The 72,089-nt window shown below is 40.4% G+C and overlaps 1 protein-coding gene across 6 annotated transcripts; it reads left to right on the top strand.

The window, feature by feature from the left end:
- The first annotated feature begins 16,156 nt into the window (after positions 1-16,156).
- On the top strand, positions 16,157-68,446 carry pcdh19 (protocadherin 19). Of its 6 annotated transcripts, none has more exons than XM_063494488.1 (5): positions 16,157-19,445; positions 21,972-22,086; positions 43,857-43,915; positions 45,711-45,883; positions 65,728-68,446. In XM_063494488.1, the coding sequence occupies exons 1-5, from the start codon at positions 17,299-17,301 to the stop codon at positions 66,285-66,287; spliced, it is 3,054 nt and encodes a 1,017-aa protein (XP_063350558.1). In that variant the 5' UTR covers positions 16,157-17,298; the 3' UTR covers positions 66,288-68,446. The 6 variants fall into 6 exon arrangements, with proteins under 6 accessions (XP_063350558.1, XP_063350556.1, XP_063350555.1 ...); XM_063494486.1 differs by having other exon boundaries at positions 21,972-22,302; XM_063494485.1 differs by having other exon boundaries at positions 21,972-22,302; positions 43,857-43,916; positions 45,700-45,883.
- Positions 68,447-72,089: the final 3,643 nt, after the last annotated feature.

Genomic DNA, 72,089 nt, shown 5'->3' with positions numbered 1-72,089 from the left:
AAGAAGAAAACGTTTTTGAGTCCCACTCTATCAAGCTCTGACGCTTTCTGGGCAACCCAGATTCAGTGCATCACAAACGTTAATCACCCTGCCAAGTGTAAAATTTGCACCAAAGGAGTATGTTGGCTGTAAGCTAGAATGACATACATTTAGCACGCATGAGATGCTTCAGTTGATGTACAACTGTACGTGGAGGGAGCCAAGTCTTGCAATGATGCTCAGCATTCTTCACTTGTCATGTTGCAGACATGATTATGAAAGAAGTGGGGATTTTTTGAGTTCATCATATCAAGCCATCTGTAATGCTGTAAAACTATCACTGTGCCATTCACAAGGACACTGGTTACTCTGGAAAGTGAAATTTATGCAAAAATCTGTTCTTATGCCTGTAAAGAACTTTATACTGTGGTGATTTGTGTGTCTGACAGGAAGAGAGGGACAGCAAGAGACGGTCATAAAAGCTCTTCTCACCCCATTTTTTCAGTTAGCCATGGAAGTCAAATCATATTTCTAATCTTTTCACATTTTTCTCTCACTGTGGACCATTCACAATCAACCTGTAATTGATTGTAAGAATGAAATTGCCTGTTACAATTGGGGATGGAATTGCCAGAGGGTTGGTGGTGGTGGCGGTGGTGCTGGTGGTGCTGGTGGTGCTGGGACTAAATAACAAGTGAGAGGACAGGATGAAAGACACTACTTTAATTCACCACAACTGATTTGATAATAAAACTCGAGCCTATTTCACAGTATAGCCAATTACGTTGTCAGTGAGCTCTGCCATCATGGGTGTTGGAGTTTTATGCCTCACAATCAACTCGTGGCATGCTCAAAACCAGTATGTTTGTGCTTCAATGACGTGATGTGAAAATACAGATAATTAAACTGAATATACTAATTAAAAGTATTACCTTTTCATATTAGAAGCTGTCGAAACATTGTAAAAAACCCTCTGCTATTTTCAAAGTTTTATTTTATAGTGAACTCTCTTTACTAATTTTGCAATTCAAAACACATGAGGGCTCCAAGGTGACATGAAGTATGAGTCAATTCCTCATGTGAAGGAAGTAATTAATTAGGATGTCAAATTCAGGGAGCATCTTTGCTTTCATTTTTCTTCTTAATAGGGGAATAATTTGGAATTTGGAGAGGTGGCAGATCACATTTAATGAAGATTGACACCTGTTATTTCTCCCAGTCTCCGCCACCCACCACTGACTATGATTTAATAATGGCTGTGCCCTTTTGTAACATACATGCAGTTCCTCAGAGCTCGCAGTCACCAGGATCATGTCCCAACAGATAGTGACGATGGGTGGGCTGCTGGGAGCCACCCTTAAGGCCAGACCTTTATGACTGAACAGGATCGCTTTTGGGCTCAACTCCTCATATCCTGTGTAACAGCTGTCTCTCTCAGAGTGAGGTCTTCAGTTTGACAGAGACGATCACCCTGAAAGGTTCCTCAGTGGCACTGCCCCCCCCTTAAACTAATACCAGCTTTAACATACTTGAAAAGGTCAACCTTGTGTGTTTTTACCTTTCATGCCCACACCAAATTTAAGCTGCTGCCTGTATGCGGAAGGAAGATTAATTGCCCTCCACAGTCAGGTTGTACTTAATCTCGTGTCCTCAAAGTGTGGCTATGTTAGATTAGGTTGCACTAAGCCACCAAGCATTTGGTATACAGAGAGGGACATATTTAGATACACACACATATGTTAAACACACACACACATGCGCATGAATACACACACAAGGACAGTGGCACACACAGGATCAACATGTACAAGTCCTACACACAGCCAAACACACGCACACACACATACACACACACAGCTGCAAAACCACTAAATGTCAATCATCAATCCAGAGTAATTCACCGGAGACAGTCCCGTGCGGCGTTGTCACAGGACAGAGAATCTTAATCAAACCTGAGCTCTGTCAGTCCACCGCTCACCTTTTTTTCCCCTTCTTTCATACAAAATCAAATTAAATGAGTGGGAGGGATTTGTGTGTGTCTGGAGAGCTGCTGGTCTGAAACAAGAGCAACGGTTCCATAAAAAGCAAGACTAAATAATCATTGTTTGCGTGAAGCAGATTGGGCAGCTTCAAAGGGTTAAGCATGAGTGGATTAAAACGGCGGCACACATCCGTTTCCATACACTAATCCTCTTAGTGCCCACTCCTAATACGTTTTTATATCTTTCCTATCTTTCACTGAGGTGAAATATCAGATTAGTTGCTTGGCTTTGACTATATCTTATTACAACCTTATCTATCACTGGAGTAGCGAGCTTTCAATGAGGCTGGGTAGTCAATGTGCTGATTGGCCTCACTGCTCCTTGTAAAGAAAATGCAAAATTAAAGTTTTATTGTTAATGTGGTGTGAATTAGTTGATTGGTCTATCATTGTCTGATTTGCTCTGCTATTCTGCTAAGCTTGTGGTCTCTTTTGTTTAAAGTGTAACATCAGAAGTCACGTCTTTTCACAAAGGCAGTGGCAGGAAGTGGCACATACTTTTGGTGAAGCAGGTGACGAAGGTCAAGCCATGTCTTGCTCTTAGCCTCTGCAGAGTACTGTGAGAAAAATGTCCTGTGAAGACATGATGTCTATTGATTATGACAATAACTTGCTGGTGCACACACACACACACACACACACACACACACACACGCACACACACAGTGTGATTTTCCAGGGTTCTTGAAGGACATTAAAGCTCTTCTTTTGATGTTGGCTACCTTTTGTTCTGCGCTATGTAAAGATGAAGAATGTTTTAGAAATACTTCAGTAATGTAAACCTTCTGGTGGCTTTCGTGAGGTCAGTCAATGACTTACAGGGTTTCAATGTATGCTTTTACTTCATTGGCAGTGTGTTCAAGATCATCGTCACTTTCTAGATGGTATTGCACGGTGGATCAAATTGACACTACTTCTCTGCTTTAATAATTTCATCAGTTTCAACAAGATCCTCAACACCACTGCCTGAAATGCAGTGTCAAATCATGACAGAGCCTCCACCATGTTATACAGATAGCATATGATAGACACTCACTGTTTTACCTCTCCCCTCACTTTCATATAATATGACCTCTATAACACGGCATATCCCAGCCTTTTCTACCTTTTTCTGTTCCTTAAGACTGACTTCCTCACAGCGATGCGTCTATAGAACCATTTCTGATGAGCCTTCAGCAAACAGTAGATGGATAATCTGAAGGGTCAGATGCATCTCTCAGGTCCTGTGTCAGGCCTTTGCTGGATTTCTTTCCCCATATTTCTTCAGCACATGACTTTCAGATGCTCTTCTTCTGAGGTAGTGTTTTTAAGCCTGTTAGTTCTTCTTTTGTCCACCACTTGTCCAGTTTTCTCAAGTATTTTGAAGGACACAGTGCACAGCATATTTTTGATGCAAAAATACTATTTAATGCCTTAGAAACGGTGTTATCCTTGGAATTTTATATAGATTCAACTAATGAAATGGGAGCAAATTATGCAACAGGCCGCTAATAACAATGTGCCTAAAATTTAATATTGGTTCTTTGCTAAGTTTTCTGTTATGTGTAAGATCTAAGATGTTTTTTTTCAATGCTTGAATGATTCATGGGTCATTTTTAAGACTCCTGAAAAACGCAAGCAAAGAAAAATAAACATTCATCAGGACCGAAATGAATGGAAAAGCAGCCGATGTCCAAACAAAAACTTTGAAAGACCTTCAGAAACACTTTAAAAATTATTAGAAATTTGAAAGTGAAATATCACCAGATGAGCTCAAGACATAGTTGTGTTTCCATATTAAACATAAACTCACTGTGTTTTTAATATCTATTAACCAGTTGTGATGTTTTCAAAACAGACTGCTTAATGCATGTTTTATGCATGTTGTTGCGCATGCATGTTAATGTCTTTCCAAACATTTTGTTTGTTTGTTTTTAATAGACTTTCTTGTGGATGAGCAGTTCCCCTAGATTACATACATTCATTAATATAAGGTCACATAAAAGGTGAGTCTCTTCCTCAGCTACATGTTCACATTTTTTCTATTCAGCACATTAAGGCCATTAACACCCAAATAGTTAAGATAATTGTTCTTAAGAACCTCTTGACTTCATTATTTCTTTTACTATGTAGTCGGATGGTGGTGCTTACTTTGGCAAGAGGCAGTCCTGCCCTGAGGCTATGGGGATTCCTTTCCCCCATGTGTCAGCTAATGTTTACTGAGGCCTGAGGACTGAGGTTGGATCACAGGATTTCATAATCCACTGCCCGTACAGTGGAGCAAGGGCAAAAAAATAATTCTCTTTGTGTCAACAGTTGTTTCATTCATGGGTAATTTCCCCATAGCCAGAGACAGGGATAGAAAGGAGAAAAGAAATGGAGGGAGAGAGGGAGGAGATAGCAAGAGAGATGTCCGCACTCAAGTGTCCTGCTTCCCCAGGAGCTGCTTCATGATTTGGTTATAAAGCCTCGCTATTTGTATTCCACCTGAGTTGTTTCGTCTTATTCATGTGTTTTAACCAACCATGTATTTGAATTTATGAGAGCTATATAAGTCACGAGATGCAGATGATGTCAGCAGTTCTTAAAGAAAGGAGGGACATCTCTGGAATTGCTACTCAACAGTTTTCTTCTTGCTCTTTGGACTCTGGCTATGTTCCAAGAGGATCAATGCACTGTGGGAGTGAACGCTGAATGGCAGCAGTGGAGGTAAAACTCGCTGAGACCTGAGCATTGACTGTGCAAGTGAAATGTTGGAAATACAATATTTTGTATGTTGCAGAGCAGTGGCGCACCCTCTTTGATGCTCGTTTATTTTCTAATTATAGTAGCAGTGCTATTCAGGTGTTTCGCTTAGAAGACTTACATTTTACAGTAATTTTAGAGCTTTTGTGATTTCAGAAGGAAAATATTGTGGAATTTTTAGCACTCAAAGGCATCTTTATCCAACAACATGCTGGTGTGGCTGACTTTTCACTGGCTTAGCCGACTGTGGTTGCTTAGATAAATGATTTGATTAGCAAATAAGAGGCAGTGCAAATTCAGAGAGAGAAAAAAACATCACTCAAAATTTGACCTCATGCTTAGGAGTGAACAGAGACAGCTCCTTGTAATCCCTCCTAACATTAATAGGCTGAAGCAACAAAAGGGGCAAAGCAACTAAATGACTTATATTTTACACTGATTACAGTGACATTTATTTTGCAGCTCAACATGTAACCAGTCACTCCCAAACACTGTCTGTAAATATTCAGTTTGTTTGTGCTTGACATCTAACAGAAATGTTATGCTTTTGCTGTTTTTCAAACTTTTGAAAATCGTGTATTGTTTACATCTTCGATCATTTGATTGCACCTTTCTGCTTCCTAGCCTCCGGTTCATTGCTAAGATCCTGTGCAATACCGCAGGGTACTTTTAAATTATGCACTCTGCAACTGTCACACACCAACCATTTTTCTTACTACTGCCCACCTTATTAAGTCTTGCCCGACAACAGAGCGGCTAAAACAACTTCTTCAAACATCTCCAGTAGTCAAACTGTTAAACTTCCCCCATCAGTATGTGTTTATACTGCTGTCACAACTACAACCTGGTGCCCATTTGCTATGTTCCTCAGTGAACACAAAGGTAACAAAACCCCATGCTTTTTGTGGGCGAGCCATCACGGCCCTTTGCAGACCTCGGGATGTACATCCAACGCATACCCGTGTACTTTTTCTCTCCTCAGCTTTTCCCTGTTATCGGGGCCACGCAGGACTGCAAAAGCAGGATCATCTTAAGGTGGATAAAGAAGAACTTTCACTATCATAACCCTCTGGATTAACTGGTCCCTTCTCTATGCTGATATGAAAGTGCACTGCGTTGCGGGCATAGCACATGAGTATTCCGGGCAGACTGTGCACTTTGAGTCAAAGGTGAATTGTTTAGCATTGTATCACTATGAATAGGTAACTGATAGTGTTTTGTTGGTTGACTGCTGCACTGGCAGAAGTCTGTATTCAATAGTTTCTTGTTCAACCAGCGCAAATATACATAATGAGAAAAGAACAAGTGACGGCAAGAAAATGAAAACAGTGGAATTACCACCCCTGTTCCATAAATAGCAACTATGGTGAAATAATAAAGGGGGAAATGAAATATTAAAGCAATAACAAGAAAGCAGAAAACAATAAGAAAACATTACAAACATGCAGCACCATTTGTGAACATCACTCACCTGTGCTAGTTTTATTCTTATAGTACTGCATGCGTTTATTATACTAACAATAAAAGCGAGCATTTGATAGGGAGAAAAATACCGGCATCAGCCTCCCAGTGGTTACTGCAAGAATGAGAATTTTTCTGACAGCTGCAATATCTCCTGTTTGCCAGAAAGTAAGTACACAACAAACAAATACCAACACTTTTGTAAACCCACTCTGTAAATGGTCCAGTTAGAATTAAGTATTAAAGTTTTAGCTAATTTCAGCAATTGAAAAAGCAGCAGTGGATTTAGTCTATAAAAAGTTCGACTTGTCAAATAAAATAAAATCATTTAAGTAAAAATGCTAATATGTGAGTTTTTTTTTTTATTTCTTTCAATTATTGGATTGATAAAGCGATTTACTGTTTTTGAGTAGTGCGGGAATGTTTTGAAAAGTGCACCTCATAACCTTTAGTGTTGCTGACAAGTAGAAATACTTCACTGCACAGAGCTTAGCTGCTGGCCACTGAACCTAAACCTAACTCACTAATTAACTTAGTCTATGGTTAATTATGCCAGTAAGTTTAGCATACTGGCATACTGTAACGCTGCTGTGAAATGTGAATCGCTGAAAGACACCTCCATGAAAACACATTCATTGATTTAACTCCTGTGTTCTCATATGTTTCATTAACTTTTGCAAGAAAGTGATTGATTTCAACTGTGTGAGATCTGGTTCAGCTGGGGGCAGTGTTAAAATTGAATTCGGGTCTCAGGCTGATAAACTATTTGTTTACAGTATTTACTGTAAGGTGTGCATTATTACATGGGCTTGTCTGAGTGTGTATGTATGCGCATCCAAATGTGACGCTGGATGCTGTTAAAAAACAACATGCGGGATCAACCTTTTATTGCTCAAATGAACTGACTGTCTACATAAGAGTAAAAATTTGTATCCACTTCTGTTCAGTTTGTGTAAATAAGCATATGACCCCAAACATTATCTCCATTATAAGCTACTAAGAGGTTATGAAAACAAGTCAACAACCAAGCATTACTCCATAAAACTATAAAATGTTGCTGAAGCACAGCATACAATTATCGTATATCTGAACCATAACATCCCATGCTTCAAATGATGGGCCACTATTACACTTTTAACACATTACCTCACTGTAGTAAAATGCTCAGTACAGACTATATCACATCTCAAAACCACACTGATCTCCAGCATTAACTGGCACCAACCCTGTTTTAGTAATATGCATAAAACTCTAAACCACAATGACTTCATTAATTGATTGCCGAAAAACTGTTTTGCCATTTTTCTTTATTTTTCTAAATAAAGTTTTAATGTTCCGTTGAAACTATTGGGTTCAGTTTATTTTTTTATTTATTTATTGCAATTTCTCTCCTTTTTGCACGCCCCAGAAGGTTGTCAGGCTTAATGGCTTAATGTTTTACTTTTTCATCGACAATGTCCATTTATTCCCGTGTTTGTTCTGTAACTGTCAACCTCATATTTAACACACCAAATTAAAATGTCAAACATGCTGTCAGATTTTTTTTTCAAACTTATAAATTGCTGTGTTGAATTTATGGTTTAAATCCATTGGATTTAAAAAAAAAAAAAAATTAAATAAATCTTCTGATGCTCTGGAGACCCCACAGTTTACTGCAGTGCATTTTGAATTTGTGCTAGTTTATCACCAATGATAACACCAAGAAAAAAGTGAGCAAAGGATGCGAATGCAAACCAGGCTCATCTCTCAGGCCCGGGCTTGGTTCCACTAGGTAAACATTACAAACATTCAGGACCTCCAACCCTCTATGGATCAAAACTCGGTGTGTGATGCTAAAATACAATCTGCTACCCCAGACCACTCTGTACTGAATGCACAATTAAAGTATACTAAACAGCATGAACTGCCTTTCATGTGCCATCTCGGTAATCGCACTATGCACAGGGGGATATGAGTCTCCCAAGGAAGCCAATCCTTCTGTATCCCTACATTTTCTGTTACCCAGATATCTGCAAAGGGAACTGCCACCTTCCTGTAGCACCTTACACCACCTTTAACGCCAAAGGCTTTGAAGACAGCTAATTTCCATACTAATTTCTTTCTTCCCCCCCCCCCTCACCATAATTCCAGACCAGGCACGAGGCAAGAAGACATGTGTTGCTTGATCTAATGGTGGGGACTAATTGCATTCTGGGATACATGCCTGGAATTTAAAATGTTCAACAAAAAAAGCATGTTGTGCAAGCAGACCACATACAACATCGAGACAATTAATAACCCTCCTTCAGGGAAGAAATTTTGGACTGTCCAGCCTCCCAGAGGACTGCACTGCTGCCTTTATTGATATCTGTGGTCAGATAGAGACAGGCCCGCCATCCTCAGGCAGCATGACTCCACTGGGGCTCCACTGTGACTGGACTGTTATGAAGCCAACTTAGCCAGCCTGCTCCAATCATAGGAGCACAAACAAGCTCCTAACCACACTGAATGCTAAGCCAGATCAGTCTCGGGGGTGGTTTGTCAGGTTTTGCAGGATAACATAGCATGAGATTATTTTTTTCTCTCTCTCGCTCACTCTCGCTGTCTCTCTTCCTCTATTTCTATCTCTGTGTCTGTTATTTTGAATTCACATGTCTCTGAGGAGGAGAATGCCTTTTCGACACATGCTGACACGCACACACACTCACATCCATACATAGTGGCATAGACACAAATGCGCCTGTGCGGTTACACCCACACACACTCTCACCTCCTATCTCCCCTCAACACAAGCAGCCAAAGCGTTCAAGGTCTCCATTTATATGGTTCAGATATGGTTCAGCTGTGAAATTAAGATGAGGTGTTGACAAGCTAATGTTGAAATAACAAACCTACTAATTTGCGGCTAGCCTTCTGTACCCCGTGCCATCAAATGTTCCTCAAACCCAGTATTAGGGTGATGAAGTGTAACATGTTAAACTGGCACAATGATAGGGCAAAGTCCTCTGGTGGCACATTACGAGAAGCAATAAACATGACCCTCCTGCATGCTACTGCATCTATCACACAGACAACATATGGGTGCCTGCAGGGGTGACTGTGCTTACACACTGGGGTTTGCTAACAGCACTGTCATGGTCACTAAAAAAGGAAATGTAATTTGATGAAAAAAATAAATAAATACTTTTTTGTCAAACGGAAGTCAACAATTGTTTAAGTGGGAAGTTTCTGTCTTAAGTGAAAACCACTGCAGCTGTTTTGCTAGTTGGCTTTTGAAGATAGAACAAGGCAATGGTAGGCAGAGAGGATTATTTGTTAGTGTGGCCATGCTGTGGAGGGAAGTGTTCATCTGTGAATATAACCTTATTGTCGCATTTTAGAGCATGCAGTCCAGTAAGGCTAGTCGGGATTTAACGCATTACCACGGCTAAGTCAGGCACAGCAGCTCAAAACATTTTTGGATATTAGATTAGATGGACAGATTAGAGAGGAATTTAAAGCCCAACAATATGTTTTTCCCTTCTTGGCTCCCCAGGCAGTGAATACAAAGATCAATCAACACATTTACTTAACACTGGCATATGTCACCACCTATTAAACGCAGCTAATCACGGCCACACATGCACCAATTCAGAATCACAGCCAGACCCTAGTGACCATGACGTCTCCGTTCACTGCTTCACTCTGAGGGGGTGAAAAAAGGTACGCAGCCAAACTAATTTGTCTTGACGAGAAAACAGCTGTAAACACCCCCAAGGGGGGGGCGACGAGATAAGTGCCATGTTGTTGAGATGGTATCAGATGGCGACAACGTCCCACCCAGGCACCACACACTATTTTCAGGTGTTCTATCCACCATGTTGTGCCTATTAATCAGAGCTGACACTGAATAAACACAGTAGCACAAAGCTAATTGACCATACACCACGTGAACACGTGTTCACAGATCCTGTCTATTGTCCATTCAAAGCCTTAGGTTTGTGTGTCTTTGTTGTTTTTTATTTTTATATATATATCTATATATATATATATATAGATATATATGTATTTTGCTCCTTGAAAAGGCCTAGACCTCCTAACAAAGACAACTGATTTTGCACGCTGTGGTAATCAGATCAAAAGGAAATCTTTTGGTATTGTGCCCATGATTGCACCTATTGTGCTTCATGCTATGGAAACAGGAAAGAGATGCTAAATATCATGATTCAAATGATCAAGGATTCAAAAACATGAAGCTCTAGAATTTTTAATCAATAAGATAGATTTGGTACAAAGCACACTGACTCAAAGAATATTTCTTTACCGGCTCAGGTTGCCTAAAGCATTCATAGCTCTAAAATACTTGATTTCCCAATACAGAAATGTTTTAAAGAATAGGTAGAGGTCAATGCTTGTCAAGGGAAAAAGAAAAATGTTAAAAAGAAGCATTTTGTTGATTTTGGAGAAATGCTACTATAATGGCAAATATCATGACTGATGTAAGGCTAAAAATGGTCGGTAAAGTATATCCTGCTTTTTTCTAAATGGATTTCCAACAGGCAGAGATGAGAAAATCAATAGATAGAAAAAAATTAACTATATGCCCTGTACTTTATATTTTTCAGATTTTATCCTTCATCTCATTAATTGTTCTAACATTTACACAAGCACATTCCTTTATTATCCAACCTGTTGGGCTACATTCAAAATTTTAAAAGAGGAAAAAATTATCAAGTAAACTAGAATGACAACAAATTGTTTATATTTCACTTCATCAGACTATACAGTAATTTTACAATAAGAACAGACTCAAACATAATTTAATACAACGAATTGCTGATGTTCTAAAACTGTAATTCCACTTGAACAAAAAAGCATTTAAACTGTTATTTATCATACAGACGTTCAAATAGAAACCACGAGAGCACATTTGGCTCCAAACATGAGAGGATTCTACACAAAGTCTGTTAATTGCCATCTAACAGCATAAATAGCTAAACCAATTATGCATAAATAGAATAAGCTTCTCTTAAATATGTTTCATTCAGAAGCAAATGGGTCATTGGGTTACAAATTATTAATTGTTTAAACATCAACAAACTGCATATTAAATTGATGCCGCTTTTGATGATCCGGAGCCCCACCAACCAACCCTACAACTTCAAACAGCCACATTCAACAATTCTTTCATTCATTTGCATCTGTATATAACAAGGACCGTATCCATTCTAATGCAAGGCCATCTGAATCCATTTTCTGCTTGTATTGAGCAAAGCAAGGAAACAGCTGTATTTCCATTAAACCTGATGGAGGCTATTCAAGGAAGCCTTGGACATTCACAGGAAGGCATAAGATCAGATCTGTGAACATTAACACCAGCTCTTAAAGAATGAGGAAATGCTTGTGCCCAAAATGTTTGTCAGCGAAAGTCACAAATCCAAGTTTTTTTTTTCAGCTATATGCCAACACTCCAGCAAATAAGAGAGGAAAGTATGATGCCATAGAAATACTTGCATTTTATATCCACTCACTGATTTGCAGAGAAGTGACTGGGAGGGAGGGAAATGGTATTGAGTGGTAACAGAATGAATGACATAAAACAAAGCTGCAGTCACTGTAATCTGCCACTTTTGGGTCCCATACCAATGCTTTGGTAAACTCCGGATTCAAAATGGGATTCAATTAAAAGTCTCACATCAGCCACCAGCATTTCAGACAAAAAAAAGTTGCTGAAAAGCAGAAAACACGTCCATTTTGCTGTTGCATTGTGCACACAGCCATGTTGGTGTGCCCAAGGGACTGTGTGAACACTCAGATGGATGGTGAGAGTTGATACTAATTGATGTATCATGGACAGGCACAGTGTGGAATGGAGTGGAGGGCGTATCGTCATTGACGAGAGGTCCATAGATTAAGCTTGTCAGTTCCCCTTCCTTTTTATGCCTCTGGCAAGGGGTGCTCAGGAGGAATCAATTTTTTTGAGAAGCCGTATGGGTGAGGACCATAATAATAACATCATCCTCAGCTCCAGCCAAAATAAGCATGGCCATCTTGCCCAGTCTGAATCGATGTACCACTGTCTCTGCTGTCCTATGGTCGCTCCTGTAAGTCCATTGCTGTGCGTGGGCCAAGATTCAATGCTGGGCAGGACATCGAGGTGATAATGCCAGCATCTGTCAGAGAAGCTTAGATATTCCTTTCCCAGCAAGCAGCAGGGACAGACTATAGATCTGTGCCATTCCTTGGCAGCAGAGGAGAAAAAAAGGTTATGAAATAAAATCAGTCATTCTCTGTGTACTTTCAAATGGACTGGTTCAAGCTTCCCACCACAAATGCTTCAAATAAACTCAAAACTGATGTGAGGTTGTGAAATTCCCTTGGATTTAAGACTGCTCTGCCTTCAGACTTCAGGTTAAAGAATTAATCTCCACCCAGCTTTAATTCACACACAACACAGCGCTACATACATGTGAGGAAAGAAATGTATATTACATTTTAAAAAAAGAAAATGATATTTTGGTTAAAAAGACTGAATTTTCTTCCGAATCACAAACCTATTAATAGCCAGTTTAAAATGAAACACTCAGTGCAGTTCGTGGTGAATAGTTTCTATCAAGAATAAATGCTGCGTGAGTTTAAACTGTGACACAGATGTGTCACGACTCAAATAAGGGCATAGTTTTCTATCTTTTCTGTTAGGTGTTGAAATGTACTGATTATCACTTTCCTATTTTGATGTATAATATATATTTTTATGGTAAATATATCATATGTTATTTCAGAGTTAAATAGACTGTAACGGTGGTGTAAAAGAGAACTGAGGCTGGAACATTATGTGTGGTCCTGAGCCTGACTGACTGACAGTTTAATGAATCGGTGGACAAGTAAACACATTACTTTACTTTCTCGCAATAAGTTCTCCTCTTTTTCTTTTTTTTACAGAACAAGTAATTGTTGTGGTTAAAGAAAAACCAAACACTAATGTTAAAACAGACAATGCATCATCACTCACCCACAACAGAAAATTTAAGGATTTTAATGTAGCTGTAAAATCAATAAAAGACACAAAGGTACGTCAACAGCAGGAAGTATATTGAGGTAGATTGTAGCTCATAAATGAAACATGCCATCGCTTTCTGAGAGAAAGAAATACATTGTGGCTAAATTACTGCTGTAGTTTATGATCTACCCTGCTGCTCGAGGCAGTGCTGTTGCGTTTATTCACACAGCACTCAACTGAAGGGTGAGAAACATTTCCAACATTTTTAACCTCTTAGCCCTCGCCACATACTGCGGCTCTTCAAATCAGAAAATTTTCATACTTAAGGTTTTTTTTTTTAACCTTACTGTACTGGATTAATGGCAGAACTCAATCCATTTTGCAATTAGTAACTCAATGTCTTAACACCTAAAAAACCACACAAAAAACACACAAGATTCAATAACAGAAGTCCATCTTCATTTATTGCAAACTGTTGCTCACCCACTTTCCAGCACATATGTGAACAATCAAAGCAGCAGTTTTAAGTTGCTCATGACTTTAATTGACAGTTTTTGTGAAGAACTTTTCTCTCTTTTTTACTTACAATCAAGCAAACAATACAAGCCTCTGCATCACAATCTCAGACTGACAGAAATACAAAGCGTCCTCTCCACTGTTTTGCACATACAGTGATCAGAAAGCCCCGAGGAGAAAAGAAGTCCCTTGCCATTGCCTAAGGTTGTTTAACTCAACATTAACAATGTATGAGCTTAAAGATTCTACTGGCACCGTCTTTGTACAATTGCAACACATCTTAAAGGTGTTGCAGCAAAGCAAACAAGTTGGTCACACTTGATTTTTTTGTCAAAATGTGATTTCTTTATGCAAGATAAGTTTAAACGTCCATTAAGACATTAGGGCATCTGAATTGCTTAAACATCAAGAGGTTCTTTAAGGAGATAGTGTAACTTATTTTTTTTCTTAATCTCAACATTTAAAAAATATGGAGCTGATAGTAATTCTAAACTTCTAAGGACAAAAATTTGTTCTGTTCTGGTGTGTGAGATACAGTAATGTACACTTTCATATTCATGTATTCTGAATGGTTTTTGGTCAAGATAGTACACAAAATCAGGCTCAGTGAAGCTGCTGTAGCTTGAGTTTTTATTAAACGGACACAGCTGAAGCTTTTGATGTGAATAGAAACATAAATGAATTTGGTAAATTACATCTTTACATTGCAAAAGAATGACCGTATTCTCCTTTCCATATACAGTTCAACAACCCTATATTGATTAACAATGATTGGATATGGCTCAGAACTAATTCTCCTCCTGGTCAGAATATTAATTGTGGTCAAACTCTAGACTTCTGTTCCAATAAAGACAGGGAATTGATTTGCCGATGTGCTTCATTGTTATTCTTGTGGCACGCTGTTTGTTTTTCGTGGGGGTGAAACAGTCTGGGGGTAAAATGGACAAGCTGGAATAACAGAATCGAGCGGAGGCTGCGGACGCTAGGTGTCACCCTTGTGACTTTGAAATCTGCCAGCCCTAGACAGGATGTGATGGCGGCTGAGCGCCGGTTAGAGTCAGGCAAGCAGCCGGGCTGCATGGGAGGAGGTGTGCGTGCGTGTCTGTGTGCAAAGGGCCGGCTGTAAGCGAGTGTCGCTTCCATCTGAATGAAAAGAGTGAGATTTCAAGGAGGGCGATGACAGTCTGCAATATGTGCAGAACGACTAAAACAACTTCATATTCAATCCTTTTTTTCTTGCCATAGTTTTCCTGCTTGTGTTGGCTGAGATTTAATGGTCACATTAGATGGAGCCATAATGTCAATTACCCATTGTGGAGATAGCACAACGGGCGCCTTGAATGTGTTGTTACATTATGACCATTAGCTGTAGGTAGGATGAAGGTCACGGTGAACCCAACTCATCATTGACCTTATTAACAAAAGGTTTAATATTTACAGCCATTAAATGGCGTAATAAAAATCATTATCGCTATAATTAAAAACACTCTGTTGTAGGCTTTCTATGGTTCTCGTGCTCATTACAAAGTATTTAACAAAATAATGAACTAATAGCGATAATAAAAAATACAACAACGCTAGCATCAAGCAGGTATGAAACAGACAACTGGCTGTGACCGTTCGTGGGGTAAAAGCTTTCGAATTTTTTCGAATTTCTTTTTATTATATATAAATCTGAGTTACTATTGATTTGGCCCGTGGCAAGATTTCCCCCCAGCTTGTTGTTACATGGAAGCCATCATCTAGGCCTATAATATTTGTTCATTATTGGAAATTGCCTCACCGTGGTGCCCGGTGTTGCTGAAGTTCAGAACATTAAATGCATGACAGCCACGTCTAGGGTCTAAATGATGCAACACGATGCGTGCACTTGCAACGGTTGTGGGCTATAGATCAGCGGGCCGTGGCTGACTCTAAAATATGCAGTATAAGCCAACAGTAAACACTGTCGAGTAGTTTCGATGTCTGCTCTGGCACAGAGGTGGCCACACCTTGACGTATCACCTCTTGTCTCTAACAAAAGTCAAAAACAAGAGCGAGTATTCTCCTGTTGAAGATCTGTATAGTAAAATATGACTTGTTACATTTAATGGAGCACAACAGTAGAAAGGAACGCAAGGACAAATCTGTGAAAACTTATCCGTGGGTTCTCTTCTCCGCTTCTGCTGGAAGAAATTAGTCTGTTACTTTTGTCTGTGGCATTCATGGGAGTCTTTTCAAAGACCCCCATGGGTCCCCAGACCCTACATTTGGAACCGCATTCTAACGATCATCTAATACTCAGCTTCGTGTTTCGGCGTGTACGATGTAATTGCCCGTCGAGTCGTCCATCTGCAGGAGAACAGGTAGTTGGCCGCGTTTCATTGCTGTACTTTGCCCCACCCACCAGCAGCTCCAGCCCTCCTGTGTAACCCCTGATTGGCTGAGGGGATTGCGGGTCCTCAGACCGAGCGCTCGCCTCGGAGCTGAGAGTTCGCCAGTGTGCACCAGTGAAGCGAGAGGAGCGCTTGTTGGAGTCAACTAGACAGCCTTCTGGCAACGAGTAGTGATTTCTTTTTTTCTGCCTCAGCCAGGCTGGATATAGGCGACTGTGCTTCAGTTTGCTGCAGCTAAACATGAAATGCGTTTTGAACATACAGTAGTGCTCTGACAAGGTTTCCTCCCACAGGCTTTTGGCTACATTTTCATCGGATTTTTTTTTTCTTTTTTTCTGTGTGTTGCATGGACTAATAATCGGGATATGTGAAGCCTTTTCCAACTGACACAGAAGGAAATTAATTAGTAAGTAAAAGCTTGAAGACTTACGGAGGGGACGATAGACTAAATCTGCTGGAAATAAAAAGGTAATCGGGACTTGAGTGATGTGATGAGACATTCCTGCAATTGCACCCTCTTTTTTAAGCAAAGCTATCCGGACTTAGGCTGTTGAATAATTTTGCGACTGCTGATTCTTTATTTTATTTTATTTTTTTCATCAATTGTGCAGTTTAAAAGCCTATAGCTGTCTATCGATAAGGAAATTTGATCATTGCCTGTATTAAATTGCACAAAACAAGATGTTTATTCAAAATGCGACTTAAATATTGACTGGGATAAAGGCTGAAAATCTAACACGGACTTTTAAGCTCCTTTACTTTATCAACAAAGAAGATTTTTTTTTAAAATTGTGGACTTACTCAAAGGAATTTTGTGTCTATGCAGTCCGAACATTTATTTCTAGTTCCAGCCCACTTGAAAATGGACGGTTCATCGCACGAGTCCTGTGTAAGACCACTTTGCCGCTTGATAAGAGCAGCACGGATTTATTCGACTAAATCAGTACTGTGAGAAGATTCAGCATGTTTTCACAGATCTGTCGTCCCCAGTGTTTCGTCCGCTGCAGTAGACCAGAGGATGTTCCCTGCCTGTGGAGAGTGAAATAGGCTAAGGCACTTGTTAGAATTTTAGCTTTCACACCTAGATATAATTTGCATACATAAGAGATTTTCATCACTCAGACACTTTTTGGACATTTTAATGAGATGGTTAATTTGCATAATTTTTCCAGTTGTCTCTGACGTGTACCTCTGTGCGTAATTATCAAGGTCTTTGTTAGGCACAGGAAAAGTCAACAGGTACAATGCAAACGAAGGAGATGGAATTAATACAATTAACTGCTGTGTTCCTCCTTTTTTGGGTCGGGACTGAAGCTGTTATCAATTTAAAGTATGGAATAAACGAGGAAATGAGGGCCGGGTCAGTGATAGGAAACGTGACAAACGACGCACTAAAGCAAGGATTTCAGATTGCACCGCAGCCCCCGTACTTGAGGGTCATATCCAATTCACATCCTGGATATGTTGAACTGAGTCCAGCAGGAATTCTTACAGCCCAACAGAAAATAGATCGGGACGTATTTTGTCGACAAAACCCAAAGTGCATTATATCCCTAGAAGTGATGTCAAACTCTATGGAGATCTGTGTCATCAAAGTTGAAATTGAGGATTTGAACGATAACGCACCCAGATTCCCTACGAGCCACATTGACATAGAAATTTCTGAGAATGCTTCCCCTGGTACCAGGTTTCCCCTAGAGGGGGCAAGCGATCCGGACTCGGGGATCTTTGGAGTGCAATCATATTCTATCACTCCAAATGAGCTTTTCGGACTAGAAATAAAAACCAGAGGGGATGGGTCGAAAATTGCTGAGCTTGTTGTGCAAAAATCGTTAGACAGGGAAACTCAGTCCCACTATACATATGAAATCAGCGCAGAAGATGGAGGAGACCCACCAAAGATAGGTGCGGTCCAGTTAAATATTAAAGTAATTGATTCTAATGATAACAACCCCGTTTTTGACGAGCCAGTGTATACAGTTAATGTGATGGAGAATTCCCCCCGTAATTCATTAGTCATAGACTTGAATGCAACGGATCCCGACGAAGGCACTAATGGAGAGGTCTTGTACTCGTTCAACAGTTACGTCACCGAGAAAACGAGGGATGCTTTCAAAATTGACCCCAGAACCGGGGTTATCACTGTCATTGGTGATTTGGATTATGAAACGACGCAAATATATGAAATCGACGTCCAAGCCAAAGATCTAGGTCCAAACTCTATCCCAGCTCACTGCAAAGTCACCGTGAATGTGATGGATACTAACGATAACCCACCTGTCATCAGTTTACTCTCACTGAACACAGAGATGGTGGAAGTTAGTGAAAACGCGCAGCGTGGATATGTCATTGCGCTGGTAAGGGTGTCAGATAAGGATTCTGGGGCAAACGGCAAAGTGCAGTGCAGGCTGCAGGGTAATGTTCCGTTCAGACTACAAGAATATGAGAGCTTTTCCACTATACTTGTTGATGGCAGGCTGGACAGAGAGCAAAAGGACACATACAACCTGACCATCCAAGCAGAGGACAGTGGCATCCCCCCTTTACGCGCCACAAAGTCGTTGGTAGTAAAAGTCACAGATGAAAACGACAACCCTCCCCACTTTCTTAAGCCACACTATCAAGAGATGGTGATGGAAAACAACCTCCCTGGCTCATGCCTGCTAACAGTATCAGCTGAAGACCCTGATCTGGGGATGAATGGCACAGTTTCATACTCAATAGTCCCTGGTGAGATTAAGCACATGGATGTAAACACATATGTCAGCATAAACCCATCAGGCCGCATTTATTCAATGAGGTCGTTTGATCATGAATACACTAGGACTTTTGATTTCAAAGTGCTGGCCAGAGACAACGGCAATCCGTCTTTATCAAGTAACGCAACAGTGCGCATCGTCGTGTTGGATGTCAACGACAACACACCTGTTATGACAAACCCTCCGCTGGTTAATGGCACAGCGGAAGTTTCTATCCCAAGAAACGCTGCGAAGGGTTACATGGTGACCCAAATTAAAGCTGACGACTATGATGAGGGGGAGAACGGGCGGCTGACCTACACTATCTCAGAGGGAGACAGGACTTTCTTTGAAATCGACCAGGTGAACGGAGAGATACGCTCCACCAAAATGTTTGGAGAAAACGCCAAATCCACCTACGAAATCACAGTTGTGGCGAGGGATCACGGCAAGCCCTCCCTGTCCTCTTCGGCCTATATAGTGGTGTACCTCTCTCCAGACCTCAGTGCGCAGGAATCTATAGGACCTGTCAACTTGTCTCTCATCTTCATCATCGCCTTGGGCTCTATCGCAGCTATCCTGTTTATCACCATGATTTTTGTGGCGGTCAAGTGCAAGAGGGATAACAAGGAGATCCGGACGTACAACTGCAGGTACTGACTAAAGCCCGTGCGTGCTTGTGTGTATGGATGTATAGATTTGTGTATGCAAGAGGGAGAGAGACAGACAGACATTTTGTGTGTTCGCAGTCACGCTTGAACCTGTCAGTTGTCAGTGCATTGCTTTTGTTATGCAGCATGTAAAGGCTTCTAATCTGAGGACAGCAGATTTCTTTCCACAGCTGAAATTGAGTTATATCTAAATAATCTCTACTGCATTAAATCAGAAACATTCGCTAAGGCCCACTGTTCCGTGTTAGCGAAACATGATTGATGGATTTAATTCTTTCATTGTAACCAATTGACTCATAAATATGACGGTTCAACTGTCATGTTCAATTTGCGGATGTGTTGCCGGACAATTAACGCCCCACTGGCTCAATAGCAGACCCAGACATTTATTATTTAACCTCCACCGTGGCTGATTGGCTGTTATCAGCTTTAATCTAGTGTGATTATGGATACTCCTCAAGGATCATTCAGGCTCCCCTCTGCCTTTCTCTACAAAAAGTATAATAATGTAAATATAAATATAATATAAAAACAAAAAGAGTTTAGATTCTATGAGAGTATGTAAGTCATATCCCACTCATTAACTATGAAGACTGCTTCATGGAAAGGAGCAGATTATTGTGTTCCTGAACTTGCATAGCGGATATTCTGTTGTGTTCATCAGTCTGAACATCAGTTATGGCTTTGATTTCCCCGTGCCACATTACCACTAAATTTACATATAGATTGGATTTGAGAATTTAACCTGAAGCTATAATCATATTTTGCTCCAAACATTATTTTGTTCATTTAAAGTTACTTCATTTTTTTAAGCAGTAGTGGTCATGAAAACGTGAGAACTCACTTAAGAATAATTGTTGTTGTTTTTTTCACCGTTAATTACAAATTATGTACATATATGTATAAAAAATGTTCCCTTGAAATTATCACAGGCGTGTTTCAACACTCTTAATTGCAAAGATTGGACTTGGACTAGAGAGTTCTAAGAGGAAAATATAATCACAAACTATGTCTCCATCACAGTCGACCCCTTTTTTTTAATTGTTAACAAGAGACACTTATATCTCCTGGCAAAATTTTATAAACGTGTTTTTATTTGAGCCTGTTTGGAAATACAGGGTAATCTATTTATTGACATCTTGACAGAAACATTTCTCACATTTTTTTAATGTCAGTTGTACATTTTCTTCAGAGAAAAAAACCCCAATGATAGACAACAACAAATTCAAAATTCAGAACTGCTCCCAGTACTTTGCTCTCCGAGTGTGCGACACTATCCCTGCTGGGTGCTTTAATCAGCACTGATGTGCTCTGCTTCTCAGTCGCCACCTCGAATATGAGGAGCAGTTGTCTCCAATTTATTGCTTGTCCTCTGTCAGTCTTTCTGACTCTGAAGATTTTCCCTCCCAGATTTCATTGTGGGCACAAAGTAGAAAGAAAACATGTTAAAATGATAAATGAAACAGCGATGAAGCATTTTCTACCCTTGCAGCTGCCCATTTTCTTTCCTCTGAATCAAGGAGGAGCAGAATGGGGGTTGTTTCAAGATGCAATCTGAAAGAAAAAAATGAAAAAATGAAAAAGACAAACTACAGTGGTGCACCTTCTTAGTCAGTGTGATTTTAGGAATGATAGAGGATAAGCGCTGCCTTTTAGAGAAGAACAGAGGTCAGTGAGGCCTAGTAAAGCAGAGACATGTTTGATATCAGAAAGGATCGGATACATTCAGGTAATGAAATTTCATTGGCAGCTATAGTTTTGTTATCAAATTATTGTGGGAAACAAACCATATCCCCCATGCCATAAAGTTAAAAATGACCTTTTCCAGTCTTTGAGGTAATGCAGGTGGTAAAAAGGATCACATATTTTCTTGAATATGTCTAGTGAGGGTTGCACTGATCACTGCAGAGTATTTAGCATCTGTTCTCCTGTGGAAAACTGCAAGGCTGTGTGAAGAATGGATATTTCCCCCAGTCTGAGAATCCTTTGATAAAACATGGCTGTGTTGCTCATTTGCTCTCGTTAAAGTCAAAATACTCAGTTCAAGTTTGCAGCAGCCACTGAGAGCAGCTAAATGAATTTGAATCTGCAGTTCTCCTGCACTCCGTGTTGCTAGTGGGCTCCCTTGATAATGAAAGAAAAAATGGAATTAGTGTGGGATGTGTGCTTTGAATGTGATTGCATATACTGCCGATGCTGCTCAGTATCAGTGTGCTCTTTTTGCTGTGCTTCTGTGGTTTTGGCATGTTTGCATATTGTCTGCCTGTTTGTGACATGTCAATTGTTGAGCATGCAAATGCAAACAAACAAGGGATAACAGCTCCACTGCAAGCTTCGAGTGGAAGGTCACTTACGTGCGCTGCTCCACCTTTGGAAAGGGGCAATTATCCCATGGTTGAACAGTGTCCTAGCTGGCATGGTGGGGAAACTTTTTGACCATATGGGCAGGGGAGGGGGAAGGCAGAACACTGCTTTATTGAGTCTGTTCAGTTTCTTCTACTTGCGCAGGGTCGCGGAGTACTCATACGGCAACCAGAAGAAGTCCAGCAAAAAGAAGAAGCTGAGCAAGAACGACATCCGCCTGGTGCCCCGAGACGTTGAAGAGACAGACAAGATGAATGTGGTGAGTTGCTCATCTCTCACCTCCTCGCTCAACTACTTCGACTACCACCAGCAGACCCTGCCGCTGGGCTGCAGGCGCTCTGAGAGCACCTTCCTCAACGTGGAGAACCAGAACTCACGCAATGCAGCTCCCAACCATGGCTATCAGCACCCGTTCACAGGGCAGGGTCACCAGCAGCAGCCAGACCTCATCATCAACGGCATGCCACTGCCAGAGGTGAGATAAAATCCACTGTGCTCTGTCCTTGATCCTTGGCTGGGCTGCTTTGGCTATTACTTTAGAATACATTTTAAATTTCAAACTGATTCCTGTGATTAAATGCAATGGTTTAGGAGAAACAAAGAAATTGTTACTTTTGTAATTTTAGTATTTAGTTTGCTTGATAATAAATAACAGGTATATGTGGGCAAAAATATCTAAAAAAAAAAAAAGGTCCAGGGATATGTAGCATTCCACTGTACCAAAGAATACAGTGCCAGTGAAATGTTGGTCTATTATTGATGGAAAAGCTGAGCCACTGAAATGGCAATATGTCAGTCGATCTGAGAGGAATCCTTCAAGGCATTCTAAGGTGCTGAGGCACTGAAGCTGTCCTTTGATGAGAGTGCTTTGCCAAGCAGAAGTTGGAGGCCTAACAAAGTGGATTATTTGGCATCTCTTACTCCACTTGTTTTCTTTTTTTTTATTTCTATGTGCTGAGCAATTGCAAAAAAACCAGGAGTTTGTCCACCTGCCAGATGTATTGACCTGGCTAATCACCTCTACCTCACAGCATTTCAGGTGCTAACAGAAAGAATAATCATTGCTTAAATCAGTATGTCGTCCATTTGGCTACAGCATTACCGCATGGCTGCTCTGCACAGCCAGCCATTGAATTACCCTGACACACCATGCATGGCTCCAGCAGAGCAGTGAAGGTCTGACTTGAAAGGCTATTCAAGCTGACAGGTGTATGCCGACCAGCTGATCCTTAGTTTATAGATTTTTTTGTATGTATGAACTCGTCTATTGGATTCTTTCATCAACCTTTCTTTTTCTCTTCATGACCCACTTCTCCTCAATCCCATGGGAGAGGGGGACATTTAGATTTGTATGTGTGTGTACTTGTATCAGAGTATTTACCACACCCACTCATATTAGTGGCAAGCTCCACATATATACACACAGACACACCCTTGTAAATGATGGTTACAGTCTCCATTTGACATTCCAGTGAGGAGAAGGTGGGGGTAGGGGGTCTTAAAACAAGGAACACAAGATGGATATTGATATATTGACTGGATGATCCTGAAAGATCCAGGCACCAATGGATTGTGAGAGGTCAATGAGACCTACTTACAGGCATGCTGATTTACTGAGCCTGTCTGAGCTGGTTCCAAGTGACTGTGTGTGAATAACACAGGTGGAAAGAATGAAAAATGTAGTTGTGTCAGTGGAGGCAGAGGTGTGGGATTCAGCAGGTACATGAAGTGACCAGTTTGCTGTGATTGTGGCAGCTGGTAGGCAGTGCTATGCAGGTCAACACAACCCTTTCTCTCTCTCTCTCAAAAAAAATCTACAACAAGATATCCACTAACCTGGTAAAAAAACAAAAACTTGAACAGCATCCTGTCTCTTTGGCTGAAGCATCCAATAAAAGCACATTTGCCGCAGGATCAGGACACCCTTTATTTGTTTCACCTAATGAAAAAGGGGAGAGGGAGCAAGTAAGGAGAAATATTGATTTTGATGATTCCATATGCAAAGCTTAGAGTTGTCTTGATAGAGCTGTGTGAGGCCAGATAAAGAGATAAGGAGTGAGCCAGGGTGAATATTGAGTCTTAGTGCCAGGTGTCTGAGCCTCGACCACGTTTTCTCATTTTCTTGGAGGCAGTTGGTTGGCCTAATAGAGGCTGGGGCTGTTTAGCATGCAGCTTCCCTCTCTCTCCTTCTTCCACTAGATGTTGACAAACATCTCTTTGACCCGACATTTGCACATTTTCTGGACCGAGAAAAGAGAGTGTGTGTGTGAGATTCAGTAAGTAAAGAAAACAGTATCAAGAGCATTCCTTGTCCCCCAACAGATAACCCAGCACAATGACAGTTGTCACTGTTTTCTTGGCTCCCCATTGTGACAGCTTCAAGAGACAGAGGCTATACAGGATGTACAAATGTTACTCTTAAATTTAAAAAAATGTTTTGGTATAATTACAATGCCATTTATAGCACAAACAAACAGCAGTGGAATGACTGTTAATTGCTTTGTTACAATGAGAAAGCTTGGGCTTGAAACCACTTGACTCCACAAGTCCTCAACTCATATCCCATTGACTGGCTAGGACACACGAGTGGCTGCACTGTTGTGATTACTAAGGCTGCTTTGTCCCCAAAAATTGTTTTCATCCTGAGGGCAACCTCGTAATTATCCATGATTCATTTATCCTTGGCAGAAAAGCCTTTTGTTTTTACACCACGGCACAGTGATGTCGCTGCATTTGTTTATTTTCCAAACGTGTAGTTTAAAATTATCAGCCATCAGAACCTTGTCAGATTTGGTTTGTTAATGGAGGGAAACAGGATATGGGCTTGTATCTATTTGTAATTTATGCTTTTGATCAATAGAAAGTTCTCCTCTATTGTTAGTTTATGTGGGGCAGCGAGCATCCTGCTTATGTCAGAGCAGCTGGAGTCGAGCTTTTCCTGCGTTAGACAAAGCATGCTGGCACACACACACACACACACACACACATACACCTACAGCAGGCTTTGCCAAGATAACAGTGACAGGTCTCCCCAAAGGCCTCATACCTGTAGTTGCATTGTGTATATTGTATTCTCCCTCGTGAGAATGTGGACCAGTATATCATCCATATACATCCCTAAACATTACTGTCCATTGTTTTGAAAAGCATCAGCTGTGAGATGTTTGTTAGACCTGCCTGTAGTAGCACTAATATGAACGCTCACAGGAGAATAGAGCTGTCTTCCATGGCTTAATTATAGTGAATCACTTGGTGGGGGAGACAATTATACAGTAAAGAAATAGCCTTTGGCTAGAATGTGTTTTTGAATTTGTAATGTGTACTAAGGCTTCTCACACCTGTGATTCCAGATAATGAGTATAGCAGGAAAATGAGTTATCTTACTTCATCGATTAGCCTTATTCAGGTAAGAGATTTTTTTTTGTAGGGAGGGTTTATCAGAACAAGGTGATGTGTAAAATTGAAAAAAAAAAGTGATTTGGTCAAAAGTATGTTTTACAGGATAAATTGATTGATAACTGAAGCAGTCATCCAGCAACCCAGCAATCCATATGCCCACCACACCCCTTCAAATACACTGTCCAAGTTTTAGTTATATAACAAGAAAAAAAAGTACCTTTTGTGTTTGCACTCGCAGTCAATCAAAGTATGCTAAATAAGAAAAAAAAAAGAAAGAGAACTGGAAAGAGATCTGCGTGTCTGTCTTGCTGTTTTTCCCGTTAGTAAGGAAGACATTTTGATATTGATGTAGGAAAGACAACAGGGAGTGGTTCCAGCGAGGATGCACATCCCTTGCTATCACTTCACATCAGGACAATATGCATGGGAGCATTCAGACGTGTCATATTGAGCATGCAAAATAGATGTCATGCTGTCAGTGCATACTACACATCTGTTGAAACTGCCAATCTCCCCCCACACATGTACTCATGAATACACAGGCACACACAATATTTCTTATGGAGTGTCACATTTATTTGAAATATGGGCTGTGACATTATCATTTACATCATTATGACTGACTCAGAAATCTCAGAGAAGGAGGAGTGAGAAGCATATTTCAACATTTTCAATAATCAAACAATGCTGTGAATTTTGCATTTAAAGTACACTTTTAGTGTCGTGTAGTGCCGGCGCGTGGCTTAAGGTGGAAATGTTGCTAAAATGTTTTTATTTTTGTGTCATGTTTAGTGTTTGATCTCACAGGACAGTTCTAGTGTCACAAATTTACTGATGTCTAGTTCTGGTCACAGATATACCTCTGCAACTCTGAATAGTTTGTCAAAGACTAATCATGTTAGGAAAGAGAAAATGACAGTTATACAGATGTCGTGCAATAAGGGGGAGGGATACATAACCCCTTGATCTTGCATTTTATTTCGTTTATTTATTTATTTTTTGATGCGTTGGAAGACTTGGGTGGGGTATGTTACATTCTTTAACGTCTCCTATTTTCAGACTGTTTGAAAAAGAATCGTTTCATCTACAAAAGCCTCAGAAGCTCACTGATTGAGTGGCAGTTGAACCTGTTAATTATTTAGAGAGGTTATTTGTAAGGTAGAGACTTCAGAAATCTTGTGCTTTTCAAGTGTCAGTGTTTATAAAGTGAAATAAAGCAGCATCTGTCAAAGAAAATTAAAAGTGTGATGTGATGTGCTTAGTGGCCTCTTATATCTGATTGTAATTAATTCACCAAACTGGTCAAACTGTAGCTGACAGAGCAGCATTACTCAGCAAGATGGTTTTCAGTTCATGTACAACTAGTGCTAGTTTTACGCTTGGTTAGGTTTTTATAGCCTTGACCCTAACCCGCAACACCCCATCACTGCGTGTCATTCTCGATGTCGCGAATCTACAATGAAATGACATAACAACCCCAGGCAGCCAGTCAGAAGCATCCAGCCCCGCCGGGTTGCCGCCCTATCGTCAGGTTCAGAGCATCCAGCCAAAAGAGTTTAAGAGTCAAAACACACAAGTGACAGCATCTGATGTACACATGTCACTGCATGTATCCTTAACCACATGTGACTTGTAAAGATTGTACAGAGGGAGTTATACTGTAGAAAAATGGCAAGGCCTGAAAAATCAAGTCGAGACAGAGTGGGAGGGAAAAGGGGGGTGATATCTATTTATAGAATGTCAATGATTTTCTTCAACCTGTACTACTGCAGCCTGAAACATGTTATTTTTCTGTCTAAAATACTGCATTAGGATGAGAAAGAGATTTTATTGCCCAAATCGTATTAACCGCGATACAGATAGCACTCATGTCACTTCTTTATTGCATGTACAAGATGCTCTTCCCCCTTGAAAACACAAATATTATGATTAGTTTTGTGGACTTGTGAATGTGCTCCGTGGCACCGACGAACGATGGTGTTTTGAGTTTTGCACCACTCGATATCTTTCCTTTAAATTTCGACGGTCTTTTAAAATCAGTCCTTTAAGGTGCGTCAAGTTCGTTCAGTAGTTAAAAATCTCGAGTCAAATAACTGCGTACTGTAAGAGGCACAAGTACGTGTCAGAAGATTGTACGCACACAGTTACTCTGAGCTAGAAAAGTAAAATCATATCTACGTAATTATTCCTCAATCTTTTGAGATAATTTTACTTAATTTGAGGAAGATACACTTTAATTTTGCTTTTTTCCCTAAATCCTTTAACCAAAGGGGTTTTTGTGAAACAAAAATAGTTAGGTAATGGTTTTAGTCATATGCCAATTTCAGTCAGCTCAAAGAGGTATGACAGCACTGGGTTCGTACATTGATGGGTCCACCCCTAAATGAGAAATGGCAAAGTAAAGTGAAGAAAATGGACATGGCGATGATGTTTATCGCTGGGGAAGGGGACCCTCATTACGCACCTTGTTAAGTCCTGCAAGCAATGCTTCGTGGACGTAATTACCCATTTAAATGAGTTTCCTCTGGTGTTGTTGGTTTTTTTTGTATTTTTCAAATTAAGCTCTCTGACACAAATATGCCACATTTTGTTTTCTCAAGTGGAAATCCTGCAACACGAGGAGGACAATAGAGGTGTGCAAATGTACCATCACCAGTGATTTACTGAGACGTTTAAAGTGGTCATTCCAGCAGGTCACACTTTTTAAAAAATTTTTTTAGCAAAGTTTATGTGCCAAGTCTGGCTGTTCTCGAGTGTGAAACAAAGCGGGGGTGAGGTTTTTCAGAAATAAACATGGAAATCAAGTAATACAAGTCTGAGGTAACTTTTCACACAGCTTCGGGAGGACAAGAATAATAAAAAAATATTATTAAAAAAAACCTATCTCTCGTTAATTCAGATTTTGCTGCCTTTGGTGGAAATGTCTGTATTTACATTAATATAGGATAGGAAAGGTCAGCTTACATATTTAAAAAAAATACAAACCTTAAGACTTGTTATGGCCAGAAGTGAAATCTATTTGCTCACAATATTATTTTCTTTGTTGCATTCAGTGTGTGTCAAGAGGAATGTGCCCATTGCCATCCCTGTGGCTTAAGAATATTAAAACAGAAGTATATTTACAATGTCTACTGGCATGCACTGGAAGAAAACATAGACTCTGCTTCAATATATTTGTTCCCTCTTGCAGATAAGAATAGCAAAGGACTTGCCATCCATATTTGGAAAAATAATTGTTTTCTTTCCAGATGTGTTATTGAACAACAAAACCACAATGTTTTTGGGAAAGTAAACGAAGTGAGAAAAAAGTAATTACAATTCTCCTGTAATGAAAGTTACGTGTGCCAAAAACTAATTTTATCCAAATGCACAGAGAAAAGGTATTAATTAAAATTCATAGATATCGGGCTTCTAATTTTCCCCTTGTCCTGTTTTAGTTGAACTGTGGGTTGTCAGACTTGTTACCACATTGTTAAAGGAGTTCCCAGGGCTTTCTCTTGAGTGCTGATGTTGTGCCTTTTGAATGACAGGGAAATGGGGGAGGGATTCTGTGAAACATAACAATAGTCACTGTGAACAGAAACTTTTCCAAGCAGCCAGCTCTGACACCAGGGAAGAATGACCTTTCCAAGTGTCCTGTTTTTTGCCTAAAACAAAGAGGGAGCAGGAGGATGTTAGTTAGCATTTCCCCCATCAGATTAAATGTCAACTTCTGCATGCATAATTGTAGAGTGGAAAGGAGCAAGACTTGAAGTGAACCAATTTGCTGGTGGATAGATGAATTCTGGGCTTACTTATTCACTGCATTGCAGATATTGTCACAGCAGTTTCAGGGACTAGTTTTCTTACACATGGATCTATATTTTCAGACTGCACCTGGATTTGCGATAATTCTTACACTTAGTGAAACTTAATTCAGCAGAAAAGAAAAGAATTATCCATTTGTCGCATGTCTGGCATTTAATACAATTTAAGGAAGGTGGATTAGACATTAGTCATTATATTACTCACACAAATGCTGCATTGTGCCATTGTTTTGTGCACACCGATGGTGAGTAGACCTTCCTGCTTCTCCCCTTTTTATTTTAGCACATTCAAACAGCACTTTTGTTTCTACACATAAACCTGAATTTGCATTAGGGAGTCCATGTATGGGATGTTTGATGAGCACGGGGGCTGTTGGCAAGCGAGCCACTATAGCAGCAATATCAGCCGCCTCAGAGGCATGCAGCAGTATGGCTTGAGAAGCAGCAGGGTAGCGTAATTGTGCATTGTTCATCCACACAACAGAGGCAGAGCATGTAATGAGCTGTAGCATTTTCACCCAACCGGGCTAATGGGCTATGACCGAGTGTAGGCCTCTCAAAGCCCCCCATTCCCTCATGCCCTGTGTGGCCAGTGTCTTGGGCCTCCTCTTTTCTTTTCTCCCACTCTGCCCTTCTTCTCTGCCTGATCAACGTCAGCAATTCATTCACCCCTGTTATCCCCTTCCTTTATCTCGCCTCCCTTACCCATTGTACCTCTGTCTAAGGCGATGGTAGGACCCCTAATGCGTTCAGTGTGTGGGTCCTTTTCTCATTCATGATGTCTGCAGACCTCTAAGCAGTTAGTCTGATTCAGCCTGACGCAAATCAGAATAGCTCATTGATGGAGCCCCGAATGCACTGTGATTACATTAAAAACCCAAACACTGAATACAAATAAAAGTTCAGGAGGCGAAATTGCTGATGTTGTTTGTAGGGGATTTGATGTTAGAACTTGGCTAATTTTTCTATCAAAGGCTGTTTTGCATTTTGATTATCTAGTTTTCCTGAACGCAAATCAGGTGGGCCTGCTTCAATCAGGTTTGTTTTCTTGGGATTAAGGCTTTTCAGAAAGTGTCCAGGCATATTATTTACACCCATATCCATTTTCTAGAGAAGGTGGGAATCCATTTCTTTGCTTGAGTGAGATTAGGTCAAGTTATAAAGGCAAAAGTGCTAGGGAATAAATTAGATATCTACTCTGGGCTGAGTGTGGAAGATGAAAACAATACCACTGATATTTATTATTGTCTTCCATGGGAATTGGTAACAACTTTACCCCCATCTTGGGTCTCTCTTTTGGCATTATAAAACAATGTTCAGGGTTCAGTCGTCTGGCCGTGGAGCACAATAGGACAACAGTTTTGACTTTCCCCTCACGTCCATGATTTGACATACCACAGCACAGGCAGCCAAGTAGATGAATGAAAAGCACTTGGCCTCTGTCAGACTGCTCCGAGAGCAGTACGTTCCCCAGTAACCTCCTTAGTTCAAGATTAGCTGTTCCTAGTTCAGTTTAATGGGAAGCTAGTGAATGGAGAAGCCAGCATGTCTGCACTTGTTAAATTAAAGATTGTTTATAATTTCTGTGCTTTAATGACAGACTGACTCCTCCTTGGGGGAATAAAGCAGGAAGGTCACCGTGGAGGTAAATTCAGGTGCTCTTATCAAGTCTGGGGACTATTACATCAAAGCAGACTCTGATGTATCAACACAGTGCATGTACGTGCATGCACAGAGATGAACACAACATGTTCCCTCTGTAAACAGAGAGAAACATTTGTCCTCCCAGTTTGGTGAAATAGTCTCCTTAAAAGAATCAGTTTGCAAAATCTTTTGACAAAATTGACTGTTGGATCTTTGAATATAAAGAAAAACTACTCTAATATATATTTGCTCCATGTTAAGATTTAGCCAAAGGCAGATTACGACTGTGATTTTACCACTGCTTGCATTTTTTTCTTCAGTAAATGGACCTAACAAGATATAACATATTGCTTTCTGAGGTTTGTCATTGGTGGCATACACATTTTATTACATTTGCATAGAACTAGGCTCCCTGTTTCCAGGTAGCATATCAGTTGCTTGCCTTAACTTCATCTGGGAAGCACTAATATGAGAATGGTATCAATGATCTTGAGTCCCAGTAAAAAAACATATGAGCATATTTCCCAACATGTTAAAATATTCATATAAATTACTGCAGCATAAATTTGTATATCTGAGAAAAAAACAATCCAAAAGAATGTCAGAGGGAGGCAGACATGGGAGTAGTGTTCTGACTTTTCATTTGTTTGCAACCCAGTAATGATTATTTTAGCCTCTAAGCCCCAGATTTGGCCTTGTTTTGCTGTGGGAAGCGGCATCAATGGGGACGTAACAGCCCTGCCCTGGTTGAGAAGCTTGTCTGTAGTTAAGCTGGCTGGCAACCAGAGTCAGGTACATAGAATGGAAGACATTCCGAGTCAAATCACAGGAGGTCAGAGACAGAAAGGTAGAACAGTCACTTTAGTGGGGAATGGGTCAGGCTTTGTTGCTGTGCTACTTTTGTTAGTTTATCTGGTGGCTAAGTGAGAAAATGTTCTAATTATAGACCTTCATCATTTGCCATGTTTGTAGAGCTGGTAACAAGCCAGTTGCCAGCTTGCATGAGCAACTGCAGAAAGCTGACTTTTGGTTTAATTTGGAGGACTAGCTATAATCCAGACTAAGTCCCTTAAAGCTGAAGCCTCCCCCCCCTCCTCCCACCGCTGATGGATTACGGGAGTGTCTTTAAAAGGATAAGGCCCCGCTTATCGCTGCTTTCCTCAACACTTTTTTTTTTGGACTTCAGATGTGGGGGTGGACAGTTCATCGTCACAGTGGGGCCAGTGTGGATGTGAGTCATAGAGATTAGGCATCCGACGAATGAGATCAATGATAATCACAATTTACAGTTTTTAAATCCCTGCTGTCACAAAGACATATGGATCCTGGTGTATGCCTCTTCTTCCACTGCATGAATTCCATTAGTGTGTTGACTCTAATTAAAAAAAAAAAATTAAAAACTAAAAATAATAATAATAATTAATTAGACATCCAACAACAGTTGAGTGCAGTTTGTATTGCAGTGAAGTACTTTTACACACACATTTATTAACTATATGACACAATGGCTTCAGTCGCTGTTGCTGAAAAATGTGGATTCAAGACTGCCGGAGTCTCAGAAATCATCCGAGCGTATATCAGGATAAAATGATCGAGGTGACAAATAAAAGGATTGTGTGAGTTTTCCTGTAGTTTCACTATTAATTTAAAATGGTACTTGATTGCACAAAGCTTTAATTCTCCCACTTGGTGTATAGTGTTTAATATTTGCTCCTGTAATAATATTTATTGATGGATTTGTTTTTTTTTCTACATTTATTATTAATTTAATTATTTGTTTTGATATCACTATATATCTGATTGTCATACATAGAGGCAAGCTAGGAAGTAAGGCAATGTGTGAAGGAAAAATATGAGCTCACAACTTCCTGTAGAAGCAAACACTAAGATGTTGATTTGTATGTTTTCGAAGTGTGTCTGGGTTCCCTTTGGACAGAGCCCATTGTTTGCAGTCTTAATGGCAAGCTTAGCTACCTGTCTTCTACTTGAGCTTCATACTTATCGAACGAGTGTAGTTTTCAAATCATCTAATTTATCTAGAAAGCAAATTAGGGTAATTTTCAAAATTCTGAACTATTAGCTAAGTGCTGTGTGCAAATTAATGCAAATCACGAGCTCTTAAAAAGCTAGGTAAAGCATGCCAAAATTTAAAAACATCCCAGTTTTGTCGACAGTAATGTGAGGCACTTTGCTGTAATAAATCAACTTCAACATGCAAAACAGTGATAGTTCAGGTGATAGACAGTAGCTGCAGCAAAAGTCTTATACTACCACTTTAGGGCTGTTTGCATCCCTCTTTGCTAAAGAAGTGTTGTTGAGACTTGTGGGAGTACGAGGAGGTGTGTGTTTTGCAGCAGGGGATGGAGACCAATCTAGCACACATAAGCATATGTGTTGTTTGAGATGCTATTTTTGAGTGCGAGGCTGTTACTTATCTCATCGGGGTGTGATGGTGGCGAGGTGAGGGAGCAGAGTGAATTCCTGATGGATCAAGACTGAGAACCCTGAGCTCTCAGCTTAGGAGCAATCTGGGAATTGCAGAGAGAGCCAAGCCACATGGGGGGAGCATAGAAATAGAAGAACCTCGGTGTGAGTACTTGTTTACCTCTGTGTCAACATTTTTGACTCAGCTCATTAACCTGTGCACTTGGGTAGATCAGAACATCTCTCGCCGTCTCCCTCTCTTCCACAATTAATAGTGATAACTAAGGGTAAGCATAAACACATTAAACTCAAGCTAATGAACAGATGCAACAACAGTGCGATGGGGCGGCTATCACACCTCTAAGGCAGCGAATCGATTTCCGCTGATACCAGTTAACAGATACACCCTGTAGCACTTTCCTCGAATCTAATCATGGATCCATTTAAACTGTGTTAGCTGGAAGTCTACTTGCCATTAAAATGGGGTTTCAATTTTTATTATTTTGAGAGCATTGGTTAAAAACGGAGCCAATGCAGAGGTAAAGTAACAGCTATACGTTTTCGATCTCTGAAAGACAGAATAGGAGGAGTCGCCATGTTCATCTGAGCTCTGCCTTCCTCCTCCCATTACACATGCAGCCAGCATCCTCTCTAAATTGTTTTGCATGACCTTTGCTACAGTAGCTCTAATTATTACCATCACACAGGCCCTGTAAGGCACACAGCTAATTATACTGGATTTATCTGAAGGGACATTGGTGCCATTCTTCATAGGCATGTCTTGGCTAGCATCAGCGCGGGTGATCTAAACCCAGAATAAGGTTAATTTGGGTAATACAGTAATAGTAATTAGAGTCACGATAATTACAAGCATAGTTGTAATAACAATGAAGACCAGCCTATCAGTTATAGGGATACATATGGAATAACTTATGTAATTGAGAAGAACAGCACTGCCAAAAAAAAAAAAAAAAAAAACGGAAAAGGGTAATGGTGAGAAGTGCTGTGCAATATGCATAATGACATTATTACAGAGCCAGATTGTTGCTGTTTCCCTCCCATTGCTCAGAATTGATGTTTGACAGTAGAAGTTGAAAGATATATTTTCAAAGGCATTGTGGGATTATTCGTTAATGTAGGTACCAGGACCTCTAGTCATTGCATCTCATAAAGAGTTGTTACTAGAGGAAGCAATATTTTTCAAAGCTCTAACATGAATGAAGAGGGGCAGTTGGAGCCGTCTTTTGGCTGGCGGGCAACTCTTGTAATGAGCCTAAGAGGGTTCCAATTATTCCACTTGCGATCAAAAAGGAGAAGGAGATTACTTCTCTTGCTTCTTTTTTCTTTGACATTTTACACAGTAACATCTTTTGATAGGGGCTGGGGGAGAGAGGAAAAACGAGTGCCTGATAGTCTTGAACAGGCTTCAGCAGTACAGTCCTTTCTGTCTCACACAGACAAGGCAATACTTTCTTTCTTTCTTTCTTTTTTTTTGACTGTGTTTGTAATAAAACTTCTTCTCCCAGTGCATGGTACATTAGCTTTTTCTCTGACTACATCACCTGCGCAAGACTGAGAGGAAGCTTTTGTATGACCGCAGGCTTTGGCTACAGCAGACTTGATAGCTGATCGGTGCCATATTTTTCCACAGAGCTAGTGTAAATTGTAAGGAGGAATGTTGGGTACTCACTCACTTACTGGATTTGTTTTCCTCTTCTACTTAGCATTGTAAGTCATGTTGCACTGAATACAAAAGGGAGTTAAATTATTTGATTGTGTACAGATTTTTCCCCTCAGCCTTTCCCAGATTACAAGTAAAAGCACATTAGATGCCCGGGGGTAACTAAAAGGATTTCTCCACTATAGGACATCAAACTATATCAGCCTAGGAGAAATAAACGATGAAAAAACAAAAGACAAATAATATTATGTACCACTGCACTGAGACAAAGAGAACTCCTCCAATCTGCATCAGCACAGATAAACATCCACCCCTAAGATATGTTCTTGGTAGATAACAGCTTAGTGTTTGCAACACACACAAACACAGGCACAGAATTGCACAGAGCGGAGCTTTGATAAGCAACGAAAATTACTACATGTTGTTCATGGTGGCAGAACAAAAGGATTAAAGGCCTTCATTTCAAGAAATCGAGCTATGGAAAGGTTGATGCAAGGTTTAAGATGCATGTCAATTTGAGAGATTTGACTTGATAATATAGTCATAATTTGAGGGAAACAAGTCATTTGCTCAGGTGTATTTATTTGTGCATGCGTGTGTAATCGTGTGTATGTGGGTGTGTATGTGTCTGTACGTCTGAGAATACAGTGCCTCCCGTTCCCCTGTTGATGCACTGCGGGGGTAGGAGGCAGAGATCCACCGTCTGTTGCTGTTTTCCATGACCCCGTATGTCCCCTCGCAGTTAAAAACGATGTTTGCCCCCAAAGACGGCCCTAATACAAATTAAATTAAATGAAGTCACTGTGGCTAATCCCTGTGTGTTTCAGCAGCTGAAATACCCCCCATCCTAACTCTAGCCCTCCCTTACAAATGAGTGGGTCAAGGCTGCTACATCTGGACCCCTATCCACTGGCCCTGCTCTCAAGCTGCTGCGCTCCCAGTCCCCGGTGGAGCAGACATCAGGCCCCGCTCAGACTTTCTGCCCCACTGCGACTCTGTGTGCGTGTGTGTGTGTTTCTGCATGAAAAACAAAGTGTTTTAATGTAAATCCGTGTCGTGCAATTCTCTTTCTGACTCACATAGTATTTATTCCCCTTTGCCTGCTTTCCCTGTGTGCCTGTGTGTTTCTTCAAAAAAAGGTTTATTTTCGTGACTGGCTTATGCGTTTCACACACGATCCTTGTTTACTCCTTTTTAAACTTTTTTCATAAATTTATATTCAAATATAAAATACAAAGAATTCACATTTAGACATTGTACTGAACATTAGTGGTGAAATGGAAAACAAGCACTGGTGTCGTCACAAAGCATTAGTTGTTGTTTTTGTTCCGTCTCCGTCCTGATGGCAGTCTGTCACAGTCCTGTTAACAAGCTGGATTTACAGATGCAGCGGAGATGTGCAAGCGGCTAATACTCTGCTGTCAATCCCAGCACCGATAGCTGTCTAGAAGGATTCATCCCAAATATTATCACCAGATGTGAGTCACACTGGAGCACCAGCAAATAGGATCAAAATGCTAACTAGGCCTCCATGGCCAAATCACTGATAGGAGTGGCCCATCTCTGACAAAAGCTAAAAGATCCGTTAAATAAAAGCCCCTTTTTGCTCTACATACTTTGGCATCAAGCCCAATCAGTAACCCCTGATCTGAGCACCAGCTCTGATGTGCGAGACAAAGTGCATCAAGTGAGTTTTAGCAGCTGGTCTACACAGATATTGTGTTTAGGGGCTTGTGGGTTATGAGGGCGGGAACGTTTTTCATGAGCTTGAGGCTAGAGTACCTGTTTGTACGTGTGTTTGTGTTTGTGCATATGTGTACGTGTAGCAACAGTATGCGCATTTGTGTGTGCAGTTCTCAGCACCTGCACACATGCCCTTTGAAAAGCTCCATCACCCCTCCATCCAGCCAGCATGCAGTGTAAACATGGTTTGTTTGAGCGAGTGGCCTGGGGTTGTTGGATTAATGAGCGCTGATGAAGTTCCACTTGTATCCTAGGTGCTGCCTCCCTATTTGCTGGAGTGGCTGTGATGTGGTAGTGTGTCTGGAGGCGGTGACTCATTCCCTTTACCCAGTGTCAGATTAAGGCATGTCAATAAACAGACCCACTCAATCCATCTCCGAGTGACTGCATCCGCTCACAGAGCCTCCCAGTCTGTAATGAGCTGCTGCAAATCTCCATCCAACTAAAATGTCTGGAAAGATGCCTTGTCACAGGGAGCAAGACAAAAAAAAGAGAGAGAGAGAACACGAACAAGAGAGACTACAGCAGCACCGATGTGACTGGCAGCCACCTTTATGCCGCTAAGTGAGATTGTACTTAAGCAATGCACAAGAGTTCAAGTTGATCCGCTCGCCACGCGCATTGATAGAATTCTGTCGTCATGTGCATCAAGTTATTCAAAAATTAATTCCAAGTTTACTGATTTTGAAAGTGACTGAAAGTTATGCTGTTTATTCAGTCACTGCTCTCACGTAAGCATTTAAGCAGAATGTGTTTACATAATCTGCAGTGTTTCTGAATGTTTATTTTTAAGGCCCAGCCCAGGGGAGGTGGGGAGAACCTTTGGGGATATCTTGTGCTCTAATTCAGCCCCCCCCTCCCCCCAAACTAACTCAACACTGGCTAATGTAGGCCACAACTGAGCAGCGAAATTGCTATCTAGTAATTCTCTCAGAGAAACTAAATGACTGCTTAAAACATGTGTTTGTAATGCTTATTCCTAGAGGGCCGGAAACCATAAAGTCTACCTGGATTAGATGTTCTCATTGATGTTCGCGGAGTCTATTCAAAAAATCACCACCTACCTTTCTCATGCGGCGCCATACACACATTAACGGATTTTGGGATGAGAGGAGTGAGAAAACTTTTCAGTCTGACATCCAAATTAAAGAAAATCCCTCAAGACTTGCCTAAAGGGGAAGTTCCTGCCATTTGAGTTTGATTGGGCTCCACAGGCTTTAAGAAAAGTAAGCCGATTTCTTTGAGGAAACAGCATTGATAGTCGAGGCTTTTTCTTCCCTCCCCCCTATTTACTATGTAAAACCATGGATCCTAATGTCATGGAGAAGCACAGGTTTTCTTTGTGACCTGCACGTAGCTTGAACAGCCCTGAACGCTGAACAGGTGTTGAATGAAACCTTATCCACTTTTATGTGGCTGGTGTGGCAGCAGACACCTATTCGCTCTAATTGGAAGCTATAATTCCATCGGAAAGCCTTAAAAGCAGCAGACAAAAGCAAAACAAAAACACCCCCCCAGGAAACCAAACAGCCACCAACAGTTTGAAACATGTTGGGCCCAAGCAGTGATTCCCTGTAAGACAACAGCTCTGACTTAAGCCTCTTTAGCGTCAGCCGACTCCGCTGGAATGCAGACATCTGCAAATGGGGGCTATTATTTAAAATCTTTTCATCATGCTGAAAGGGAGGGAAATATCTTTGACGTTGAGCAGCTCATGAATAATGAATGCTGTTTCTATCAATGTATGTATAATTAATCACATCTCTACTAACTGGACTTCTGTGGAGCCTGTAGTCCTGAGTGACATGGAGACTGGTCTGGGCTTTTGTCTCTGTTTCAGAACAGAAAACAGCCACGCGGTCTGCAGTTTTCTTTAGATGTTATATACACAGGTGGAGGAAGCAATAGAACTGGACTTTGGCCGTTTTCCCCGTCCTTTATGCGAACGGGGTGACGGGGATTGTGTTGTTTTGAATGGGCAAATATTTGCTCAATTTCACACGGGAAGACGAGGAAACACAGGCAGGAAGGGCTGTTGTAGTTACGTATCTGTGTCATTGTTTTTCAGAAAAGCTGTTATTTAGTTTGCTGTGACAATAATGAACACTTAACAAATGTGTTGATGGACACAAGTGACCTCGTAACAGCATTTATTTCACCCTTTTTTTTCCAGTTACAGAGAGTGTAGACATGCACAAACTACAGCTGGGCGAGGAAGTCTTAAAAACCTTTCTCCACAGAATCACTCAGTTTCATGACATGATTGATTTTCAAATGGGCTTCTGGGTTTGGGGTGAATTGATGGCTGATGAAGTGAAATGATGCAGACAATGTGGCAGGTTATTTGTCACACGTGCTCCCCTCTATCACAATTGATTGTGTATAATTTGAGTTTACAGGAGAGTCAGTTAATATTAAATAGTAACAACTCTCTGTATTATAGCAGACCCCTTTAAGCAGGCAGAAATAGAAAATGTAATCTCATCCAGGACCACGGCTGTGCCTCAGGCACTCTTTCACCCTTTTTACCGCTGATCCTCCCTCAGGGGCCGGGGCCTCTCTAAAGGAAGAGGGAAATCTATAATCTAGCAGATGGCAGAGGGTCTATGGGAAATTTTATAATCAGGAAGAAAGTGGTGATGGTGGTCACTGGGTTAGAGGGCAAAGGTTTGGAAGCTAGTGAGGGTTATTGCATCTCAGGAGCCAAAAAACTTTCCTTTTTTTCTTACACGGTAAACAATATAAGAAGCAGACTGAGTCTGAGCTGCTTAGAGACGTTCCTGGGTGCAGACCTAAAGACGAGGACAGCGGGCGCCAGCACAGACCTGCAAGTCAGGGATTGCTGGAGCAGTGCTTTTGTAGGGAAGTGCAGATAGAGGGTGTGTATGTGCAAGAGGATCAAAGCTCATATTCGCAGTGTACATTTAGAAAAGAGTATTAAGAAATAAAAAAGGAATATGAAACTGTCAGTGTCAATATTAAATATATTGGGTTTTATAAATAAACTTAAAAAACTAAATTTATATATGTGTTAACAGTCACTTTCATAAACTTTTATTCTTTTCTTTAATTCCCTCGCTTTCTTACTTTTTTCAACTCTTTTAGTTGAACCACAACCAAACCTAGAGGGATAATGAACCCATTCTTTATTCCCTAATTGCAGCTGGTTTTTCCTTTAACCTGCCCGGATTGCTTCCCTCTCATCCCTTGCTTTAGCAATGGGATATCAATAACAAGGAACATTATGTTTAACATTTCCTTGTGAGGCCAAAGGGAGTCCTTGATAAACAAAGACTGAGGCACAACCACAGACTGCTCAAACACAAAGTGGAGGTCTGCTCAAATGCAAAATTTAATCTGACAGTTGTAATAGATTCTCTCTGGTCTGTTTTTCTTTATCTTTAAACTATGCATTTCAGTGTGGCAGTAAGAGCATTTTGTGTCCACATGGAGTACGGCTGGATGTTTTTTGTCAGCTAAATTGATGACATTTTAGAGTTGCATCCATGACAGATGTGAATCACTCATATCTGTAACCATTTTGTCTTACTTTTAGCCTTTTTAAAGCCCCCGTCACCCAAATGTCTTCAAGGACATGTGTCATTCTTGCTATATTTCAGAAAAAGGTTGATTGCTCTGGTATTAAAGTGAAACTTAATCTTTTGCATTTTTAATTTTTAACACACACACATATATATATATGATATGTATATATATGATATATATATCATGTTTCATTCCACTTGTTTTCTTTAGATTGTAATGGAAAACCAATTTAGTTCTTAAGTATAAAGCAAATAGCTGTTAGCAGCATCTTTTTTAAATAGCATGTCATTAGTGCATGATGTTTTTTCCTTGTTTAAATGTTACTCTGTGCCATATCAGCCTCAATAATACATACAGTAGGGCAGCTGTGTGACATTTTTTTTCTCTCTTTTTCTCTCCTATCTGTGTGACATCTGCTGAACTTGTCGGGTGTTTACTGGTGTAACAACTGGTGTCTTCACTCCCCCACCCCTCCTCTTCTCTCTGGTGCTTCCCATGCCCCCACACAATGAATACACTTGCATCCAGACTGCAGAACCAATTGTCACGCTGGGAGGAAGGCAAATCAAATCTTACGGCAGCAACTAGGCGAGGAGATTGCTTTTCCTCTCAGCTGCAGAGAAGCAAGTCCACCGTCCCTGTGCTTCGGGTTTTGCTGGAGAGAAAGAAGCAAGGGGTGAAAAGGGGAAAGCTATTGGGCTGCAGCAACTGGACAGCAAGTCTCCCAGAGGTCAAGTCTCACCCATTTCCTCCCATCTTCACCGTCTCGCGCTCCTCTCCACTCTCTTTTCACTCCGCTCCCCACTCATGCTGACACTACCTATCAGTCACCCGGCGACACCAGGGACTACATTCCTGCCTCCAGCCCTCCAGATGAAACGGAACAATAATTATGGGGATAGAGTGGCTCTGGCCGCCAAACTGGGGCCGCTCAAATCACAACAACACATTGTCCAACCTGATTAAGTAGCCATTTGTGGCATCCTCGCTGTAGTTAAGCAGTCCTCATCCTCTTGCCTGAAACCTGACCTCCCAGCAAGATATATTGACATGTCCTCCAATTTGAGGTTGGTTAGAAATGTGGGGGAAGACATTACATTTCTTTACAGGAAGTTCAAGCTATTATTCCTCAGAATAGGCACTACCGACTGACTCATCAGTGGACAAGAATAAGCCTTCACATGATAGGCGTTTGCCTAATTCCACTAACAATTTGATAAGTGGAGAAAATAAACCACATTCTTGGTTAATGGGGAGCTGTAAAGTGGATGAAGAGCTGATGTGGAAGAGATGATGATGCAACACTATCGACTAGAATATTATGAGGAATCTCTTTGCGTTGTACACTCTTAAAAGAGCTTGATGTAAAATCATTATCTGAAATTTGCATTATCACAAATACAGTTCATTTTCAGTACAGGGACAGCTTGAGAGCAGGGGCATACACTCCTCTTTAAGGCATGCTCACATAGAACATGTTAACCACACCAATTACAGGCTGCAGCCAGGGTGACATTTACAAGAAATTTTTCTATCTTGTCGTTTAAATTAAGTTTGCTCCTTGTTACTCACGCCTTGCATTTTCATTTCTGTTTTCCTGGATGCACAGCCACTATAGCAGATGAAGCAGTTTAATGCGTGTACACTGCGATCAAAATGCAGCGTAGGTAATAATGTAACGCAGTAACAGATCAAGTATCTGCACTGGAATTGTTACAGCAATGCACAGAGACAATCTGATAGACCACTACGCAGACATCTGTGAAAAATAGCATACTTTAGAAATAAAAGTTTAAATCTTTAATTAATGATTTATCTGGTTTGCAGGTTTCCGTTACCTTTGATATTTAAAAGACTCAAGCTGATCGGGAACAAAAGGAGTCAGGGGTAATACAAAGGAACAAACACTGTGTGCTTCAAATTATGGGATAATAATAAAATGTTAATTAAATTCCTTTTTTAATGAATTATCTTCCCCATTGTAATGAGTTAAAGTTTAATTAGGGGTAAATGGTAAAAGGGAAAAGGAATGATGTTAACCTTCAGTGCATAAATATATTGCATCATAATTTAACAAACCCCAATCAGAAGCCCACGTTGCACTGTTGCTTATTATCATGCATTTTTCCTGCAAAAAAAATAATGAGGCATAAAGGAGGTGAGAAGGCAAGCAGGAGCTCTTCTGCTTATTTAAGACAGACGTAGTGCATGTCAGACTATTTAAAGATAAACAGGCTTGTGCTATAGAAAAGTTTTTAGCCACTGTAGGGACAAGATGTGTATCTGACAAATAACGATGGCACATTTTGTGATTAAAGCCAGGTGAGAATGGCATCAATCTGAACAAATTAACATTAACAGTCTCTTACATTTTTCATAAACTGCAAATAGGTCACAGGAGCCGTTTGCCAGGGGTAAACGCTGTGATCTTCCAGCATCGCTCTTATTTATTTATTTATATTTATTTATTTGGAAAAAAAAGAGATCCAAGAAAACTGGGACTGATGTTTGACATTTCCTCTGCTCCCTCATCCTCACTGCACAGACTCATCTGCATTGTGGTTTCACTTCCACTCAGACGTTGAAAAAGTTCAAAATGTTCAACCCCATTAACATCTAATAAGGAGAGTGTTCGCACAGTTGCACACTGAGTTTTAATCCAAATCTGTCTGGTCACCACGTATGACAGCTGCAGGGCCACTGCTACCTCAACAGCAGGCCTCTGTCAAATGTGCAGCTCACTTGATAATAAGCAACTGCGCTCCGGTGCCAGCATTAACCTTTCTTACCATCAGGGTGACTTTTTTCAACAGGGCTTTGATATCGGTACACTGTAGACTTTCCTCGGAAGCCAGCCATTGACTCAGCTGTTATCAGGATACAGTATCTGCACAATGGAATTTTAAGTGAAGGGCCTCGCTTTCTTTTAGGAGAAAATACCTGCATCTTATCAAACCTTGTCAAAAGGGTCACGTCCCGGCTTTTTGCAGGACTGAGCGTGTCCTTTGAGAGGATTTGATATCCTATGGCCTTCTGGCATCTTACCTAGTGTAAGTAGATGCTTGGCACATGTAGGGAGGGTCTACCTGCTTAGTTTACACTAGTTTCTCTGCCCGTGTGCTCTTCTCGTCAGACATTATCCTTGCTAAATAAATGTTGGGGAGAAAAAAATGAATGTAAGATCTCTTTGAACTGCGTTCTCTAATGTGGGTCAGAGATCTATCGCATGCATATTCTGAAAGCCTTTTCATCTGCAATTGCAAAGTTAAGATTCCCCTGGTACATTCTTAATTTCATCTACTTCTCTCGCAGTTATTTATTTAATATATCCACATTAATGTCTTCTCAAACATGGTAAAAGTGAAGAGTTCAGAGACGAAAAAAGGGAAACTTTTCTTCTCCCTCTGTCTGCATGATAGTCTGTCCTCCCTAATGACTCCATTTTAAAGACAGTGGGCTGACCGGCAGTGGAGGGAGGGAGCAAGGGATCGAGAGCAGGGAGGGTGAACAGGAGAAGAGAGGCTGCGCTCACTGCAGCACTCTCCTCAGCTCTCAACTCCCAGTCAGCCTCTCTGTGTGTGTGCTTTGAAAGAGAATAGGATTCAGCCCTTTGAAAGCCGAGGCTGCTCACCAGGGCCTTTGTGTAAAATAACATCTCTACTGAAAGCCAATTACTGGTAACATTATTTTGGTTGCTTCCATTATTAAAAGTACCTCTCTCTGTTGCCCCCATCATCCCTCCACCACAACCCCCACCCCACCTGCTCCGCCATCACTCTCTTACAGACGGAGAATTATTCCATTGACTCCAGTTATGTGAACAGCAGAGCCCACCTCATTAAAAGGTATGTCTTGATTAGGAATTGTTACCAGCACCTCATTACCATTGTTATCTGTAATTGTTTTATCTAATGAGTGCACAGCTACTGTTGCAGTAGTTTTCATGTGTTCCTGCATGTTCTTCATTCTGTATAATTGCAAGGGGAGGATAAGATTTTAGGATAAATAGTATTACTCTAAAATAATGCGTTTAGTAGACACTTGTTGGAATGAGGCACAAAGTCATACTTTCGGATTATTAAATTACACAGGGCAGCAGAATCTGCAAGTAATGATTTTCATATTTGCAGATAAGTGTGATACACTTATGCACTTTGCTTCATTAATTACACATAAACTTGAATTTTATTAGGTAAACGGAAAAAAGAAACAACTACCTAATCATCATATTATGTTTAAAAGATTTTTTTTTAAAGAAAACAGTCATGAATGGACTATAATTGCCTACTTTTTTCCCCTTTGTCAGGGAAAGAAGGATACATGTTTTCATTGTGCATTGTTATTCAGCTCACCTAAACCAAGATCTTGGATAGGGTTTGAGGAATTCAGGACTGGAGACTGGGATGGGTTTCATTTAATAATTCCCTCAAGCCAAAGAGGTTTTTGTAACCAGTCTCACTTTGTAAACTATAGTTCTCCCTTCTTACCTGCAGCTATAGAACATTCCAGGCTTCCTTTTGTTTGAGGCCATCCCAGCCTTTTGAAAACCCATTATGGCAATTTCTCCCCCAAAGAATCCCTGCATTAATGTAAACAAAGAGCATTCAAGTGTGGGCCTCTGCAGCATACTACAAAGAAATCCCCTCAGGAGCCAGGGAGCCTCTGGTCTGGGACAGGTGCAATTACAGTGATAACATCAGAGAGCCAGCATTACCTCCACTGCAGTCCTCTCTCCCACACTGGAGAATGTGAGGCTCGCACTATGGAATGCAGCTACCTTGCACTGTCCTTTGCTTCCTTTACATTTTTTGTGCACATTAGTTTACTTTCATTTTCTCCTCAGTCTGTGTTCTTCCTCCCCTCTAACCTCTAACACCCTTGTCTGTCTTTACATAAACTCATTCATGTTTTTTCCCCCTCTGTTTCTCTCTCTCGTGCATGAACACATGTTCATATATTCACCCCTATTTAGTGTTGTTTGTAAAGCAGAATTTGTTCTAGTGGGATGGAAATCAAGTGAAGGGAAATCACGCTGTTACTGTGCAGCTGTTGATTGTGCCCCCACACCCCACCCTCTTTATTGACTGTGAGCCCCGAACAAGACAGATGCTCAGTTTGTATGCTTCCAGCATTTTCTACATCCATCTTCCTTCCAGGAATTCCTGATTACTGCAGTATTTGTTTGATTGTAGTGAGTGAGTGCCTCCTGTTTGTTCAATGCGATGTCCTTGAAGTCAGTGCATCCATCCAAAATGTCCCTGGCTGAAACATCCTGTGGCTGGTTTGCTATCTATGAAGTTGAAAAATGTCCACTTAATCCAAGAAGGCTCTCAGGAGATTTAAACGCCCTTCTTATTACATGGAAGTGCAAACAGAAGCTGGAAAGAGGTTTTGTTCTTTGAAAAGGTGTGGTGCTTAACTTAGACTTAGAGCCAGTGTAAATTAGTATTCATCCACTTTAAATTGATGGAAATGCACCAGGCTAAAGAAAGCAACAAAAAGCACAAAAAGGGACACGAAGCGAAAGATAGACAAGTCGTCACAAACCATCACATTAGAGACGGATGAAAAAGAGCATGTTTTTAGGTGAGGTGACAGTTAATCAACATTTCCCTTTCCTCCCTCCTGGCCCCCATGTAGCACATCGACATTCAAGGACCTGGAGGGGAACAGTCTGAAGGACAGCGGCCATGAGGAGAGCGACCAGACCGACAGCGAACATGATGTCCAGAGGGGACACTATGTTGACACGGCTGTCAATGACGTGCTGAACATGACTGTTCCTCCTAATGTTTGCCAGCTGCCAGACCAAGGTAAGAAAATCTGTGTCTGTTTGTGTTTATGTGTGTGTGCACTGTGTGTGTTTAGAGGATTGCTACATCGTTTGGGATGTGTTTCAAGTTTCAAGATAAGACCAATGTGTATTTTTGTGTGCCACTGAGACTGTTTTTATGCTACCGGAGCATCTTTTAAGATGCATTTGCCCATTGGAAGTCTCAAATGTGCAAGTATATGAATAACATCACAGGTTTTTTTTGTCTTTGATGTTAGTACAGCTAATGTGAGGGATCTCTGACGGCAAAGGCTACCCTTTGATACAGGCTTAGCCAACGTTATTGACTGATAGTAGCCATGTCTGCTGTTGAGGATGAGCTGACTTCAGATGTGCTTGAATGGCAGCAATTAGGCTCATAAAGGTAGAAGGTGGATCTACATATCTCCATGTGCCCTCATCCATTATTCAATTGGATCATTTAGCAAGGAATTAATGTTGATGTTTCATTTCTGACTCACCATTTAAAAAGAGATCCGCTTGGTTGGCAGAAGTCAGTGTAAGGGTCATGTTCATTCTTAACTACTGCCAGTCAGACTGAGGTAGAGAGTGGGTCAGTTAGAGGGAGATAGGGGGAAAAAAAGCAGGATATAGCTGTCTGGGAGTCCAGGATGTTACTATATGCACCTGAGGGTATTTAAAGTCCTCAAAGGAAGCACTACACGCACAGGTGCAATGGCAGCGCAAGAGTCAGTGTGTGAAACACTGCAGATATTTTAGGATAACCCCCATTAGGAATTTCATTCATAGTGAGGAGGAAAGAGTGGACATTTGAGGACACTCTTATAGATATCCTTTGCATCGGAACTTTAGGTTTGCACCGTGCCCCAAATTGGAAACTGATGCCAAATTTAGGTTTTCCTTCCTCATTTAACGTTGACATAATTTTAGTTCTTTTTTTCTAACACTGTCCTACTAAGGCTGTGTACTTTCTCACTACTCTACTTTCTTCTTTCGTAGCTTCATATAGTGAAAAAATTTTAATGAGCAAGAGATAACGAAAAGGAATACGACTTTATAAAAAAAGCGCAAAGAAATGAAGATTATGTGATTTTTTTTTATAAATTATTTATCTATTCTGTCTATTTTTGTCAGTGGACTGTGAAGTGTGTGGGTGTGGTTGAAAAAGCGGCAATGGATATCTGTAGGCTCGTTCCTGTCTGGTTCCTGGCATATCTAACTAACGAGTTTCACTGTTGATATTGTTCGACTGGGTAATAATAACATTAGTCAGCCCACATTTTACGTTGTTCAAGAATGGAGTCGTGCGCGTGGATATGCCTTCCTGGCTGGTAGTTCACACCTTGTAATGACTTAGCCGAGAAATACATAGGGTCAGGAAGTATGATGACCAGAGAATCAGCTTGTGCTGGGTGTTACCCTGGTGGCATCAGACGATAATGAACAGTGAAAAGCGAATCTGCTGACTATTGGTTGTCAGCTGTAATTACTTCAGAACCTGCAAAAAATTCCTGGGTCTCTAAAAAGTGCTTGCTGACGGGTCTTCTAGTAGTGGGATCTCATTATTGGAGACAATTAGAAGTAATGTACATGAAGAATATTACGAGTGAGGAGAGCTCTCTGAGGCAGATCTTTTTTCATTAACACCACCAATGATTGTATCTGTTTCAGCAAAATGGATACATGCCTCCTGAATTTGTAATTCAGCACCACATAGCCGGTAAACAGAACAACAGGCTATTTCACAGTGTCTGTCCTTTCCTTTGACCAGAACAAATAGATGATAATGAGGTTGCTGTTTGGAATTACAATTTGATGGTTTGGTTTTTCTTTATTTATTTCTTTATTTTATTATTAATTTAATCGCTTTTAGCTCCAGACTCACGTTTGGCCTCTGATTTTTCTTTAGCGACAACAAAATACCTCAGTGGAATCTATTTTCCCATTGCTTTTGGTAGTCATTCTGCAGCAGTGGTCACACCACAAAGTAATGAGAGGGCGGTTATAACTATTAAATAAATTGGGCAAAGATCGCATGCGGAAATGTAATGACATTCCAAATGAAATCATCTTTCTATTGCAATCTCAACGGTCTAATTACATGGGTAAAGGGCATGGTAAGATGACATTATGGGCTGGTTCGCCATGATGCATGGTCCTGTCTCTCCTGGCGTATCAGGATTTGACAATATCTTCTTGTTTTTTGTTGTTGTTGTTTCTCAGGAGAAGGCCAGCTTTTTCGTTTTCACGCTTTTTTATCCCCTTCTGCTTAAAGTGTCTTGAGTACAAAGGCAGAAAGGTTTATACAATATAGAAGTAGTTGAGCTCATCTGTTTTAATTGACAAAAATGGACACTATCTGCCAGTTTTGGTGAGTGAGTGGAGGGAATTTTCAGAAAACAAATAGGCATGTTCACTAAACACCCCGCTGTTTAGATGTCTTCTGGGAGTAACTGTGTTGTATAGTGCACCTCTCCTGCCAGCGAAAGCACAAAACAAGTTGAGAGACTACAATTGCCAAAGGACAACAACACGCACAAGCTGAGGAGAGAAGAAGCTTGTTTTTTGTGTGTTTTTTATTGTTCTGTTTTCTTGTGTTGATAAGCGCTGAGAACAAAAGGAAGCCGAAACGGGAAGGGAGGTAGGGTTAAACTCTCGGGCTTTTACAGTGCAAATGTTTACTATTCCCAGTGTCATGTAAAGATGTTGTTTGCCCAGGAGACAATCTGTTACGGTTACACAACGACCCTGCATCCATGTCATCTTGTTGACTTTCATGCGGGAATCCATTCGTGTGATGAGATTCAGCTGCTAACTAGCCCGGCACCATATCAATGCGGGCATTTTTCCCACCTAAAGCAATTTAGGAGTTTCATATTTGGCTTTTGTCCATCTGTTGTATGCCTTTTTTGTCAGTAATGCCTTTTCAACAACATTATTCATTGTTCCTGCACGAGCCAATACCAAGGTAACTTTGAGCGAAGTGCTTGTGAAGAGACTTTCGACTTAAATCTGAGTGAATTTGTTGAATCCCTGCCAAGAATCTAAAAAGACGTGTGTATGTACTCTTTTGAAAACCTGACCTTAACTATCCTCACCCAGTGGATTAGATTAAGGAAGTATCTGAAGAACAAATTACATTAAATCTCTTAAAATCTATAAAGGAAGAGATATCTTTAACATGTAATGCTCCCCTCGTATCTGCCAATAGAATAGAAATGAATGATATCGCTGCAACTATAAATTGAGAAGAGCAGCTATATAAAGTGAATTCTTCGTTATCTTTATAGGCATGTCTGTGAAGTTGGGGGGATTTGGTTGAAATGTGCGACATGCTAGCTTTAGCTCTGTAGAACTATTAGTGTCAAGGGAGAAGCAAAGGAGACGACTCTAAAGGAGCTGTGACAAAGGGAGCTTAATCTATTTTTTTGACATCCTTTGATTGTCATAGCTCACATTTTAATTCACATGGATATGGATGAGCCATGGATTTCAAGGATTAAGATTCATGTAATGTTAAATCGCTCGAGTTATCTCTGCGGGAGGGAATGGTGGGGGCATGATGTCATTTTACAGTGTCCGATCTGTGCCTTTAGATTTTTGTGATCTCAGTTTTGGAATTGTATCCAGGTCAACGTGTAAGTGTTCTTCAAATAAAATCACTTTCTCTTGGCTTATTAGACTCAAAGGGATCTAAGACTGCTCAATTAGCCAGAGCAGGGAACAGGCCTCTTTTATTTCTGACATATTCCTTGGCCTCCACCTCCAGAGAATATCTCTCATCTATCTGTTAGCTCCCTGTGGGTGTGTGCCTGAAGCTGGAACCCAGGAATGGAAGCCCCCTCCGTGGGCTGCAAAATTCTCCATATTCCCTTCTTCCATCAGCAGATCCACAGGGTTTCACTGTTCCTAATTGATTTCAGCTCCCCCCCCCACTTTTTCTTTTGCTTTTTTTCTCTCCCTCCATATGTCTCTCCATCTTTTTTTCTCTTCTGTTTCCATCTACTGACTGCAAACATCTCCAACCCACATCTCCCAACTTTGTGCCAGTCAAGCAGTTCCCTTTCCCTGTTGAATTAAAGAAAGAGTAAAGGCATCTCACATGTTCCTGCTGCAAACTTGCCCTAAATTCACCACGGGAACATTTCTAGTTTGCAGTTCTCTGATCTACTAACGAAAATGCTGACAGGTGTCAGAATCAGGAAGGCAACAGGAACAGGGCTGTGCTGACAACACGAGAAGGGGAGAGCGAGCCAGAGTCTGTGTGTGAGGGAGACAGAGATTGAGAGATGAGCTGAGAGTCTAGTAAGCAGTCTTAGCGAGAGAAAATAAAAAGAGGAAAAGAAGAAACAATCTCTGTGACAGGTGGGAATGATTTTTTTCCCTTTCTCTCACTCCAAGGTAACTGTGTACGTGCCAGAGGATTTGACTGATTCTCAAACAACATTTGATTGAATTAAGCATCAAAATCCTTGTTGTGATTCAGGCTGGCAATGACACGTGTTGCGTTATGATACTTTACGATCAGATTAACATATAAACTCTATACTGGGACCATCCATTTTGATTTGGATTTGTCTAATCTAATGTGGAACCAGTGGAGGTAAAATGGCTGACAGTGACAAAGAGCTCAGAGCATTACAAGCATTAAGGAAGATAGAGTGCAAACACACTGCATGCTCAAGCACACCAGAGAATGCTTGCAAGCAGGTGTAGTGAACTCTGTAATGAACAACCTGGATGTAGATTTTTGCCTGCGAGCTGTGGAGAATTAAAGAAAAAAGATAGAAATAAAATGTAATTTCATGCTGTGTCCATCTGGGCTTAAATTTCTTTCTATTTTTTTTTTTATCTTGTTTACGTCGCTGAATAAAATTCGGTGACTGTGAAGTCTTGGCTCTGTCACATTGAAATTACACCTAATAATGTAAAACAGCTGCCTAATTTTTGCGTGTCGTTAAAAAAAAGGTCTGAGGATTTTCTTTTCTTTTCTTTCTGTATCACACTGTGAAGAAGAGTCTCCTTCTGTACAGAAAACACTGCTCTTATTTGTCCTCTAATTTAAAAGAAATCCTGAGGCCTAAACCACCCCAACAATTTATATAAAAACAGCGAAGACACCCAAAGAGGAATTTAAGAAAATGTGGTGCTTTTTGTAAAATTTCTGCGAGCAAAATTACCTCTAGCTGCTCTTTCTCAGCTACTGCAGACACAAACAAAAAGGGCATGCAAAGGATCTTAATTTCCACCATCAACTGCAAACATATAGTAATGTTATAATACTATAATGGCATCCCCTGAACCTACACTCTGCCAAAGCTCTCCTGAATATACCCAGTGTATTTAATCAGCTCAAGAGGGGACTGCTTATCTCTTTGCACTTGTCATGGATAGCGTATTGAACATATCAGAGAGAGAAATGGGAATAGTTCATTATTTTCTAGGGCTCACAATGAGCCTGATGTATCTCATTGCAGGCCCTCCACTGACAGCTCATTTTCTAGACAATCCTGGCATTCAGTTCACAACGCGGCAGGGCAAGAGAGAGAGACAGAGAGAGAGGGGGGAGAGAGAGGGAGGAAACACAGAGGCAGAGAGAAAATAGGGCTCCGGATCTCCATTGCTTATTCATGATGCTGTGGCATGCTAGGTGTGTTAATAATCTCCGCAGAAACCAAGTGAATCACCGTTGTTTGTTGAACACCTAGCAAAGCTGGGCCCCAATCGACAGCAGATGGGAAAACAGGGGGATCAGGATGATCCCAGACAGAGGGAGGGAGATTAAGAACAGGTAATGTGCAGAAGTTGATGGGGGCCGAGTGTGTAATAAAGAGAGAGGAGAGAGTACCTGAATTTTAAACCTGTTCGAGAGTGTGTGCACAGTGTATTGAGTGTGTGTGAGGCTGCAAGTGTGTGTCTTTAAAGGTTAATCAGGGAAAGAATGGGAACAAGAGAGAGGGAGAGGAGGGAGAAAGATAAAGAGATGGCACAAGAGTGAAATACTAGAAGTTTGGGGGAAATAGAGTGAATTGCAAGATGCAGAGCTGTGGTGTGTGTGTCTCCAGTCTACCTGCTTTTTTGTGGCTCTCACTGATTCTGGTCCTTGTTTGAGGAACCGAGGCAGCAGCCATTTTTACAGCCGCAATATTGTCTTTATAATTCTCTGAGATCACCACATGCCATAACCTCTCCTGCAATGCAAGCCATTTTAAACACTGTGTTAAAACAGGGGGCTGTATGACTAAACAACTGCAGCCTCATTTGTGCTAAAATGAAATATAATTGTAAAAACTCAATTGCCAATTGATCGATTTGATGTTATTAAGTATGATTAATCATTTTATAATTATATAACTAGAATTAAAACATTTCACACCTTCGATCTTTCTCGAGGGTCACATCAACACTCCGCTCATTACGTCACTTTTTGTTGTTTCTACGATGTAATAATAATATTAAAAATTAAGATAACACCCATTTTTTCATTTATCTTTTTCAGTATCTTTAGAAGTGAATTGAATCCTTCCTGGATTTAAAAAACATCCATTTGTGGTGCTCTTTGTAAGGGGCACATAAGCTAAAATAAAAAAAAAACCTCTAAGGCCTTGAGAATAAAGGCATTTAATTTTTACATAAAAATAGAGTGCTTTGGAGGGTTTTTTTTTTTTTTTTTTGATGTTTTAGCTTATTGTTGTATCTTTATTTTGACACGTTTTTGTGATTTTCTCCCAAGGGGTTGGGTGATCACTATCTCACCTTATTTTCATGTAAAGTCAACTCAGCAAAACAAAGAGCCCTCTTTGCACGTTTCACCCACAACCCCCGCCACAGTATAATGCAACAAATGCAAAATGTAATTTCTCCTTGAAATGCACTCATTTACATATCCTTTAAATGTACTCAGTTTCCAATTTCCATGGTTGCTGCGTGTTTTTGTAAAGAGTTACCTGCAAAGTAAAAGTTATTGTCACTTCTTCACAAGGGCAACGGTGACATTTCAACAACTGACCGCTGACAAAGCTCTCGAGATGTTATGGAAATTTGTCAGGAAAATAAGCGATTTTACTTTAGAGCAGCAAAATCTGTAGAGAGTAGAGCTGTTAATATTAATATTTAACAAAGAGGCCTTTTTTAAAAAACCTTTCCAAGTGATTGTTGTGGTAGACGTAAAGACATTATGACAAAGTGCCCCCCAGGGATTTGATGACTAAACCTCCCCAAGTAAAGTAAAGTAAAAGTTTATTTCTATAGCACCTTTCAAGACAAAGATCACAAAGTGCATCACAAAGAAATACCAAGGCACAAGTCACATTTTTGATTAACCAAGTCTTAATCATGGCACTGTCATGTCATAAAATAGAAGTGGACCGCCATTTATACCACTCATAGTATGACAGAGTATGTTTTATACTTAAGGAACTTTAAGCATTTTTAGTCTTTTGTTGTGATCATTGATGTTTTTTTTCATTTACTTAAATGTAAGGACCTGTTGCACCGTGCTGTCTCACTTGCAATGATAAATTAATGGGACTAGCATACCATGTTTTAACACTTGATGCCCAGCACTGCGGTAAATATCCTTATTGTGAAATTTAGTGGAAATAAGGGCGAGGGATTACTGTGTTAACCCTACTGGCTGCTGGTCAGCTGAAAGGTTTATGTTGGGGGGGATGCATTCCCAGCTGATTAGCCATTGTTGTGTGTTGTGTCGGGAATGCAGTTTGTTTGAGTAAGTTCGATACCGGAAGCATTCTACACTTTGTTTAGAAAACAGCTGATACTATAATTCTGCAGCAGAGCCTGATCCTCTGTTGACAACATGAGGTCCTATCATGAGCCCACAAAAGTCCTTTGAAAGCATGACTTACCACAGCTTTGCTGCTGAAATTGTATGACTCCAGTCTGATACTTTGTTGAGTAAACAGCCTGATGAGGACATACTATACACATAGACAAACTCAAAGGAGCCTTGATGTGTGGCTGGAAGTGGGCAGGATAGTCACAGAGTGACTGCCAAAGCAAGGCTTGTATTACAGGGATCCCAGGATATCAGACACCAGGCGGCCTGTGCTCCCTCCAGGCAGGGCAGAGTCTGGCAGCCGGCCCATAGCCCAGATAGCTATAATCAGCTCCATTACCTGTAGCACTGACTTCCATTTAGGAGCCCTCATAGTGGAACTATGGCTTCACTGCGGGGATTAAGGATGCTGAGAAATTTAGGAAAAGTACAAATAGCATGCAGTTGCACATGCTATATCTACACCTGCTGCTGCAAACACGTATATTGTACACACAGGAACACATTCATAACTGCGCGCCACACAAACGTGTAGTGAATGGAGGGAGATTTTCTGGGCTTTAAGTGTCTTGGCACGAGGCCTTTCTTTTATCTTCTCCCTGTGTGAAAGGAAAGATTAAGAATATATTCTGCTCTGTTTAAGGGGAAAATCAGCTGTCTTTTGACAAGTACATTGTAGCCCGCAGTTTTCTGTCCAGAATACAAAGAGACATTTATCACTGCAGCTGGGGTAAGGGAGGAAGAGAGAGAGGGGGGGTCTCCTGTGCTGCAGCGATGTGCATTTCTTTTTTTAACCCCTATTACTTCCTTTCTGTGGGAAAAAAACACTGCACTTCCATCCTCCTTAATCCATTTGAGATTTCATCTGTTTTATTTTTCTTTCATTTCACTGTCTACCCCCGATGCCTTTGTCTTCTCCATCCTGATTTTTATCTTAGTTCTCATCACCTTCTTTCTCCTGACAATATTATAGCTCAGATGGAATATGTAGTGGTAATATGTAAAGTTATGTCGTCCTTCTCGGTCGTGGCAACAAAAGGTTACTACCTCAGGCAGAGTGCCATAATATTTCCATAGTTTGCTCTCCTCATGTATATTCAGCGAGAATGATTTATTCTGTAACATTTTACTTTTAGAAATGCAGGATTTCTCTTCTCGAGACTTTGCATATACTGTAAAACAACACAGAAGATTGTGCGCACTGGATTTGTACTCTAAAAGTAGTTAAGCAGAGGTTAAAGGGAAGTCATAGAAAACCAGCACTATCATTACTATCTTTCATTTACCAATTAGTGTCAGTGTTCCCCTCTCTGTCCCCGAGATGACCTTGCAGAGATGAGCTCAGTGTGTTGTAATTGAACATTTTGAGTCAGCCTCAACAGTGGTAGGTACTGTGCGGCTGCTAGTAGCCCTGAATATAAACTATTGATGAAAGAGGGAGATCAGAGTAATGGAGAGGGGGAAGTTGCTGAGATATGTGTGGATCCCCCAGCCCCTTCTTGGCCACCAGGTTCCACAATGCCTTGCAGGCATTTTGTCTTTCGACACGTCTTCATAATCCTCTGTGCTCTGTTTATTTCTGACTTAGTGAATTAACACGCACCTTAGTAATTTTAGTCATTCAGATTAAAAAAGCATATATTACTGCTTATCTTAAAGGGGTCTTCTGCGCTGAGTGAGGATCAAATTTTAGAGCACATAACCTGAACATCACATTGAATTTAATCTGAGTTACTCTGGCATGCACACCCTGGATTCACTCTGCTTGGACTTAGTTCACTGGTGAGAAAGGTCAAGAACTGAACTGACTCAGAGCGGTGTTTCTCCGTTGTGGTGTAGCTGGTGGTGGTGGATAATCAAATTAAGTAAATTTATCAGCATTATAAAAAAAAAAAACAGTCACAAAGGCCCTCTATTTTTGTATTGTGCCGCTAATAAGATATTTCCTTAAGGCTACCACATATCTTTCTGGGCATTAACCTAATTATCATTTCACATTAGTATATTATGTAAAATCAGGTTAGCGCGAAACATGTAAATACTGGAGTAACTGTTAACATTAATCTGCTTAGTTTCAGAGATAGGGTTTATAATATAAAGAAAAATGCTTGTGATAAATTCCAGGAGGTTTTTTTATGTTGTTCCTTTTATGTATAATTGAATGAGAGAGAAAATTCGCTCAGTGGCTGCATCTTGGCAGCCAAATTTGAGTTTTTATACCACTCTGTACCCCACCTCTTTAAAGGGGAGGATAAAAGGTAATGAGAGAGGTCGGTTGTTATGTTTAATGGCAGACAGGAATGTCCCAGAATGGCTTTTTTTAGTGATGTGCCTCTTCTCATGCGGTCCTCGTTAAGGATGAGTTCCGAATGCACGGAGAGGACAGCGAGGGGACCACGGCCGTATACTGCACGACCACCCGAGATGCAGCGGGGGGTCTCAGGCTCCTTTGTGTGTTCTCCAGCTCATCTTAGAAATCCAGTGCTCGTCTGTATTCAGCTCACATCAGCATCAGAAAATAAATAAAGCAAGCAATCAGGCCATGACCTCTTATACCCACAGTGCTTAGAGACCCCCCACTAATACCACCCTTCCTCCCCCTCCTTCCCCTCTGTTCCACTTTACATAGGTTTAACTACCTTGGATTTGCAACTGAATGTCAAGCTTGGTGTTTGGCTTTACCACAGGGCAAGTTGTTCCTCAGCTGTCTCTAGAGAAAAGGAACTCAAAGATGGAGAGGAGCAGGGGAATTGGATCTTTGACACCTGTCACTTCCACTCTGCTGCACCTTGCTCTCTTGCCACACATAAGGACTTTTCATGTCACAGCTCAGCATGTTATCATGAGTGGGCACAGGGGCTGAGAAATCCAATTACTAGCACTGTGTCAGGCCCCTGCTATCATCCTTATGTATGCTATAGTCATGTTCCTTAAATCAGAAAAGATGTGCTTATTAGCTCTTTCTCTTTTCTTCAGGCCAGTCTTCCACCTCCATTTCAATCTGTGTCTTAGATACAAGCTGTAGCTTTCCTCGTGGACTGCCTCACCAGTGTCACTCCTCTATACAGTGTAGCACTGGGTGGGTGGCTAATGCTACAGACATTGGTTCTGACTGTCTTATATTAAGTGGTATCATGGTGCAAAGCTCACTGTGGTGGATAATGGAGAACCTGGGAGAGAATCAGAATGCCTCCCAGATGCCAAACAGATTGGCCTTTGTGACAGAGAAATGGAAGTGCATTAGAAAGTGTTAGAAGGCCTCCTTCGTGCGTTTCCTCTACCCAGTAGGTGGAAATCTAATGCATCTCAACACAGTGGAGACCTTGCTGTGTTTGTCTTATTTCTTTTATTTGCTGCTAAGTGATGTTGACGATCCAGGTGGAGAAAATTGTGTAATTATTTTTTTTATTTGTTTTTTTTCCCAAGTCGTGACCTGCTTTTCTCCGTGGTGACCCACCTCCTCTTACTGTATTAATAACCTGCCCATAACACTACATACTGTCCTATTTTGCAAAATGTGTTTTTTTTCCTTTCTTCCTTTTTTTTTTAAAGGAAGGAAAAATTTGAAAACACAAGAACATGAGAGAGCAGGAATCATGCTGGTACTTCTATGACAAGATAAAATGGAATATAAAACAGTCCTGGCTAGCGTAATGTGGCTTCACATTCAGTCAAGTTCACTTTATATTAATTATGTAAGGCCAGTCTTTTGAGGCAAAGCAGAAGCTCACAGAGGGAGAGGAAATCCAAGATATTGGTTTTCTGCCCGGTGTGCCATCCCCAGTTGTTTGGATACATTGACAAGTGTTGAAGGATAGGGGGCATTTCAGATGGCTAAAAGAAATAACACTTAAGAGGTGAAACAGTAATCTTTTCTCACTGTGAGAAATGTTTGCACCGAAAATAATAACAATAATAAGTAAATAAAAATAGAGTTAGAATCCTTGATATTTGTGAAAAAAGAAATGAATTGGACTTCCTATTCACTAAAAGCCCCATAGCACACAAAGCAATGTTTTCTGTTTTGCAGTGTACTATTACCTTGACATTAGCGCTTTATCTTTTCTCTTACGTGGAACCATTACTTTTTTATTAGACTGATATTTTGGTTTCCTTGAAGAATATTTAATTGTCAGCCATAGATCGCAGTGACATCTGTTTTTACCTTACAGATTGGACAAAATATAATAATAGTCCAGAGTGCTTCTATCCTTAAGCCGACTCTCCAACTCTCTTTCTCCTCTCCATCCCCACTCACCACGTACAGTAGCTTTCATCTATGCTCCAACCCCATTCATTGATGTAATTTAAGAGTGTGCCCCTTTGCTTCTCCCAGACTCAAGGGTGTAGGAGCAAATTAGCTCGCTAGCTCGGTCAAGCTTAAACACAGAAATGCTGCATTTGTTCCAGTGTATTTAAAGATGTCCTCTGCAGATGTATTGTAGGGGAAACGAGCCAAGCAGACAGAGGCAGGCAGGCAGGCGGTCTGGCTGGCTGGCATTGTGGAGTGGGCAGTTTGCAACAGGGACGCTGGCAGCCTGCTGTGCTGAGTTTGAGGGGCGTATTATATTGTTGTTGGGGGCATTCAGCGCCTGAGTACAGGTTAATTTGAAGCTCGTCATTAGAAGAGCAATTTAGCTGCTCAGACTTTACAAGGCCAAAATTCGCCGTGCGATTTTTGCAAAGTGCATCACGTCATGGTAAAACACTCTATTTAAATGCATACACTTGCCGATGCAGTCGCTTTACAAAGAGATCTTTTAATCATTCATTTGGATTGCGTTGCTTCTTGTTTGTAAGTTAAAAAAAAACAAACACAAATATTGTAATTCTGAATCATGCTACCTGCTTTTTGAAAGTCGGGATCCAAAAGAACTGAGAATAGTACATACTAACAATTCTTACAATTTCTCTTGGTAATAGAAAAATATGGTAATAATAAAGTGAAGCTTTTTAAATGCTTTACAGTGCTTTTCCAATTAAGGAAAACTGCAGTTTTGTTGCTGGCACCTTTGAAAGATTCCTTCATGCTTGAGCTCCCCCTGCCACCAAATGCTTTTTCAATTGGAAATACATCAAATTATGTGAATGAGATGAGCCCAAGTTTAAGATTAATTTCGACTTTAATTGCATTTTTATATATTTTAAAATAATCATCCATTTAAAACACTTCTAATCCAGAGATGAAATTTCTCTGATGAAATTCATCACCGAATTATATCCCTGATTAGTTTTTCTGTTTTTTTTTCCTTGGGAAAGTTATATGTCCACAAAATTATCCAATTTACTTCACTAAAGTTATTAAGCTGATTTCTTTTTTCCTATGACAGTGTTATGGTTGGCATCATTATCTCGCAGAAGAAGAACCACGTGTATAGTACAAATTTTTTTATCATCTGTTCACTGTACAGAATTAGGGAAATATATAATTAAAATCCAATCTGCTTTCAGTAACCTTTCAGTATCTGAAATGCAACTGGAATTTTAAAGTCCAAGTGCTGTATTTATTTATTTATATAGTTCTTTAACAATAATGCCAATTAGCCCTAAGGATGGTGGATTGATTAAAACAGCAAAACCTGAACAGAATAATTTTGGGATATGGATATCATAATGATATGAATTTTAGTGTTCACTTAGTGTCATCATATGTTGTATGAATTGGCACTGTGGCTGAAGAGTGGGGTACTTTTCTGCCAGACACGATCCTGGCCTTCTTTTTATGGAATTCTGTGAACATGTAAGTGTATTGTTCTGGTGATGGAGCCTGTGTTAAGAATCTTTTTACTGCCTCTTTAACACAGTACAGCTGTGTACAACTAGGCTTAGCTCTTTATGCCCTTCTGTCTGGGTTAAATCTAGTCCAGAGTGCCTGTTGAGAGAGTTAAATGGTCACTGGCTCATGTAATATATGAAAACCAGGGCATAAATTCTGATGTCTGTTCAAACAAGACCTGAACACTGTAAATCATGCCCCTTCAAATGTTCTTTATGTCATGACCCGAGCCAAGGTTAATACTTTCAGAGCCTTTAAAACTGTTCCTGAGACACTGCAACCTCTAGGAGCCAGCTATGGTAGGAGTAGGCCACAATAAGGTGAGACAATTCTCTCAGCAAAATAGTATTTGTTGCCAGGGCATGGAAACCAGCCCACCCACGTATGTCATAATGACAACCAGTTCACATCGTTTCCACTACATCAAGCAGTCCATTGGCTAGTGGTCCTGCTTTTGAACAAAACACTGCTCTGCGATGACATAGTGATTTATAAAACAGCATAGCGATCACTTTTTTCATCCCGCTGCTGTTACACAGCTGTTAAACAGATGCCGTTTGTACCAATTTAGAGGCTAGTGCATTGTTTGTCAACACCACTTTGGAAATTCATTCTTTATACCCATACCCATTATAGAAAGCTCTAGCTTTGCTGGATGGGCCAGCAGCAAGGGAAGTGAGCATACGGTGGAAGTAAAAATTTGCAGAATTTGGCACGTACTGTTGCTAGCATTTAGAACAATTATTGACAAGCATTTCCAAAGAAAAGAAAGTGTAAGACTGGCTGAAAATGAAGTTAACTTGCCATTTTACATCAGGTTTTTGGGAAGACATAAGTAGGCCTGGTAGTAGTGACAAGCTGTCAGACACTCAGTGCAGCGCGGGATGTATTAGGCAGTGAATGTGTTCTTGATAAATTGACTGCTACTAATGCTCAGAAATAGAACGACGGCCCTATGAACCCCAGGCTTCGACAGTCATAAGACAGTACTAACAAGGCCACACAGTGTGTCTAATTTTCTTGACAATTAATATTTGACCGGCAGAACTGAAGGAATTCTGAACAGATAGGCAGAAATTAGAGAAAGGTTTTTGGGTGAAGGATTCATTTAATTACATCAACGTATATGAGACAGTAGAACTGATTAGATGAAAGAGCAAGACAAAAGGAGGGGACGCATAAAGGATGGCCTTGTGCAGGGAGCTGTGAGGGATGAATTAGACGGTTTCGGGGGGTGGGGGGGGATAGCTTGATGTGACTGAACCAGATGCTGTAGGGAGAAGGAGAGGACTCGATGCTGTGCAGAGAATGATGGCTTACGTGGCGCAGTAAGGGTGCCCCTCTACTGTTTGTAAAAACAAGACCATCACACTCCATCTTGCTGCTCCCGCAGGAGCCAAGCCTCAAGGCTGATTTATGGCCCACAGACTGAATTGGCTGGCTGGGATGACAGCAGTGCTTGGACTCTCCCTTGTGAGTAGTGTAGGAGGCTGCTTGGCCAAGCCTCAGCCTCAGCTGGCCGTAGAACTGTCCTTTGCTGTAGTTAGGACAGACTAGATGTTAAGCTCTATTTGTTGTGTTAGAATCGGAGAGAACCAAACCTGTTAGTTCTTGAGCATATTTTGAACTCTGAGCACTAACCAACCACAGACAGGCACCGTCTTTTCTGTTCGTGCAGTATTTTTTTCTCTCCCTTGTGATACTTTCATCAGCTTTTGCATTACAGGCTCCATCAAGACTCTGTAGTAACAATTTAGATTTAATCATGCTTTGCCATGTGACTGCCAGGATGGAAAATTAATATGGAGAGCAATTAGAAAACAGCCCTCTCATTGTTAAAGATACTGTGGCATACCAAGATGAGACCAGAAAGGTGGACATTTTAGCTGCAAATGAAAAGCTTTAAATGAAAACACACACACACGACAAGAAATTTTGACTCCTTAGGGCTTCGATCATGTTTATAACTTATGAGTCGATTTTGGGATTTTACACCTGTACTCTCAACCAGAAATGAAAAGGGGCACGTAGCATAATGGCAGTGTTGTTGTGTGCTGTTTGATCTTTTCAGACTATTTGGTAGCGTTGTTACTGAATATTTAATGGGGATTAATATCAAAGACAATAAGGTAACAACAGAAAAACAAGCAAAAGAAATCAAAGGGAATTGGTAAAGTCTGTGGAGGCCATAAGTAAAGCATAGCGAGGTTTAAATTAGTCGACATTATTTCCTTTCATAACAGTTACATCACAGGAAGCTGTGATACTGTCTGGATGTCTGTTGAGTAGCATCTGTTTTCATAAGACCATCACTTGAAATGCATTGTTTCTTCTGCATCAAAAATGTCAGCATATAGAGGAAGTACAAACAAAAGTAGTTTAAGCCACAAGTGGCACTCTTAGTAAGATGATTTATCATACCATACTGCTGTTACTGCACTGCCGTTCATAATTCTTTTTAGGGTTTATCATCCTGTAAAACCAAACTGACTGAATCGTGTCATACTGCAATTCCCAGTTGTCTTGTGGTAGTCAAACTAAGAAATACAGAATTATGATTTTGTCACCTGAATCTGGTTCATATCTACTCAACCCTGTCTCTGGCCCTCCAAACTGGTATTCTCTGCTTTGCCGCTGCTTACGCTGATTTTACAGGATTACATCATCATTTTCTACCTTGAGGCTGTGTGCGCTACTTTTGGAGGGATAAGCGTTTGCGTTTTCCAAGTCAGGCTCTGTGCGTACAGCCAAACAGGACGCAGAATAGCTGGCGAAAGCTCAGGGAATTATACAGGGAGGCGTCTCGCTCAGTGAACGCATCCCTTCCCTTTTGTGTCAGTGGATTTTAGTCTTTTTGCTGATTCTTCTTTTCTTGCTACATTAGCAACAAACAAATAGCACCTGCAGCTGCATAACATGAAGGGATCATTATACGCAGTGCACAAGGGTAAACTGAGCAATGAGCTTGTCAGGATGTGGGATTCCCTCGCTGAAACTGAAGATCTGTCTGCTGTAAGCTGAAGTTCAGACACCTTCATCTGATTGAGTCAAATAGACAGGACAGAATCGGCTGCCGGCAGGTAACAGATGCAAGATGAAATGGAAGGAAACATGTGTTTTTCACCCTGTGTTGATGCAAATTGGTGCTATAACTACAAACAGAAAAAACATGGAGCACTATCAGGAGACTTTAGGTTTTGCACATGTTTTTTTTTTTATTTCATATTTTCAATTCTATATATAAAGTCCTTTCTACTACCTTGGAGTCAACATTAGAGTGCAGCATGTTTGATATAATAGTAGTGTTGTGATCTTGATACATGATTAGATTTGTACTTTATTACCATTATATTGCACAATATTTTAAATGAACAAAACACACACACACACACACACACACACACACACACACACACACACACACACACACAAAAAGATGCAGCCCAGCCTGAACCTCCTGGTGGAGCTCCCTTCGTAATTAATTTTGTGGATCGGAAATGCTCCCAATGACATCCTTCTCTGTTCTGTACTCTAAATCTGTTCCTGGAGCTGATTGGCAAGCTTATTTTCCTGATAACTTTGAATACACATGCACAGCAGGAGGGCCTTTACTGTCTTCTCTTCTGTACTTGTTGACTTCTAAATCTAAGCAGTGCTGTAAAAGCCTTTAATTCATCTCCTACCATACACAAGCTTGTTTTTTTCTTATCTTTTAATGGGAGGAGATTACGTTTTGTTAAAGGTCGATGGCCTGTCACTTTTTTCATTTAAATTTTGTCTCCTCCAGTTTTTGGGGCCTTTTAGAGCAACATCTGCGTTTTATGAAGCTGCGAGGAAAGGCAGGATGTGTGAGTGTTAATAGCACTTGGCTTTCATAACAATGTCATTTACAACCCAGTTGCTCGCTCATAGACCCCTAAAGGAAAGGAGAGAAATGGCATTCACTGCATTTGCACGCACGGCGCAGTAGAGAGCATACAACTTGTGTATGTTTCTTTGTGCCTCAAGGCTTTTCACGCCTTAGAAAGTGCTTTAGGCTATAGAAATAAGCCAAAGTGTTTAGAGGAAATTGAATTCATTACCGAGATACTTGTAAATTTTTAATCAATGCAGCAAAAGATCTACTTTGTCAAACATGCCAAACAAGAATTTTGGTGAGATTTCAGATTGCTAAATATAGAGCTCAACTTTTGAATGAATGTAAAACAAAAGTTTTCAATAAGAGCACTAAATGCTCATGTGAACAATTATCTTTCTAAATATGCTTTACATTGCCTCTTCGAGCTTAAAAAAAAAAAACGCCCTAATACGTCTTTTAATTTTCCCCTTTTTAAAATATTTTAGCAATCAAAATAAAAATAATTTAAAAAATGCTTTTTAAAGTGCCGTTACAGGTAAAGCAGTTACGCGGGTCTAAAAAGGCTTTGAAATGGTGCTTTTTTTATGTTTATTTATTTTTCTATTCATCATCCTCTATTATGTTCTTGGTACCTGGGAAAAAAACCTTTCTGTTGTGATTGCATTATTACATCCTGATTGGATATGTTTAAACAAAACCCCCAACTCAATGCCTTTTGTCTCCCTGATTGCTGCCATTGCGGTTTCTTGGACCAATCAGCATTCATTGTAATTTCCATAGATGCAGGACTATAACTAGTGGGAAATATTCAGTTTTCACACATTATTGCTTCTTGGCCTCATCAAATGAGCTTAGATGTATGGTAATTAAATAAAGCAGCCTCATTATGCCTGTTACGTATAATTTGGATAGTATTGCGTAATAATAATTCAAAAATGCATTTTACATATTATTAAATTGTGTGTACTTAAATTGTTACTGTGAAGTATAGTTCAGATGGTTCTAACAAAGACAACGGGATTTCGTTATCCACATTCATTTGAGAGAATGTCATGTTAGTGCATGTCAGCCTGTGCACAATTAGACAGACATGATGAGAGAAATCCTCTTCTGTCATATGGACATTGGTAACTCATGGCTTGCGATTTCGGTGCCCATAGGCGATGATTCCTTCACAATTTTAAGACAGCTCATGATATCCCTAACATACTCATTCAGTTATTCCATGACATGGTAACCGGTCATATCTGTCAGTCTCATCAGATTATACTTTATGAGAGACAACTCTGGCATATCTGCTCCTGAAAAGCCTGTCTCCAGTCTTTAAATATCGATCCCCGGGGCCTTAGCAGAGGTGCCTCTCATGAGTACAGAAAAGAAGAGAGAAAAACAGATCATTAGTGATTTTAATTAGGTGATCTGTCAAGCTGCGATTGCCAGATGTAAGTGTATGCATTTGGGTCGATCGCAATCCCTCTCACGATCCCTTCTTGTCACCTTGGGCCTCTGAAAAGTAGGATGGCTCTTGCTTAGAGTAAAACAAGCAGTAGGGGAGAAAAGAAATATGTCACTGTGCATGTGTGTGGCAGGTTCCTTCCTAAGAAGCAGGTGGGGGGTTTGGTTTCATATCGAGATTTAGGAAAAATGAGTTTTGTTTGAAATTTTCCAAAAAATATCAACGTTCTGGTGCTAAAGCTAGAAATGTGACACCATGAACATTTTCTAAATGAAATTGACAGAGGACAAACAAAATTATGTGTACATGAGATTTCTGAGTACTGCTCTTTGGACTGTTAAAGAACAAACAAGAATTAAAGCATTTGAGTTTGAGAGACTTCGGCTCCTTTTGTTGTTATAATGATGCAGAAATGTTCTTAAATGTTTTTCCATCAACACAACAAAATGCAGAAGATGCAGTTATACAGACTCAGACAAATCTTTTTTTCACTTCAGCGTTAAACATCATTACATATTTATAACCCGGCGCCAGATGACAGAAACAAAGAGGGAGAGAGATATGAACCGTGCAGCGGCACCGCAACTCGTCTGGTGTCTTTGTGAGATATCTGATTGCAATGTTTAAACCTGCCTTTCATCTAATGTTGCTACAGAAAACTCAATTATACAACAGCTGCAAATGGACTTTTGATTTAACAATTCATAATTTAATTGGCATATTAGACGTGCCCCTAACATCCAGCCCTAGTTATCATGGAGTAGTGTTAAAGGGAGTGTAATATTGAGCTCATGTAGATTGCAAAAAAATCATTTAGTAATGCTTAACTTTGTATTTTTAAACTGAGTTTTCATGTGTTTTTCAAGTCAATTCTGACATACTTAAATCATAAGGGGATTATCAGAATAAAGACGAAAATCAATTAACTTTAAGAACAAATATAACAATTAGGTTGTCTCTTTATTTCCCCACAGATCCCAGTGAGGGCTTTCACTGCCAAGATGAGTGTCGGATCCTAGGCCACTCTGACCGCTGCTGGATGCCTCGCGTTACAGTCCCAGCACGCGCCAAGTCACCCGAGCACGCTCGTAACGTCATCGCTTTGTCTATCGAGGCGACCACAGTGGACGTGCCACACTATGAGGATGGCACAACAAAGAGGACTTTTGCCACCTTTGGCAAGGATGGGTCTGAAGATGTGGAACGAGGAGACATAAAGGGAAAGCGGACTCAGGAGTCTCAGGTGTGTAGCCCCAAGGCCAATGGAGGGGCTGTTCGTGAAGCTGGCAATGGGCGGGAGGCGGCCAGTCCCATCACTTCCCCTGTGCACCTGAAGAGCCCAATGTCCAAGCCGTCATCTGCCTACAACACGCTTAAATGCCGTGACGCAGAGCGAATCGCCAACCACAGCCTGCTGCGGCAGCCGGAGGGGAAGGACAGTGAGCCGGCTGTAAGGGAGATCAACACACTTCTCCACGATGGCCGAGACAAGGAATCCCCCAGCAGCAAGCGCCTGAAGGACATTGTGCTTTAGCAAGCTTCTCTGTGACACACACCAACATGTATACACACATCCAGTGTAAACTCACATATATATACCCCGCAATAGCTGTGTATACACAGAAGAAAATCTGGCTGTGGCAGTAGAGAGACACACCCATTTGCAGTATACAAAATTCAAAAACCAGCCTGGGCTGAAGATAAACTGATGTATGCTGCAGCTAGTTGTGTGCTCAGGCCCAGGTAGTGGATGTGGCTTCGTTGTAGTCGCAGTACTTTTTCCTTGTTTGCTTTTTGTTCAGATTTCTTTCTATCAGCCTGCGATGAGTGGACAGGCAGGTTACTGCTGACTGCATGGACACGGCCAGTGGAGCTCTCCAGCCCTCGACCCAAAGCAGGACTTTACATGTTTGGACACCTGAGGTGCCAGTTCATACGTACAGTTATGCCTTTTGAACTACTTTTGTATCACGAACTGATATTTGCCTTCTTTGGTTTTGCAGTCTGTTTTAGCTGCCAAAATCGCTCTTTGTTCCTTTGTATAGAGTTCTGTCACTGTAATAAACAAAAACAAATACACACAGGATTCATCCAAAAATATCATCAATTTACTCCTTCAGAAGTTTTCAGTGCATTCAGGAGAAGGAAGGTGAGGCCTCCCGGTCTCATGTCTTCCTATCCCTGACAAATAAGAGAAACTTTCTCTGCATATCCCTGAGGACATCCTCGTGTCATCAGACTGTGAGGTCCTTACAGTATTTATATTTTATCACGGATGGAGCTGATTGAACTCTCATTGTCTGCCAAGCTGCTCTGACTGCAGGAAGTGGGACAGACAGATACTTGTGATCAAATTGCGTTGTATGAAACAAAAAAAAGACTTTCTGCTTTTGAAATCTCCTGTGCCCAACCTTGATTGTAGCCAGTGGAGCACAAATTAGAACTTTGTGCTTTGGTCTTGTACTTTTTTTGACTTTTGACTATGGGGCTAGGATAGAAGGGATCGTCACTCATGTCTTGCTATGTGAAACTCTGTATAGGGTTTACTATTATCATTTTTAATAACCTGTTGTTATGTGACAATCCCTTTAATGTTTTGTTTCAAGAGAAAAAAAATGAATAAACATTGGTGTTCAACTGAAGCTACAGTAGCGTTTGTTACACAAACACAAAAATAAAAAAAAACATATATGCCAAAATATATTTTATAAATAATTTAAAATGTATAATGAGAATATTTAATGCTGTGTAGTTATTTTATGAGTAAGTTATACTTGAAATTAACTTGCTTTTCGTTCATTTGTCTTTTGCTTTTATATTGAACCGGATTTGTTTTGGGTTTTTTTTTTTTTGTTTATGTTCAAAACTTGGATTATTTTTTTGTTTACTGTGTGATCCCTGGCAACTGTTGACTTGCAGTCTACCTTGTTGTAAAGAGTTTCTTATTGGTCAGTTCTTGTGCCATCCAGTTTCTGTGTGGGCTACCAGAAAATGTAAAAAGACAAAAAAAATTACATAAAACAACAACGACAAAAAAAAAAAAAGCGATTTCAGCACCAACATTAGTGTGTCAGTTCAATGAGCTTAGAGTGAGATAGCAAAAGAAACCAAAAAAGATGCAAACACAACCTTAATGATTGCAGGATGTTGCTTCATCTTAGTATCAAAGGAGGAAGAACAGCTTCCAGTGTTCTCCAGGCTGTAACGAGGTTCCACCTATTTTATCTGTGTAATAGGTTGGCTTTCCTATATGGCCCAATCACGTGGAAAAAAAAAAGACTTTTCCAACTTCAGATGAGGGCATTGTGATGTGCAGATTAGCTTTACTCAGCACTGCTGTCACCCTGTACCATCTGTGTTCTCCTGATCTCAAAGCTAAGGTTGAGACCACAGTGGCATAAACAGGGCTCTCCCTTACTATGAGCACCACACAACAGACTGGGTGGAATCATGCGAGAGGGAACTAAGGTCTTGGAAGAACCGTGTTGCACATCAGCAATGTGGTTTTATGTTGCTTTGCAGTAAACTATGTACAATGTGGAAAAATATGAATGAAAATGGACAAATTGCATACAACAAACTAGATCTCTGTAGCTGAATGTTTTGCTGGTCTCACCCATGGCTTCTGGCAACATGAAAATCGGAATAATCACTGAATGTATACAGCAGCTTATAATTAAACTATTAAATGTTCTCTGCTTTGTTTTCTTGTTTTTACTCGACACCGGGGAAATTTCGGGTTGAACTGAAATTTGAATCCACTGCTTCTTAACAACCATTGTGTCTTTGTGTACTGAAAGAAGTTCTCAAGTCATCACTAGGATTAAATTTAGTGTAGGGGCAGTTAGATAGCTGAAATTTATCCATCACAGTGCTGCCTAAATAAGTATAGTACTGTGCAAAAGGATTGAGCCACTTCCCCTTTTTTTATTTTGCTGAGCTTTCTCATAATTTCTTTGGGAATAGTTTTTCAAAAGCTTTTCTTTTGTTTCCTTCTGTGTCAAGATTACACCATACCGCTTCAATAATGTTGAGATCTGGCTCTGAGGCCAGTCCGTGACTGATAGTGTTCCATTGTGTGTTTTTCTATCCAGGTATACATTCACTGCATTGGCAGCAGTGTGTTCAGTATCATTGTCATGCTGAAAAATGAAGCCACTGTCAATCAGAAACTTTCCAGGTGGTATTGCATGGTGGATCCAAATTTGACAGTACTTCTTTATGTTCAGAATTCCATCAATTTTGACAAGATCCCCAATACCATGACAGAGCTTCCACTGTACGTGTACCGTACCCTGTTCTCCTGTTTCCCTTTCTTAAGAACAGCTTCTTGACAGCCACGCTTCCACTGAGACTATTTCTGAGACCATCTGGCCCTTCTCGACTGAAGAGCCAGATGCATTTCTCAGGGCCTGTGTCACTCTCTCAGATACTGCTGTAGATACTTTTTAGCCCTGCTACTTCTTCTTTTGTCATCCACTTGCCCTGTTTCCTCAGTTGGTTTAAGGACACACTGGACATGCCCACATGTGCCAAGTTTTCAGCTAATAGCTTTTTGTAAAACTGTGATATTTTTGGCATTTTTCATAGATTCAGCTAAAGAAATGAGAAGAAATTTTGTTTTTGCAATAGTTTTTGATAGAAGCAAATGACCTAAAGAATCTATTTAAAATAGGTTCTTTGCTAGTTAGTCTGATATGTGTGGACATACCACTGGTTCATCTTTTCTATTTAGGTTTCTTTTTTTATGCTTGAATGATTCATATGTCAAACTGGTCAGTGTCCACAGAAAAACAAAATTCTTTTGGAAAGCCTGGAAAACTATTGCCCAAGATGACTTAAAAATTTAAAAGGAAGTCTGTGTCCTTGGAATCAAAATACAAACAAATGAGTGGTGGCGCAACACTTTTCTCACAGTCTTGTATATTCAGACTGAAACAAAAAACAGAGACATGTGAACTTATTTCTCAGCCAGGAATTGTTGTAATTTCAGTTCATCCTTGACACTGATGTTCAACATGCAGTAATATATCAGTAATAAGTAAGCCGGTGTAGGAGGTGAGTGGAGAATGCAACAAGCTCTTTATTATGAGACAATTCAGTCTTTCCACAATACATTAACATTTTGTATTACAAAGTGAATTTCAGCACGCTGTTCTTGAAAACAGCATGATAACACATCAACACATGTCCTTTCTGCTTGATATGTGATATCTGTTTGATATTAAGAGTTTTTGCTGAGGCTGGCTTAAACCTTTCATTAATATTCCATGCATTCACTGTTGTTCTTTCCCATTATTTCCAAAGCAGACCTTTGGGAATCTTTCAGAAAGTGAGGCTAGTGTGTGTGTGTGTGTGTGTGTGTGTGTGTGTGTGTGTGTGTGTGTGTGTGTGTGCTAGTGTCTCTTTCAGACAGAGCGCTTTCATCCGCAACAGTGGGTCAAACATGCCACTTTTAGAAGATTTAACACTGTAAATGTCTCTCAAAAAACTACAACGTAGACGCTGATCAGGACCACGAAGGCTGTCATCGAGACTCACATTCCACTGGTGGGTAATGTGCTTTCACAGCCAACAGTATGATGTCACTGAAACACTAGATCCCACTTGAAATATTGATTTATTAGTCGACTTTGAGTGGAAGGTTGTAAAAGCTATGAAATAAGTTGAAAAGCAAGACAAAGCTTGATTCTTTCTCAGCAAGTCTGAAACACTTTATATGAAATTTTCACTCAATAAAGGCTCCACTCTTCACCTCCCTCGCAGACAGCAGGTCTTTCTCATGAGTAAGGCGGTATGGATTGATAAAGGGAAGCAGAGATTAGATACAGAGCAGGACACTTTCTGCCACTGTAGCGACTGAACGAAGCAAACAAGCAAGAGGAAACACACATGCCACACAGCTGCCCTCTATGATAAGAAAAAGAGGTTGGCTTCATTTCTATAATTAATTTGCCATTCCCTCTATACCCCCTGGTGGAGCCAACATGAAAGCTGGTCTGAAAGCACACTTGCTAACACATCCATTAGTCTATAAGGAGGATCTTGTTTCTTCCAGCTAAAGTCTCTCCTCATGGGCAAAACCACTATTCTAGCCCTGCCTCACTCATATGAATTACTCATGCCCTTTCAGCAGTGTTTAGACCCTTGGGTCCCCATAACAAACTTGCCTGAACCAAAGGTACAGTCCTGCCTCCAACTGAAGGGCAAAGTATGCATTTTAAAATCCATATTAGAGAACCCAGTCTCATTAGCATTAACCTGAAAAACAGGCTCAGTGCCACAATACTGCAGTAATCCTTTTTTATTTTCTAACAAATATATGTAGCACATTTGTCTCCTGCATCAATCCATTATCCCACTCAGTCAAACCTTATTTGCAATGCAGGAAATTCCCAAACTAGTGTTTTTCCATGCATATTTAATTACTCTTGATTCATGGTGGTCATGGAGAATATTCTCCATTAGGGTAAGATTTATATAAAAGGTTACTAGGACACACATCCTATTAACATCCTATTAATGTTTCAATTATCATTTAGCAAAATGGTGAGAGGGGGAATCTGAGATCAATTAAAATGATTTATTTTGAACACAGGCATGCGTTGAAAAAGAGCAGAAGGAGTGCCTGCAGCCTCACATTCCTTCAATACAAAATAGTTTGTCGCCGGTTCTTTTGAGTGAGACCCACCCTTGACCAACCCCCATTCAGGCTCACTGATAGCTCACGCTCTAGTGACCTCATTCTATCAAAAGGGCTTGCAGCTGCTCTTGCCTCATTACGACCATCTATTCTATTCACTAACCTCTAGTGGAGGTTCACCATTGAAGTAGGTGACAGCCGACAACATGTCTGAGGTAACGTGCTAAATCTCATATTGAAACCTGTTGCAATCTTTAAACACCAGAAAATTGATGAAAAAAAAAAAAAAAAATATATATATATATATATATAGAAAGAAAACATTAGTCAAATGTGAAGTTTAATGCCTTAAAATGTAAACACTGGTGACATTTGTTAGTTAGTTAGTTCAGTAACTTCATCCACAAATATTGTGTCTGCATATTAGAAAATCCACTCATTTTTGTCCACTGCAGTGTGCCAAGAGATTTTTAAATCAGGCATGTAACTAAAATTCACATCACAAGGTTAACATCTTTTCTCTAATTTTTCTACCACTGAAAAGCAGGTGAGCTGGTTAAGATTTTTTAGTTTTTCAGTAAGCTTTTTCACCTTAATTAATGTAAAACTATTAATTTTCTTAAAAGGAAAGTGCTACTTTTTTTTTATTAGTATTTAGGCATTTTCTCAATTGGGTATTTTTATATCCTCTCT

Source organism: Pelmatolapia mariae, linkage group LG2 (assembly GCF_036321145.2).
Source record: "Pelmatolapia mariae isolate MD_Pm_ZW linkage group LG2, Pm_UMD_F_2, whole genome shotgun sequence".
NCBI classification, from domain to species: Eukaryota; Metazoa; Chordata; class Actinopteri; order Cichliformes; family Cichlidae; genus Pelmatolapia; species Pelmatolapia mariae.
Note: the sequence above shows the minus strand (reverse complement) of the source record. Positions and strands in the feature narration are given on the sequence as shown.

Coding starts and splice junctions, on each gene's coding strand:
- pcdh19 (XM_063494483.1), top strand. CDS start 17,299: ATGCAAACGAAGGAGATGGAATTAATACAATTAACTGCTGTGTTCCTC. Junction 19,446..21,953: donor ATCCGGACGTACAACTGCAG/GTACTGACTAAA, acceptor GAGTCTGTTCAG/TTTCTTCTACTTGCGCAGGG. Junction 22,303..43,856: donor ACGGCATGCCACTGCCAGAG/GTGAGATAAAAT, acceptor ACTCTCTTACAG/ACGGAGAATTATTCCATTGA.